The 70396-nt window shown below is 33.3% G+C and overlaps 10 protein-coding genes across 16 annotated transcripts in view; 3 read left to right on the top strand and 7 right to left on the bottom strand.

Moving 5' to 3' along the window:
- Positions 1-10292: 10292 nt before the first annotated feature.
- Positions 10293-14308, bottom strand: LOC102590648 (putative pentatricopeptide repeat-containing protein At3g25970). The gene is made up of 2 exons (XM_006347874.2): positions 11348-14308; positions 10293-10893 (listed from the first exon to the last, which is right to left on the bottom strand). The coding sequence occupies exon 1, from the start codon at positions 13583-13585 to the stop codon at positions 11492-11494; it is 2094 nt and encodes a 697-aa protein (XP_006347936.1). The 5' UTR covers positions 13586-14308; the 3' UTR covers positions 10293-10893; positions 11348-11491.
- Positions 14309-14421: 113 nt separating this feature from the next.
- On the bottom strand, positions 14422-17995 carry LOC102590999 (uncharacterized). Its single transcript, XM_006347875.2, has 2 exons — positions 17579-17995; positions 14422-14756 (listed from the first exon to the last, which is right to left on the bottom strand). Exons 1-2 carry the CDS (start codon positions 17978-17980, stop codon positions 14682-14684), a joined length of 477 nt encoding a protein of 158 aa, XP_006347937.1. The 5' UTR covers positions 17981-17995; the 3' UTR covers positions 14422-14681.
- Positions 17996-18457: 462 nt separating this feature from the next.
- Positions 18458-22239, bottom strand: LOC102591340 (uncharacterized). Its single transcript, XM_006347876.2, has one exon. It carries the CDS (start codon positions 22053-22055, stop codon positions 20358-20360), a length of 1698 nt encoding a protein of 565 aa, XP_006347938.1. The 5' UTR covers positions 22056-22239; the 3' UTR covers positions 18458-20357.
- A 1045-nt stretch (positions 22240-23284) lies between these two features.
- On the top strand, positions 23285-28516 carry LOC102591667 (flowering locus K homology domain-like). Of its 3 annotated transcripts, none has more exons than XM_006347877.2 (11): positions 23289-23706; positions 24061-24162; positions 24995-25216; positions 25938-25996; positions 26103-26194; positions 26314-26426; positions 26499-26561; positions 26855-27015; positions 27117-27179; positions 27494-27889; positions 28036-28516. In XM_006347877.2, exons 1-10 carry the CDS (start codon positions 23332-23334, stop codon positions 27597-27599), a joined length of 1356 nt encoding a protein of 451 aa, XP_006347939.1. In that variant the 5' UTR covers positions 23289-23331; the 3' UTR covers positions 27600-27889; positions 28036-28516. The 3 variants fall into 3 exon arrangements, with proteins under 3 accessions (XP_015164499.1, XP_006347939.1, XP_015164498.1); XM_015309012.1 differs by having other exon boundaries at positions 28041-28516; XM_015309013.1 differs by lacking the exon at positions 28036-28516 and having other exon boundaries at positions 23285-23706; positions 27117-27230; positions 27494-27564.
- Positions 28517-29879: 1363 nt separating this feature from the next.
- Positions 29880-37352, bottom strand: LOC102592005 (putative uncharacterized protein DDB_G0270496). Its single transcript, XM_006347878.2, has 14 exons — positions 37247-37352; positions 36462-36574; positions 36140-36354; positions 35596-35668; positions 35022-35096; positions 34823-34933; positions 34407-34449; positions 33721-33814; positions 31572-31674; positions 31399-31494; positions 31260-31286; positions 30878-30977; positions 30276-30360; positions 29880-30197 (listed from the first exon to the last, which is right to left on the bottom strand). The coding sequence occupies exons 2-14, from the start codon at positions 36555-36557 to the stop codon at positions 30071-30073; spliced, it is 1245 nt and encodes a 414-aa protein (XP_006347940.1). The 5' UTR covers positions 36558-36574; positions 37247-37352; the 3' UTR covers positions 29880-30070.
- Positions 37353-46592: 9240 nt separating this feature from the next.
- On the top strand, positions 46593-49372 carry LOC102592333 (homeobox-leucine zipper protein HAT3-like). The gene is made up of 4 exons (XM_006347879.2): positions 46593-47082; positions 47301-47614; positions 48192-48271; positions 48800-49372. Exons 1-4 carry the CDS (start codon positions 46944-46946, stop codon positions 49131-49133), a joined length of 867 nt encoding a protein of 288 aa, XP_006347941.1. The 5' UTR covers positions 46593-46943; the 3' UTR covers positions 49134-49372.
- Positions 49373-50506: 1134 nt separating this feature from the next.
- On the bottom strand, positions 50507-56811 carry LOC102592678 (actin-related protein 2/3 complex subunit 5A). Its single transcript, XM_006347880.2, has 4 exons — positions 56488-56811; positions 56299-56371; positions 56078-56178; positions 50507-50859 (listed from the first exon to the last, which is right to left on the bottom strand). The coding sequence occupies exons 1-4, from the start codon at positions 56574-56576 to the stop codon at positions 50724-50726; spliced, it is 399 nt and encodes a 132-aa protein (XP_006347942.1). The 5' UTR covers positions 56577-56811; the 3' UTR covers positions 50507-50723.
- A 966-nt stretch (positions 56812-57777) lies between these two features.
- LOC102594113 (uncharacterized) lies at positions 57778-60752 on the top strand. Its single transcript, XM_006347885.2, has one exon. The coding sequence runs from the start codon at positions 57969-57971 to the stop codon at positions 60420-60422; it is 2454 nt and encodes an 817-aa protein (XP_006347947.1). The 5' UTR covers positions 57778-57968; the 3' UTR covers positions 60423-60752.
- Positions 59852-66916, bottom strand: LOC102593348 (putative late blight resistance protein homolog R1B-14). 4 transcript variants are annotated; one of them, XR_001473500.1, is made up of 4 exons: positions 66419-66916; positions 62495-64721; positions 62152-62259; positions 61798-62084 (listed from the first exon to the last, which is right to left on the bottom strand). XR_001473500.1 is itself a non-coding variant. In XM_006347884.2 (3 exons), exons 1-2 carry the CDS (start codon positions 66854-66856, stop codon positions 62499-62501), a joined length of 2661 nt encoding a protein of 886 aa, XP_006347946.2. In that variant the 5' UTR covers positions 66857-66916; the 3' UTR covers positions 59852-59934; positions 62495-62498. The 4 variants fall into 4 exon arrangements, 3 of the variants coding, with proteins under 3 accessions (XP_006347946.2, XP_006347945.2, XP_006347944.2); XM_006347884.2 differs by lacking the exons at positions 61798-62084; positions 62152-62259 and adding an exon at positions 59852-59934; XM_006347883.2 differs by lacking the exons at positions 61798-62084; positions 62152-62259 and adding an exon at positions 60279-60345 and having other exon boundaries at positions 66419-66914.
- Positions 66917-70084: 3168 nt separating this feature from the next.
- Positions 70085-70396, bottom strand: part of LOC102593010 (putative late blight resistance protein homolog R1B-14) — a 5310-nt gene continuing 4998 nt past the window's right edge. For both annotated transcript variants that reach the window (XR_001473499.1, XM_006347881.2), the window contains one exon: positions 70085-70396. This exon is cut by the window's right edge and continues 53 nt beyond it. The gene's annotated coding sequence lies outside the window, so the exon portion shown is untranslated.

A 70396-nucleotide genomic window follows, 5' to 3' on the forward strand; every position in this document is an offset into this window, starting at 1 on the left:
TCGTGTATCTAGGGCTGTTGTTTCTCTGTTTTCTTTAGTTGAGTTTATTCTTCTTTCCTTTGGGTGCTAATCTTCTCTCGAAGTTTGCGGGTTGTGGGTGTTTATCTAAACATGAGCTTTGCTTCCTACATACTGAAAATGCTTCCTAAGAGTGGTAGAAACTTTATTGTTCTCTTTGCTCTTCAAGTCTTTGGTCTGTTATAAAGTGTTATGTATGATTTCCTTTTGCTCAAGTTGGCGATGTGTTCTCGGCATTTCTTTTCTCGCATCTAGCTAGTTAGTCATTATGTATTTTTATCTATTATTGTTGAATGTTACATGATGCTTTGAGCTTGGGAGTTTAATATTTAATATGGCCAAGACTAGCTTGTTTAGTTTTGACCGGATTAAAAGAAAATATAAAAAATAAAATGAATAAATAAAATATTTTCGATATAGCTTCGGTAGGTCTTAATGTCCAAAATCAGCAATGTCACCTGACAGACTCATGTAGCGAGATCATGTTTGTTTCTAGTTTTCTTGCCGGGTTACTTGGCTATATTGATGCACATCTATTTTGAGTAAAGGCATTAGAAGATATACATATCCTAAAGAGGGTCCTAGCGATTAGCTTAATTGTATTTCTTCCTCATGTGATTATTTATTGTTTAAACATATGATCAGTTAATGTGGGATGGTCTGCCTAGTTTTGGTTTAGTGGAATAAGTTATTATTATTTTTAATCTTCATTTATTTCATCTTTATTTTATTTTTATTTATTTTTCTCTCTTTGGAACTAGAAGGTTTTACATGATTTATTAAGGTTGAGTTGCGTAAAACATGTCGGGTTAAGGTCAAGCGTGCTCATCCTATTAGTCTGGTCCATGTTTTGCTTCTATATCTTCATTTTGAATAATATTCTTAATACATAACTCCACCTGATTGACCAATACGTGTATGCCAAAGTAAATGTTATCGTGGGTGTTAGTGTCTGTCAGTTTATTGTGAGGAAAATTTGATCTTACTACTATTTTATATATTTAATTATTTTTGTGAGTGTCCAATTTTTTATTTAATTACTAATCCTTATTATTCATCTATTTCATGCGGGATCTTCTTCGATTTGGGTCTATCGGACCCTCTCCTCTACTCCTTGTATCTCGAGTTGGGATGAAGCTCACCGCTCCTTTTTTTTTTTCGAGTCAACCGGGTCAATGAAGTCGAAGAACAGGTCCCTAAAAAACCGACGAAGAGGTCCCAGAGCTGAAAAGATGTGCAAGAAATCAAGAGTTGAAAAGATTGGGCCAAGGGCCCACTCTTCATTATTTAAATTTGTATTTTTGTTATTTTTGGGCCCAAGCCCTTGTTTTTTTTTTTAATTATTAATATTCTATTAGAAATTTAGGACAGGTGGGAAGATGGGCCTAAGGCCCAAAGAAATAAATTTCAAAATTTAGTCTAGGACAGGTACAAAAATGGGCAAGATTTGGGTCAAAGGCCCAAAACAAAAATGGGCCCAAATACTGGCCCAGGCGGACAGAAAAACCAGATTTGGGCCCAAATCTCTTTCCCTCCTTTATTTGTTGTGTTTATTCACTCGTCACTATCTGCTATTAATCTTAAGGGTTTTAAAAACTTCAAATCCCCGAAAGACACCCATTTTGAATTAATCACGTGACTAAGTTATTCGTCTTTGCTTCACTTAAAAGCAAACAAACAAATAAATAATTTTATAAAAATACTTCACTTAGAAAATATTTCAATATTTTTCCTTTTCTCCCTTAAAATTGTCCTAACTATAAAATTTGTTCAAATTTAAACTAAGTCAACAATTTTTAGCCAAATAAATTAATTGTCGGATAACCGCATTAGCGGATATTCTAGGTGCTTTAAAAACCTTCCTAGAATATTAATAAGAACCCCGAACCCCTTTTAAATATTTTCAATTGATTTCCTGTTTTAATCTATTGAAAATCAGTTTTCTTGATTTTTCTTAAAAATTAAGTGGCGACTCTTAAACCAGTCAAAATACATTTTTAAATAAAACATATATTATTCGTAAATAAAATATAAATATTTTGTTAAATTTTAATTAACTTAAGTCTTTAACTTTACTATTTTCTCAAGCTCAACACATAAATTTTAGCCCAATTATTACAATCCTAGGTCCAAGTCCATCAAAACCGTTTACTTTAGTCTTTACCTATCCTATCTCACATAAGATAGTCACATTTTCTCTTAATTGAATCACTTTGTTCGTGTAACAATAACTCTAGTATTGCTTAATTGAACCGACAATAGCTTTCATGTGGATTGTTCATATACTAAGTGTTCGTGTCTATCGAGATATGTATGTCCTCAAAATTTTTATTACTTTCAAACCGACAATAGCCAAATTGACGGTTATTTTTTTCGTTTGGTTTGGTTGGGTTTTAGAAATTAAAAAAATCGACTAGATTGATTTGATTTTGGTTTTAACCAATAACCGATCCAAACCAAACCACGTACACCTCTACTCATAATAGCACAAGGGTATAATATGATTTTTTTTTTAGAGTTATAAATCAATAACACAAGATTAAGTGGGAAGCAATGAACCAAACACTTGATAAAAATAATTCCTTTATTACTAATTATTGCATTGCTAATCCATGCATTGTTAATCCATGTGTTACTAATCCATGCATTATCAATATTTGTACCAAACCATCCCTAAGTCATCTAAACATAAGAAAATGGATTATACATTGTACATAATAATAATAATAATAATAATAATAATAATAATAATAATAATAATAATAATAATAATAATAATAATAATAATAATAATAATAATAATAATAATAATAATAATAATAATAATAATAATAATAATAATAATAATAATAATAATAATAATAATAATAAGGGGAAAATTGGATTTAAAGTATTCTTTGGCAACTTTTTAATTTCAAATTTTCATATGATATATATGTTCAAGACCTCAAAATTAAATGAAGTTTTGGTACATTTTACATATCTTTATTTTAAGATCACAAAATTTAAAAGTCTTTGTTACTTTAATTTTATTAAATTCCGTATGAAAGTTAAAATTAGATTAAAAAATTAAAAATGGAGTTCTCTCAAGGGGACTAGAATTTTCATCAAATTGCTTAAAAGAGTTTCTTCATCAATCAAATTTTACATTAAATGTGCAGGGTCTCGGGTCCTTTCTGCTCAATAATTTTTGTCAAAATATTTATTCTTTGATTAATTTATTAGTGAATTTTTGTTTGCACATATATAATCATATGTCATCTTTTGAGTAGAAACATAATTTATTACAAAAATAAATTCAGATCACATTTTTACAAAAAAAAATCCTGTTAATTATTAGTATTGCTATATGATTTGACTTGTTGAATTCATATTAATTATTGATGTTTCTAAACGGTTCATTAAGAATTCTTTAATTCTACTAGGTGCAGAATTCAACATAATTAACCATCTCATTTTAAATCGTGACAATTATTATGAAAAAAATAAAAATAAATATGCGTATAAAAAAGAAGATAATACAAGAAAACTCTTTTAAGCATGAAGAGATAAATATATTAATTCATCCTTCTAACAACATATCATACATCTACGAAAAAAATAAGCACAGCAACATTTGCCTTCTTTGCACACTGTTGTAAAGCAATTTTCTGAAATACAAGAAAAAAATATGTTATACACATTTTAAAAAAAAGATTATAAAATTAGATATATTTCAATCAATAAAAAATATAAAAAGATTAAAAGTATATATGAAATTTGTAATAGTTAACATACTTGTTTTTTTTATGGCAGTGCTACGACTTGGAAAAAACAATTCAAATGTTGTTGGTTGAGGTGCAAATAATGGCTCTTGTGTAGCATGAATTAATGGTGAATAAAAAACAAACATGATAAAAATCATGCATATTATAGCATTCTTTGATTTTTCCATCTCAAATTATTACTTAGAGGTGTTTGTAGGTACTTGATAATGGTTCCTTTTATAGTGAAAATACAAAGAGATTTTCAAAGTTGTTACATATAATAATTAGTATGCATTTAAAGGAGATTACAAAAATTAAATCATAGATATATACACATTAACTTGGTCAAGTTTTTTTTTTTGTAAAATAAAGGGTGAAGGTAAAAAATATCCCCTCAACTTTCATCCGACCATTTATATCTTGCTCTTATCAAGCTTAATAGATATACCCTTTAATTTGATGGTTTCTCCAAATCGATTAAAATTACTCAATTTTAATTAAAATTATCTGATTTCATCTTTTTAATTCGAATTCAGTTCACTAAACTAAACTAAACTCATAACAGAAAAGGCTCATTATCTGTTAAAAGTTTGGCTCATCAAGAAAGACTTCATTCATGCCATTATTTGTCATTTGAAAATAGTTCCCATTTTTTAAAATTATTTTTTACACGTGGTCAATTAGGATTCGGCCACATCATAAGGCATAAAATGGTGCTCCATCGGTTTCAATTTATTCATCTTATTACTTTTCTTTTTAATTTGTTTCAATAAAAAAATTCTTTCCTTTTTTTAGCAACTCTTATTTTTAATTTTCCACCTAATATGTTTAAGACTCCACGAATGTTTTGGTACTTTTTACATATGTTTAATTTAGGACCCCAAAATTTTCAACTCCTTTTTAATTTCCTGAATTATGTGTCAAGTCAAAACAAAACAAATAAATTGAAATCGCTTATATATTATTGTGCTTGTGGTATGCACTCCTCACTTCCAACCTCAAAATTATCACCAAATGAGCAAAAAGGTAGAAGCTCCAAGAAGGGGTAAAAAAAATTTTTACTTAGCAGATCAATTATTCTTTCATATCTTGTATTATGACTAATCACATCGTAATTTATGAATGTGTTTTCAGAAAATGCTTCATACTTTTTTTATTCGATCAATAGAATTCTTTAATCGAAATCTCTATCACATATCAATTTTGGAGTTAACTTAATTTTAAAAAATACTATATTAATTTTGAGGGGTGACTTAACAAATGAAAACTCAATCCAAAGTAGCAAAAATCAATTATTGAAACATAGTTTTCTCACTTTCTGCGCCAAATAGATTTTTTTTTAAAAAGTAGGTCATTATTTTTTAAATGCAGGAAATATATTATTTCTATAAATACTAGTTGGTAACGAATTTTTATCATAACAATTAAAATATACTAGAAGAATTTTTTTTTAATTTCATAACAATTAAATAAACTAGAATATTTTGTTTCATACTAATCATGACAACATGTTATACATCTAGTTCTAAAATAAATACAGCAACATTTGTAATTGCACAACGGTGAAGAGCAATTTCCTGAAATACACGAAATAAATATGTTATATACATTAAAAAAAAGTTATAAAATAAATTATTATAGAGATACTATCATGAACTTGTCAAAACGAAGAAGAATCTACAAATTAATAAATTATGAAGCCAAAATATGCATTTATAATCACGATAAATAAAAATAATCATACAAGTAACAGAGATTTGAATCTATTAATGTTAAAATTGCATTATAAAATGAGGAAAATAAATTATATTGAAATTTCAACATCAGATTTTAATTTTAAACATTCCAAATTTATAAAATTAGATATATCTCAATCAACAAGAGGAATAAAACAATAAAAAGACTAAAAGTATGAAATTTGTAATAGTGAACATACTTGTTTTTTTCATGGCAATGCTACGACTTGGAAAAAATAAATCAAATGTTGTTGTTGGTTGAGGTGAAAATAATGGCTCTTGTGTAGCATGAATTAATGATGAATAAAAAACAAACATGATAAAAATCATGCATATTATAGCATTCTTTGATTTTTCCATCTCAAACAATTATTTGTGATACTTAATTAGATGTGTTTGTACTTTGTAGGTACTTGATAATGGTTCCTTTTATACTGAAAATACATGAGATTTTCAAAGTAAGTTGGTACATGTAATCATTAGTATGCCTTAAAAGGAGATTACAGAAATTAAATATAGATATATACACATTAACTTGGTCAAGTTTCTTGTAAGATAAAGGGAAAAAGGCATAAGTATCCTCCGAATTATATCCAAAATTTCATCGACATACTTAAACTTAACTATGAACATAATTTTCAAGTTAGTTTTAGAGGGTGTTTGGATTGATTTAAAAGTTGGTCAAACCTACTTTTAAGTCAGTTTTTAACTTCTAAAAGTGTTTGACAAATATAAAAAAATAACTTAAAATAAGTCAAAAATGACTTAAAATAGGAAGTGTTTGGCAATGTCAAAAATGACTTAAAATAAGTTTAAAATGACTAATAAATCAAAAATCAAAAATCAAAAGTAGGTCTTCCCCTACTTTTTATTTTTTGACTTAAAAGTCATTGCAGTTTGACTTTTTGTTTTTGACTTAAAAGTCACTTTTTTTTAAATCAATTCAAACGGACTCTTAGTGTTGACTTTTAAGTAAGTAGTTTATGAGGAAATCTAGTCAAAAGTATCAATTATTAGTACTTCCTCTTATTTGGCCTTTATATTAAAAGTAATTATTTCAAGTTACTTGTCCAAATTACAAAATCAGGAGAATTTTATTATAAATCAATAATTGATTGGATGACCATTAATATTCGGTGACTAAATAATTTCTCCCAACATTCATGTTTTACTTACCCACCCTTAAAAATTAATAAATAAATAAATAAGATAATATTTTTACTATATCACTCCTAATTATTATAAATCATATAAATATTAGAAAATGAAAAGTACTAATCTCTCTCTCTCTCTCTCTCTCTCTATATATATATATATATAAATAAATAAAGGAGGACCATAGACACGCTAAGGTGATGTGGCACCTTTCTATGGCCTCCATTTGCATTTAGCTTTTTTCTTCTTTTTTTTGGCTTTTTTTTTAATTCAAATTAGTTATTATATTGTAAAAATATATTACTTAATTTATACAAATAAATATTTTATTAATTAGAAACATTTACAACAAAAAACTTTCCACATTCTTTTTTCTATTTTTTTATCTCACTTCAAATCATGAAATGATAATAAAAAAATTTACATTTTAAGTATTTTTATCTTTATTTTTTAATTTTTAATTTATTCACAAGGAGTTATTACCCATGACTTGCCCCTCTTTAATTTTTACTTTTAATAATATTCATAACTCTCATAATTTTTATGTCCATAACCTCCAAACTTAAATTTGTAAGTTTATGATGTCTTATGGTATTCCTTTATTTTATAGCTAAAAACTAATTATTATATTACAAAATAAATTACTTAAATATATTACAAATAAATATTTTATTGATGGAGGAACATTTATAGCAAAAACTCTTCATATTCTTTTTTATTTATTTGTCTCACTTATACTAAAAGGAGAAACATAATTTATCTTTTTTTTGACTTTTTTTTTAATTCAAATTAATTATTGTATTGTATTGTAAAAATATATTACTTAATTTATACAAATAAATATTTTATTAATTAGAAACATTTACAACAAAAAACTTTCCACATTCTTTTTTCTATTTTTTTATCTCACTTCAAATCATGAAATGATAATAATTTTTTTTACATTTTAAGTATTTTTATCTTTATTTTTTAATTTATTCACAAGGAGTTATTACCCATGACTTGCCCCTCTTTAATTTTTACTTTTAATAATATTCATAACTCTCATAATTTTTATGTCCATAACCTCCAAACTTAAATTTGTAAGTTTATGATGTCTTATGGTATTCCTTTATTTTGCCTATAAAAACTAATTATTATATTACAAAATAAATTACTTAAATATATTACAAATAAATATTTTATTGATGGAGGAACATTTATAACAAAAACTCTTCATAAAAAAGTACATGAAGTTAATAAATATATCATTCTCAAGTCCTTATTTTTTCATTTCCTCTATTTTGTCTATATATTCATATTTATTTTCATGAAGATTCACATACAAAGTCATTCTCAAGTTTTTCTTTTTTATTTTTATGTACTTAGACATGCTTTCTTAATATTTTTTAATGTTTGTATTATCATTCATCAAGCAAGTATGATTAAAAAATCTCTGTAATTCTTAACAATGTTTTGTCTGTATGCAATTGCTCTTTCTAATAGTTAGTTTTCCGAATATAATATAGTTTGATTATAATATTTGTTAGATTTCAAGAAATAATTATTATTTAGTATTGTTAGTACTATTGAAAAGATAATATACAATATATTACATATAGTTTAAATGTCGTTCTTTCTTTTGACATAATTATTTTTAATTGGTATATATTTTTTTTTATTCAGTTGGTTGCATATGATGAAGAGTTTGACATATGGATCAAAACATGATGGTGGATCTACTTGCAAAGGAAGATATTAGAGATTATTTTTTCACTTTGAATTGTATTAGCAACTTAGTTACTTTTGTTAGAATTTTCTAAATTTTGATTTGTATAAATAATTTATCTAAATGTATTATATTGTCAATGCTAATCATTTGATCCTTTATTATTCTACTTTTTCTTTGTCGTGAAGTAAAATTAATATAATTATCTCATTTTAACAACAACAACAAAAATTATAATGATTAGGAGTTTCATTTTTATTATAATTATAAAAAAGTAATTGAAAAATAAATATTATTTTCATGATGCCATTTTTTGCGTGTGTAACAATCTGTATTCGTCACCGTTCTTTTTGCTTTGAAATGTATTTATAATTTTTATGTAGTCACCAATTTTTATATTTTCTCTGTTCATTTTTTGTATTTTCACCTCTTATTTTTATTTATTTATTTTACAAATAAAATCAATGCATAATTAGTAATACATTTAATGTCTTGTAAAATTATACATTTGAATTATTTATAACTCATGTCTCTTCATCTTACTTGTAACTTTTAATATTAAATATTATTCATAAGTTTTGTATGTTTCATGTTTCATAAATCTTATAAATATTTAATTAATGTTTAAAAAATTATAATAAGCAAATATAATAATAAGGATATAATAAAAAATCAATTTTGTTTTGACGAAATCAGAGTTTGAATAGAAAATTAGTACTCCTACAAAAGATAGAGAAAATTAAAACATATAAAATATTTTCAACGTAATACAATATATTGTTATTTCAACATATTATCTCTTATTCCATTTACTCACCACGGTGAATATTTTGTTCTACTATATACATATACAAAAAAATTAATATTTTATATGTTTAAAAAAAAATGAAAAAACCTTTGATATCGCAGATGAAGAGAAATATTAATATTATCTATATATTCGATACTAACCTAAATATTACATATTTCATATTATTATCTTATAAATATTTCATATAGCCGCTCGAAGCGCGGATAATTTCACTAGTTTCTTATATTACACATCATAACAAGTCAATTTACATCAACCAAAATGAAAATAAATAAATATGACCCTTGAGTTCATGAATGGCCATCTTTGTCCACTAATTATGCAGATAGTTTCACTAGTTAATAATAAAGGTAACAGGGCATAAAATGGTGCTCCATCCGTTTCAATTTGTTTATCTTACTTTTCTTTTTAATATGTTTCAAAAAGAATTTCTTTCCCTTTTTAGCAATTCCTTAATTTCAACTTTCCACATGATATGTTTAAAACTCCATGATTAAAACACATTTTGGTACATTCTACATATGTTTAGTTTAAGTCCACAAGATTGAGAAGTCCTCTTTACTTTCCTAAACTATGTGTCAAGTCAAAACCAGAGAAGTTATCTCTTGATTTTTCAAATTGAACAAATCTCTGTAAGTACAGTGGACAGGGGCGGAGCAATGAATTTGAGGTGTGCAAATTTTCTTCTCAGTTGTGCTAAGAGAGAGTAAAATAAGATATACACTCATAATTACTACTAACATTTTACACTACATAATTTTCCAGCGAAGGGCCTGCACCGAACCGCCCATCGCCTAAGATGACTCCGTCCTGATAGTGGACAAGTAAAAATGGACGGAAAGAGTAATGTTTTTAACTCTTTCTTCTTCCATTTTTGGCTTTATCTTATTATTTGCTCAACTCAAAATTAGATTGTACAGCTAACTAATTCTTTCTAGCATACATATTTGCTTTATGTGCTAAAGTAACTTTGTTTCCTGGTGCTACAAATTCACCATGTCAATCATATTAACATGGAAAAGCTTTAACAAAGTGTACAATACCAGCTGAAAATGGAAGCAATTAGTTTCATTTCATTGAAAAAAGATAAACAAGAGAGAAGATTAAGAGAATGTATATAACAAATGTCTTATGTCTGAACACTTTTATACATGCACTTGAAAATATAGTTCTATGTACACAATGCAGCATGGGGCACTAATACTCTATGTCACATCAGGTATATTTTTGTATGCTAAACGACACATTTTAAACTGTCTTACATAGCAAGTCGATCAGTAAAAACATTTAACTTCTTGAATCGTTCACACAGGATCCACGATGCTGCAGAATAGCATGTCAATACTTCTTCTTGCATAGCATCTTGTGCTTTACTGATTCAGTTTGAGCTGCAAAACTTTTGTGATCATTTGTTGTTGATGCATGTCAATGTGCTTGGTAGTTTCTGTGACCTATCCAAAATGACTTTAATAGCATCTAGATTCTTCATGATGCACTCTTGGCTCTATTGAACTTCGCTTGAATCTTCATAGTTCAATGTACTTCCTCCACCTGCTCATGCAAACTATAGTTCCTTGCTATCTGAATTTAAAGATGCAAATCATCAGCTTCACTGATATTCTCTCTTTTCTGTTCTTGCATCAAGGACAGCAAAGTATCATCAAATGAGAAAGTGTTAATGCTAGTGGAGTATTTGACACAATCTGCACGTTGGTATTCCTGCATCAAGGATCATTCCTCTGCTTAAATTCATAAAACTAAGTGCATGTAACTAAAATAAGCAGACACTCCTATATTAAAAATGCAGTATCCACGAAACATGGAGCTAGAAGAAGGAACCCACTTCAGTTGATCAAAATAAAACCTCAAAGTTCAGCCAACTTCACCAGAAGTAAAGCCTATTGTTATTGATGTAAGGCTGGGAAGGGGACCAGAAAGAGGCGGATAGAGCATAAGCTGTGAACCAGGAAAGCCAAACTATTCACCCAATTTACATATTTGGCAGTTTTATCTGTTAGATTTCAAGAGTCCGATAAAAAAAATCAGGACAAAAGTCAAAACACTTATGAAGTATGACCGAAAACTTTCAAGGTCAGAAAAATTCCAAGTGACGCTCCGCAGACAGTGGAATTGCAAATGCAGCTATTACTACTAGTGGAGACTGGAGAACAACCTTGCGCTCCATTTATTCAGATAGCAGATGCAGCTACAGCTACTTCCCTGAGGGCTGGGTCAACTTTTCAGTAGATCATGCTTATCCATTTTGACAAGATAAAGGCACCAGACTGACAAGAACCTCATTGGCTTGAATCCATTGTTAAACCACTGATTCCTGATCACCCGTAGAAATCGTTAATCTGCTAGCATTTTCAGATTCAGAGAACATGATCTCATCTGTCAACTCTCTCAATTTTGCATAAATCTCATGGCAATGAGGATGTGATAGGTCCTCCGCATTGAAAGCATGCACCTCGTTTTGGACTTCTATCCAACTCCAACCAGGTACCTTAGTGACACTCCTTTCCCTCATCAGCCTCTTAATATTAGCTATATTATCCCACTTCTTGAATTGTCGGTACATGTCTGAGAGCAAAACATAGGTGCTATGCTCTCCCGGCTCCAATTCGAGCAAATGGCTAGCCACCTCACTTGCATATTCAATATCACCGCATGATCGACAAGTACCGAGTAGAGTTCTCAAAACCATAGCATCAGGATCAAATGGCATCCCTTTAACTAGATCTTTTGCCTCCTCAAGACGCCCAGCCCGCCCAAGTAAATCAATTGCACAAGCATAATGTTCCATTCTAGGAACAATTCCAAAATCAGCTTCCATAGACTCAAAAAAACGGCAACCTTCTTCAACCAAACCAGTGTGACTGCACGCAGTCAAGACTGCCACAAAAGTGATATGATCAAGTTTCACTTCGCTTTGTTTCATTAGGAAGAAGAGGTCAAGCACGAGCTTACCCTGCCCATGTTGTGCATAAGCAAACATGATCGAGTTCCAAGATATCGAACTCTCTTTGGGAGAAACTTCAAAGGACTTCCAAGCATCTTCAATGATTCCACAGTTGGAGTACATAAGTATCAAAGCACTGCTCACATACTTATATGACTCAGAGCGCAGTTTTAGTGCAAAGGCATGAACTTGTTGACCAAATCGAAGAGTAGCCAAATCTGAACACGATCTCAGGGTGGCAGAAAAGGAATACTCATCCATCTCCAGGTTTTCCACCCTCATCTTTGTAAACTTTTTGAAAACAATTTCACTCCAACCCTTCTGTGACAATCCGGTCAAAATGGAGTTCCAAGAAACAGAATCCTTTGCATCCAGGTTTTCGAATACTGTCAGTGCATCATCCATAGAGTTTGTGCATGATTTGACATACATGGAAATCAACACAGTCGAGATTATAGTTACATTTTCCAATCCCCTCTTGATAACCAAAGCATGCAAACACTTCCCTTGACTGTTATGTCTTACCTCAAAACAACCACTTATTATACTAGTATATGTATAAGAATCCATTTCCAACCCAAGCCTTTCCATGTACAAGAATAGTTCAAATGCTTGCTTCTCCTTGTCATGTTCTAAATAAGCTGCTAGCATTGAATTCCACGTTACTGAATCTCTGCAACTAATAGTACCATCAAAAACACTTTCCGCACTTTCAATACTGCCACATTGGGAATATGCAGTAATTAGAGCATTAAACACTTTGACTTCACAACCTAAACCAAGTTTTTCAACTTTTCCATGAACCTGCATAGTCAACTTGTAAAACTTATCGTCATTAAGCAATGTTAAAAGCGGAGAGAAGGTTCCATCATCCAGCTGCACTCCCTCTTGCTCCATACCTCTGAACAACCAAAAACCATACTCTATATCACCTTTCCCTGCATACCCTGCTATTATAGCATTCCATGAGACATAATTACGTTCAGGCATGGTTTGAAACACTTCATTTGCATCGTCAACTTTTCCACACTTAGCATACATGTCCAATAGCGCACTGGCGGCATAAACATTCCCGACATAGCCTATTTTAACCACATCACAGTGCACCTGTTGACCTAAGGACAATAAGCCATTAGAAGCAATACCCTTTAGTATGCTTCCAAAAGTATATTCATTTAAACAAAACCCATCTTCTTTCATCAAATTAAGGAACACCCAAGCACTCAGAAATCTCCCAGAATTGACATATCCAGAAATCATGATGTTCCAAGAAGCAGTATCTCTGTGGGGAATTTCGTCGAACATCTTGAGAGCAGTACCAATTTCTCTGCATTTTGTGTATCCGTTTAAGATAGGAGTGGCAATGTATGTATCAGTGATGTGTGCTAACTTGATAGCTCGACAATGGGCTGCCCTTACTTTAGACAAGGATGAGTGCAGTAGCTTCATTCACGACTAAACTACTAGTAAAGATATTTGGGAACTCAACTCAACACTAATTCTTGAAAATGTTAGTTTGCTCAATTCTTTAAAAATGATCCTACCTTGAAAAAATTTATTGAGCCTGACAAGTTAAGGTTTGAGAAAATATTTAGGGATTGGGACAGTGTGCGGGGTGTTAAGAAGAAGAAGAAGAAGCAGGGAAATGGTAGGTAATCCAAAGAAAGAAGTGGAATGGGTTTAAGAAATTTGGTTGGGGCAGCAGCGACAGGCTGCTTGAAGAAGATGACTGCCTTTTTGTTTTTTCTTTGGTATTTTTCATTTATTTATTTTTAAAAAAAATTAATTGTTCTTTTTCATATAAATTTTATACACACTTGCTTTAAAACGCGTAGAATCACGCATCTTTCCGAGTCAATAATATTAATGGCACATGTGTTCAGTCAATGGTTAGAAGTATTTAATATATTATAAGAGTCCAATTTACAAATTTGTCTCCTGAAAAGTCACCTTTTTATAATAGTATTAATTTAGCAACACACATTTAACTGATTTGTTAATACATTACATTACAACTTGTGAGAATTAATATTACCAATCTTACTCGTACGTACATCATAATATGTAAACCATTGAGAAACACGTAGAATTATTGCCTATAAGTTAGAGCTTATGATCATTTGAGCAGTTTCATTCTCCGATTTATTGAAATATTCTAAACTTTTGTCCAGGCAAACCTAATTTATGCCCACAACTTACACCAGGCTATAAAAGTATTGTCTTAATGATTTTTGTTTTTTGGAAGCGAATGCTATTTTTAAAATAATTTATTGAGGCAGAAAATCTAAAACTCAAAACAACCGATGCTCTTGTCGTAGATGCAGTTGATAATGATACAACAAGGCAGTGTATAGTTGGAAATACTTATCGATCAAGTATACACAAAAACATGTCATCCACTTTATTACTTGGGTACATGCCTGGGTAGATATACCCTTTCGGATATGGTGCTCCCCTTGGAATGAGTTTAGCAAGAAACTACACAAAGATGGGGAGATCTTCCTCGGTCAATCGTCTACTGATTCGCGATAGTGCTCTGAAGTATTCAGTCTTCTCGTGCCCTTCGTGTCAACCCAAGTCCAGTTCTTATACTTTCCCCGACAACCTTCATGTCTTCCACCTGTGCATTTTGCAACAAATTACTGCACATAATCTTAAAAACTGAAGAAAAGGAGATTAATTGACTTATGGAGACACAGTCAATGGGTATCCCCCAATAAAAAGTTTTATGTAACTCTTCAGGTCTCACAAAATGAAGAAGCAGGGTTCCATTCTTTCATTAACCCAATGGTTGCGTGGCATGAAACGGTATTCTCACCTTATATTTGCGAGTGTCTCAATCTTTTACCCATTCAACACCATCCAGATGTCTAAACCGAGCTTCTCACTGCGATAATGCTCAAATCCATCTTATTGGAGAGAAACTCACATCTCTCTTACAAAACAAGTCATAACTTGATGGGGTGTCTGGTTCACCTGCGTGCACTTATGAATCCACTAGGGGACCTGTTTAGCCTAAAATCATTGATTGCCAGCGGTCCTATCCAGCAACGCAAGCACAAATGAGATCATACCAAGTGTCGTAGCTAGAAAACAGACATAGGATCTCCAGGTAGTTACTCATATGTACAAACCACAAAGTTTACAACTAAACTACACCTATCCCTTCTGATCTTCTTTGTGTATGACACTGCTCATTTATATGCACTTCTCTCTCCCTCCTCCCTCCGTCTTCTGACATCATGCCCTTAGTACAGAAACTACAACATGAAATTGATATTTGCATTATTGCATGAATACCCTGCCAGCAGTTGAAAAATTACATTGACCAGCCTTGTACTGGATGAAATTAAAAGGTGTTAATTTTACACCTGAACTATACCTATCTTTATCTATATCTTCTTCCAGTAGGACTTCATCCGTATATAAACATTTTTCCTACCCTTTAAGATCAAGTGATTAAGTCTGCCAATGTGCTTCATGTAGACAAACACAGTAACACTACAAGGTTCTAACACATCATACTAGTTAAAAAAGAATTTCATTTTATGATTTTTTCGATCTAATGGAAACAGGAGAGGAAGAAAGGATCCTTTCCGTCTTCTGATGATAAGATGAATAAATAGATAAAAGAAGAAGAAAAAAGTATGTGATCCAACTTCCACAATTTTTGTGTGCATGCAACAGCACACTTAAGAAATATGAGTAAAACACGGTTTCTTTCCAATATCATATGATCCCACAAAAATGAAACGAGATAACCGTATGTAAAACACAAGGTCAAACCAAATAATCTAACATGTAACTTGTCAAATGTCAATAGCTGAGTACTTTCCACGAACAATGAACACATCCAATTTGTAACACATGTAAAATCATTAAACTTCAATTTGTTTCTATTTTCTAAGACCACCACCAACATCAACAACAACGCCTCAATCCCAAGCAAATAATTCTATCCAAAAATGTTACTCAACCATCGTTCAAACTGTTGCTTAGATTCATAGGCAGGCAATAAGACATTCCAAAATACTTATGAAAAAGATACCTAAAAATTAGTTCTTCATGTCACCGAGTAAATATGCCTTGGCTTGAAGGTGTGAGCTGTTTCCATAAGCTTTCAATACTTCTTTTGATGAAGCATAAGCTTTAAGTACTTCACCGAATCCACTACAGTACTTTACCCAAAATGCTTCAGTGCATCCTAAATACTTCCAGAAATTTGTATCAATGGGTTGAATCTAATTTCCATTAAAGCAAGAAAATAGTTCCACTATCACCAACTTGAGACATCACAAAGGCACTAACGATTCATCTCTCCTTGAAAAAACTTTCTTATCCAACTCTCTCCCAATACCCTCCATGATATATTCATGAAATTGAATGTTGTACATATTCCCCCCACCCAGGATCAAGTACATGTTGCTTCGCTGGTAAGCCTACTTAGATTAGGGTTCCAAACCTCAGTTCTTATCAGCCTCCGGTGTGTAATCTACATCTTTCTAGCTAGAACTCGGCCAAATAACAATCATTGATTCCCTCTGCTTTCTATTTCTTATTCATTGTGTTCGGCCAAATACTTGTATAAGCAGAAAGATTTTCAGCACTGAAACCAAGTCTTCACCAAGCACAGAGAAATGGTGCTATCAGAATTTATTCTCAGTAATGCAAATAAACTTCATCCAACCTATAATTGGAAAAGTTCTTAATGCTTACTAATGAACTGTTGGACCTATGGCCATGAAACCTTATCAATCGTTCCAAATAATTGAAAGTCAGAACCTAATTGCCCAAACAAGCCTGAATTCTTACTATGGGATGTTCCATACTCTAATTATTAAAGTTTTCAGCTTCAACACTAAATCTCAGAAGTGTGAATTCACCTAGACATGCAAAATAGAAAATCATGTAATATAAAGCAAAAAAGGAACCCAGATAGCAGGTTGTAGCTTAGAAGATAACTAGCATGCAACACAATGCACAATAACACCATCGTAAACCTCAGTTTTCTTTCCAATCTTCCTTTTTCTGCCACAAAAGAAAAACACCTTCCTGAAGAATGGCTGGGAGGCATTCCAAAGGCCTTCTGATTTATTCCAACTGAGTGATGAATAGGATCTCCATTCAAGCTATAACTTAGCAATTGTTCATTCTAATGCCCAAGGACTCCAGAAAGGTGTGGTAAACAGAGGAAAGCACAAAAGAACAATAAACACCACAGCATAGAATCTTAACTCCATGCCGTCACAGGGAGTATTTATTTCAAATGTCAGTTGAATTCCAAATTTCTCCGCACAAATACATAAACCTTAAAAACTCTAACCCCTACCGATTGCAAGTATATAGTCAGCTTAGGTTTAGTCAACTGAACTCCAACAATACTATAAAAAATGACAAATTTCTTTAGTGTATAAAAGAAGTAAGAGCAAAGAGAGAATTTACCGAGTGGATGCCGCAGGCGCGAAGAGAAGCCATGGAGGCGGAGGCGGTGGCGCCGACGAAAAGCGAGGCGACGGCGAAGGCTTTAAGTGGCATCATTCGACATTCGCCGGCAAAACCTCTCCTATAAGCGTAAATTCCCCATAGTAACTGACCTGTACTCGCGACGGCCCACCATCGGTATCGGGATGTGCCGTCAACGGCGGCGTTTTCTTCGTTTTGGTTCATTTCCGCTTCATCGTGTCCGATCACCGGCGTCGTTGTAAGGAGCTTAGTAGTCGATTTCGGCCTTATTCTATGGGCTTTTCGTTTGGGCTCACCGTTGGTCCCAAGTAAAACTAGTTTTGGGCTCATTGTCATTAGAACCCGTAAATTTATAAGTTTTTGCCAGTTAGCTTTTGACATGTTTCATTGTGAAATTTGAAAAAAAAAAAAAGTTCTTGTTCTTGCATTTAAGTCATACCAGCAATGCCTAACAATTTTGCATGTTTGACACAACTTTAAAGACATGTGGTGTTTGAGTTTCATATGAGTGAAGCTTCAATCATTTTTGTATGAACTTTACCCATTTGTGGCTGAATTCAGTCGGTTTTGTTTGAATTTTTGCGCATATGTAACATGTCTGAAGTTGTTCCCAAAGTGAGTAGATGTGAAAAAAACGTGGATATGAGTTAAAATAGAGGTGTCCAAATAGGATGCTCCTGAGAATTTTTACTCTTGACCCAAGTAACTTTGAGTTATTATGACTTTAACTATCTATAGATTCAACCCATTTGAACTTACTCAAAATATAGTACAATCCGCTCATTTAACACCTCTGTCTAAGACGAATGGACATCCAGAGAAGTAATGCCACAAGAAAATCAGTAATTACAAATATGATAAACTCAAGGTTTGTCCTTCAATGTAGCATAGAACCAGAGAACACACTTCAAAATAGTACACATAAAATTCAATGGTTTCAACGAAAACATTACTTCCGTGTCTCCAGTAGAAACAGAAGAAACAAAGACTCAGGAGACACAGCGGTTTGCACATAAGTTTTCTAAAATTATACAAGCTGTGTTACCAAACTAAAGTAGGTACAGTATTTCCCTTTGGATGTAGTTGTCAACAACAACAAATGAAAGTAAGGAACACAATCAGAGAGGTAAAACCTCAAAGTTAATCTCTAGTGATCTTTACAAGTTTCAAGTTAGCACATCAACTGGAAAAGAATCATTATCATATTCGTGTTTCATCCATAACAGGTGTACTGCAACCCTCGAGTAAATCACCAGAGCAAGGGTCTCAATTATGAGTAATAGTTCTTTAGTCTCATCAAATCATTGAAGACTTTCCCATTTTCAACCAGTAAATTACACTACCAGCAGCAATAGATTGAGAAGTGATGCAGAAAACAAAAATGCATAAGGATTCGACTTACAACTGAAACAAACTTAGTAAACATGTCAAAACAGCGGAAATAAAAAAAAGTAGATGGCTGGTGCATACCATGTCCATTGGGCCTCTTTAAGTAATCAATATCTCTAAATATACAAGAGGGTGTGAAGTGTGAACCCCTTACTCTGGCTTAGGAGGTAGTAACTTTCACCATTTAAGCAGATCCCCCTAAGGGCTAAGGGACTGTAACTTACACCATATTCAAACACAAGCTAGAGAAAGAATAATCACAATATAGGATGCTAATATTAGACAAGTCATTATAAAGGCAAATGAATTGACGAGGAAAAACTGAACTTGTTACCTTTCCTACTCCTTTTCTGCAACTTGAAATCGTGAAATTAATCCTTCAGGAAGATTTTGGCATTAAAGAGATACTATTAAACATGTGATTTAATAGTTAGTTATACTTTACATAGATAAAAATATATAGAGACAACTTGCCAAGATGTTGTGACTGTTATCATCATACTCACATACAGAATATTATTAATGCATGAACAGAAGAGTTAGATTTAGATACCAAAAAGACTCGCCCATCTCTTCCGAGCTTCTTTGTTAGAAATTAAACTTAATTGCCCCAGCTGGTTTGATTCATTGCAAGCAAGAAACCACCTGGCTAACACAGAAAAAAGCACCTGCTGAGCTTCTAGATAAGTTTAACACAATGCTCGCGCTTTAGGGAGACGTTTTTCTTTTTACTACTTATCTATAGCAAAGTTGTAGTAAAAGGCACACTTTTAGCAGCATTGTAGTCCTGAAGTCAATTGATATTCCATAATATTAATACTATTCAACTGATATTCAACTGATCAACTTAACTGCAGGTAGTTCTCAATGTATCCCCTTAGTCCCACTTGCAAGAAATAACTGGAAACACAAAAAAGGCATTTCTTTCCAGTTAGACAAAAACCTGATTTGGAACATATTTCATCACAATCACTCACGAAGATATTGATATTCGGCCCTTTGGCACCGAAACCATTTTCCGTTCATTGTTGAACTACTACCATTTTTTGAAAAATGAAAACCAAGGAAACAACTTGTTAGTCAATGGACAATTCCTGCTTCTGATTGTACAAAACTTATGAACACAAATTTACTCCTCCAGACAGCATAGATCAAACTTGTGCTGATAAATTCTGGATAATTTTGCACTTCTCATTATAATGCCAATGATGGCAGTTACATCTTGCATTTCAGTCACAAGCCACACAATTGTTATAAAATCTCACAATGAGCTATCAAGAACAATAAAACAAGAAGGATGTACAAGTCAAAATATTTTCATTTGATAACCATCTAAAAGATTGACCAACAATTAGCACTCTGATGTGCCTTAGCAACTTATTGAGTCACTTTCCTTTGAGAAACTATCAGACCACTTTTTAAGGGCATCTGGATGAATGTCAGAGATGCGAGCCATAAACATTTTATCACTAGTGGCAACAATACTTGCAAGAGAATATTTATACGGACACCAATCCTGTTCTCTAAGCCACTTATGGAATTGGCAACGGGGCATTATCCTCTTCTCCAAGTCATAACATAAACAGGATGGGAAAGCACAAAGCTCCTCCTGTGATAATCCCATATCCAGGAAAAGAAATTTTATTTTTTGCTCAAGAAATTCAGCTTTCTGGTTCAGAATCTTTGGAGACGCTGTAAGCATTTTGCAGAGTGTCGATAACTTAATTCCACCACGAAGTAGGCAATCAAACCGTTCCTGTAACTCATCACCTGGACCATGCAACAGAGACAACACTTTCATTGTCAGCTTGTTTTCTCCAAAGCCAATCCCATGCAAGAAATTTAATTTATGAAGGGTATGAAAGGGTGTTCTCGTCGCCTGAATTTTCTGCAAATGCTCTGCATAATCTTCGTCAAAGTCTTCAACACTGCCAATAACATAGTTACCTAACAGACCATGACCACCATTTTTTAGTCTGTCAAAGAACCATTCATTTAGATCCAATGATCTCAAAACATGAGGTACATTAGCTATTCTATTTCTACCCATAATGTATTGGTATGTTTGGGCAATCAATTTTCGTTTATTTACACCCAACCCGAAATGTTTCAAAAATCCTACCGTCGAAATCATACGAACTTCCAAATCAAAACTCAAAATCTCAGGCTTCGATAGAACTAAAAGTCCAATCTCTTCTTTTCTCACATCTAGTCTACAAAAAAAATCAATCTTTTCAGCCAAAACCTCTTCAGAGTAATCAACAAAAATGCTTTTACTTCTTCCCATCAATTCACAGATCTTCCCTTTCTCACAACCCAATTCATAAAACATTGCAATTTTCCTACAAATCTCAAACCAAGCATTTACATTCCCCTCTACAGAACTTGCAAGATCAAAATCCAGAAACACCCTTTTCAAATCATCAAACAGCATATCAATTTCATCCTCACTCTTTTCACCCAGGACATTTGGGAAAGCTAGGCAAATACCAATAACAGCAACATTACAAAACCCGTATCGTTCAATATACGAAAGCCTCTCTTCCAATTCATAAGGCTCTTTACTAAAAATTGAAACATCCCCATTGTACAAAATACACAATTTGTTCCAGGGGAAACCATAACAAGCAAGAGAACAAGCAGCATCAAAAACTTTAGAGTCTTCACACAAGAAGCATTTGTTCATATGTAACATAGAACTAATTTCTACATGATTTATACCAATGCTCTCAAAGAAAAACTCAAATTCATTAATGGGGTGGTACCTTAAGAACCTCTGAATGGAATTGGGAAAGCGATTACGAGAAAATGGGACTTTAGAAACAAGAGCCAAAAGGGAAAATCGCGAGTTTTTACCCATGTACTCAGCAAAACAGAAGGGTAAGGATCTAGTGCTATGGAAGTATTCAGTGAGTACTTCTTGAGCTTGTAAAATCGCTTGGGGCCTATATTTTGCTGGAATCTTGGACAGTGTTGGAAGCTTTTGGTGTGTATTTGTGGAGAAAAATTGGAGCTTGAGAGTTACATAGAGGGATTGAAGTGTTGGGGTTTTACAACGAGAGAGCATTTCTGGTGATTGGGTTGGGAAGTAGTGTTTCAGTAGTCTTATTGAGAATTTAGTAGAAAAGTGTTTACCTCCGGCGAGTGTTGACGGAGGACATTCCGGTGTGTTTGTCGGCTTTTCTTGAACTGAACTGCAAAAGGGATCGCCTGTGGGTTTTGACTGTTTTGGAACAATTGAAGAAGTTGCAGTATCGTCCCTGTAATATTAGTATTTGTATGTTTGGATCAATCATTTTTTTCTTAAGTCATTTTGAGTCATTTCTATTAAGTTATAGTTTTTTTTTAATTCAATTTGTGCAATCAATGGCGGATCTAGGATTTAGAGTTCGTGGGTGCCAAATAGACTTATCAATTAACAATTTTATAAAAATAAAAATGTGCCAGCTGTTTTTCCTTAAAAAACGTGCTTTGAGCCTTTTTTTTTTTTCTTAAAAAATGTTTGCAGCAAATTTCTCAAAAAAATAGGTACAAATGGGATTCAAACCTGCAACATCAGCCTTCTAAAGTTGCCCTCCTACTGTGGCACCACAAGTCAGTTTTGTTCTCTGGGTGGCACGCTTTATATTTATGTAAATATTATATATATATATATATATACTTATGTATATATAGAGTTTCCGTCGAAGTTCGAGGGTGGCGTGGCACCCCCACACCCCTTCATAGAGCCGCCCCTGTATGCAATGAATGACAAATTTGATCTGATAAATAGGAGGAAATATTGTTTAGTCATTTTTAATAGGTTAAAGACACTATTTATCTTTTTTCTGAAAGCAATGTTCACAAAGTAAAGTAAGTTAATATTTGTACATTTTACGTGACCTAATAAATTATAGTTTAAAGGCGTCTTCTTATATTGTTTAATTCAATTCAAAACTTACATAAAAGAATTAATCTTAAATTTAAAAAGTCATTAAAAAAACTTTCAATACAATTTTTTTTTTTTTAAGAAAATAGTAATTTTATGAAAAATATATTTGAGTAAAGACAAAAAATCTAAAATATTTTAAGTTTAAATTAAATAGATTGTGTGTGGAGGAAGATGTTGAAGGCCTCTCATATTTTGACATCAAAACTTACCATTGGTTTATATAATTTAGTACCATTATATATTTATATCTGGTAAAATATATTAAGAACTATTTTCATTATATAAAGGACCAAATGAGACCAAAGCTCATACATGAAGGACCATTTTGATAATTTTCTCAAACCGAACACTTTTTAACAAAATATGTGAACTTTGTTATACGTTCCTCCATCTTTCTTCACTCTTCCCTTTCATGTCTAATTATCCTCCAATGGCTAATTCGCAGCAAATCGAAACATCCACAAACCCTAACCCTAATCCTCCTCCTCCGGGATCCCCACCGTCGGCTGCAGCCGTTATTTCTCGACCGTCAGATGAAGAAACGAATCGTTCCGCCACAGCTAAACGTCCACGTGAGGAATACGCCGCCGGCACTACGGACGAGGCTGGTTTGTTGGGGGACGATGTGCCGCCGTTGAAGAAGCGGGTTAAGGTTTCTCAAGATGTAGTGTACCGTATTGTTGTTCCGTCAAGACAGATCGGGAAAGTTATTGGTAAAGCAGGGCATCGTATACAGAAGATTCGTGAAGAAACTAAAGCTACTATCAAAGTTGCTGATGCTATTGCTGTGAGTTATGCAATTTCTTATTTTATTAATTGTTAAATTCTTGGAAGCTCGAAATTGATTATATGGGTAAATTAGGACAATTGTTGCAATTGCTTTTGTTAAAATTTAGGGTTTTTTTGGAATCTAATTGAGAAATTATTTTTGTTTAACTGTTGGCTGAATTGCCGAGTGATCAATGAATAGTGTTGGCCTGAGATGAGCTTGAGTGAAAAACATGATCAGCGAGGATTTATATAACTTACTGCAAATTTGAGTTTAGGATTGATGCACAGTTGTTTTGTTGGCGTTGGTTATCTTTTACTCAATACTAAGCATAGACAATTTATTTCGCTGTTATGCATTTGATATTTGCAGCGTCATGAAGAGCGAGTAATTATCATTAGCTCCAAAGACAATGATGATATGTTTAGTGACGCGGAAAATGCCCTTCATCAAATTGTGTCACTTATTTTAAAGGTAACGTGTTTTATGAATGATAACCTATAAAGTTTTTTGCTTTGAGCATTTCCTGTTTATATACTAGCAAGAGATGTCTTTTACAGTATGTTTTTAGTCGTCTTTCCTACATTTCATGATATGACCTTTTGATCTGCCAATTACACAAAAAAAACTGTTTTGACGTCTAATCCTTGTTATAGCTGGTGTGTCTTTACAATAAATCTAAGAATCTTTTTCCTGCTTCTGGTGCCAAAAACTTGAGTCTTTTTGGCTGTTTTTGGAGGCTTAAGGATAGATTTGTTATTCTCATTCCCCAATTATTTCCAGTTTTGCCATAAGTGCGGCAACAATCTCTGGGCGTACAACTTCTAAAAAATAAAAAAGTAATCCCTTTAGCAGCAATTACTCTGCCAACTGTTTCTGGATCATCAGTTTTAGGTGATTCCTCTTGTCCTGATATCTTTATATGTGTGTATCTATGTATTGTATACATACATATATAGTGTGATCTTGGGCAACCAATTTTGAGAGATCATGATTATATCCTCCTTGATACGCTCTTGGATCTTACAATTATACTCCAGAGAAGAGGAGATTGAATTGGTTAGGAGGCCATTAAGATTTTCTCTCTTTTTGATATCTTTGCCTTGAGAGTGGCTTATGTATATTAGGTCGTCTGAGTTCCCTTTCCCTTTCCCTTTCCCTTTCATAAAGATAAAAGTTGAACCATCTTCTTCTTGAACAAGGTTGTCACTGCTGCTATGTGTGATTCTGCTTGTTGTTTCAAGGTTAACCCATGAGAGCTTTCCCAGGGGAACTGATCCTTGCCTTATTTTTTTTACCATGATAGGATGATGGTGGCAACCTTGACGCACAGAAAGTTGGTGCTGGACATGTGGCAGCAAACACAGTAAGGTTCTTGATTGCTGGTTCTCAAGCAGGTGGTTTGATAGGAATGTCAGGTCAAAATATTGAAACTTTGAGGAATTCTTCTGGAGCTACGATCACAGTTCTTGCTCAACATCAGTTGCCTCTATGTGCATCTGCTCATGAGTCTGATCGTGTAGTACAGGTGAGAAGTTGGTACAATTGGCCAGTTATTGCTTAAATTGTTTGCATGTCTATGTTTCGCACATTTGGTATACTGATGGTTTCTTCAATAAACTACTGTCCGATAGATGTCATATCAAACCATTTATTTCTTAGGTGGATAGTGTAGTATAAAGCAGTCAAATGTTTAACAATATGTATGAAACATTGGATGTCTGTCGTAGAAAACCTTATATTTTTGTAGTTTCTCTACTTTCTGATGTCTCGCTTGTGCAACAGTGTTTCCCCATCATTAATATAGTTATTTTACCTTAAAAGAAAACAGGCAAATCTTAAAAGAAAAGCTATTGTTCAACTAACTTCGATTAAGTTTCTAGCATTATTTGCACATGTAGTTATTTGACTTATCACATGCTTTCAAGGGTTCTCTGTGCTTATGTTTTGTTGTGACCAGGCTCAACTATAGCTTTAATCATTGTTCATTTGTCTGTTGTTAGCTTGAAGTTGTTAGGCAGTTTTGGGATATCAGCTGTCCTGTATAGCCTATAGCTTTAGTCACTGTTCATTTGTCTGTTGTTAGTTTGAATTTGTTAGGCAGTTTTGGGATTTTGTTTGTCCTGTATAGGGAGATATTTGTTTTGTCTAGGACTTATCTATTTTTAAATTATTTCTATCTATTATTTCTACCTTTAAGAGCTTTAGCCTTTTAAACTTGTTTACTTTCGTTTTGCTTCCTAATTCAGCTTGCAGGAGACATCCCTGCGGTCTTGAGAGCTGTGGTAGAAATTGGCTGTCAATTGAGGTTTAGTAATTTTCTGAATCAAGGGGGTTTAATAAATTTTAATTGGCGTAATTAGGCTTGTTTGATTATTCTAAAACTATTCAATCCTAATATGTGTATTTGACAGGGATAACCCCCCTAAACAAGTAATTTCGATCAGCCCGACATACAATCTTGGTTATTCTCGCGCACCTCAACCACAGGTGGATCCATCTTCAGGTTAATCAATCTTCTCTTATAGTATTTTTGAGTTTCTGGACTGATACACTTGGTGCTATATGAAATTTTAGTTGTATATTGATAATAATAACATCATCCTTGGGGCTACACTCTTGCAGCTGAATATGTTAATCTGACTATGTTAGTTCCCGAATCATTAGCTGGTGGGTTGATTGGAAGGTGCGGCTCCAATATTTCACGGATCCGTGCAGAGTCTGGAGCAACTATTAAGGTGCATAAATAGCCTTGTAGGATCTTTTAGATTTGTCTCTTGTTGTTTAATGTTTGTGGTCTTGCTTTGTAGGTACATGGCGGGAAAGGTGAGCAGAAACAAAGACAAGTCCATCTTGGTGGTAGTGCACAACAGGTGAAACTTAATTTCTATGTCTCACTTCTTTTTGGTTTGTTCATTTCTTGTAATTTATGTTTATTACGAGTTATTTTTTGGTGACCTGCAGTTGTATGTCACCCTTAGTTTCGTTTGATAATATCGCTTCTAAAATGGAACTGTCTTGGAGGATTTAATCTTAGAATAAGCATAAAGATCTTCAACTAGTCTCTTGTAATTTTAACTTGTTTACCTTTGGAAAAGGTCAATCAATGAGATATCAAGGATTTCAGATCATGTTGCGTCCTTTAATAAATTTTTATGTTTAACAGGTCGCCCTTGCAAAGCAAAGAGTTGATGAATATGTCTATTCCCAGTTGATGTTACAAGCTGGTGGTGAGCAGCTACAGGATACAATGCAGCTCCAGCAGCAGTCTATGCAGCTGCAACAGTCTATGCAGTTGCAACATTCAATGCAGATGCAACAACAAATGTAATTTTTTGTGTACCCTATTAACTCATAATTGGTTAAGTCTAAAATAAATAATTTAGACTCCTGTCTGGCATCTAACTTTTCAATGTCGCTTGATGCAGATCCAACACATCTGCTACGCTGATGCCAGGATATAATCATGGTCATGGAGTTTATATGAACAGGTAGCTGCATACAAATTGTCCTTATAAAAGCTGATTGTTATCCCATTATAGGTATAAAAAAGTTTCTGGTACTTTTCTCTGTCATAGTAAAATGAGCGAAATTTTTGCTACAGTTAAGTTGACAGTCTGACACTGACCCTAAGGTGATTATGACATTTCTTTCTCATGCTCCAGTGGACTTGATCATTAGCTCTTTCAGGGTTGGTTTTTGGGTCAATAACTTAGATGCTTTGCTAGGATTTCTTATACACTGGTTGTAGACTATTTACTTTGCTAGTTGATGGAATGACAATAGTCTATTCTTATATTTGCAGTAACCAAGAAGCTCATATGATGACATCATACCCACAAGTCTACACATCAACCAACCCTCAAGCTCCTGCTTACTATGGTCAGTCTTATCCAGCTCCACAAATGTAGAAGCAAAAGGGGGTCTTTCTCGTACAGCTTTTCAATCAGATGATTGATATACACAATGTAGACAATTTCTTGTTGTGTCATTATTTGGGTTTCTGATATAAGCATTGGAGATGGTCGTTTCGGCCAGGATGTCTCTTGTTGATGTTGCAACATAGTTTGCATGAGATCACTTAATTCGTGGAATATTGATGGAAAAGTTTATGCTTAAAGTTTTACGATCAGTGAATCTAGTACGTCTCTGGGAGCGGCAAATCTACTGAAGGGAGCTTATAATAGCAGTTGCATTGAAGGTATAAGCATAGCCCTCTGGATCTTCTGCCCCTTTGATCTCCTCTGCTTCCACCCTGCTCGACCCTACCCCTTGAAAAAGCTCCCAAACCCCGCCCTGGTTTACCTTTGCTGCTTGATTTTCATTTAGCTCTGTTGTTTCCATCAGAACAGAAACAGGGATGCATTGCACGTCAGACGCGGTCACCTCCCATTGAACTGATTTCTGAAGAACTTTTAAAAAGCACGTGAATGATTTAGAAATGAGATGATCAGGAGTGATGGACGAGGGAGAAGCAGAGCTCAGGACAATGGGCTGCAGCAAAAAGATTGACCCTAATTCATCGGTTCAATTATTTCTTTTTGGCTCCCAAACCATTCAAATCCCATCACCCCTCTTCCTTCTCCCTACCCCTTGCCATAGAGTGTTCCCTACCCCCTCCCCACACCCCGCCCAGCACCATCATGCATATCATTCCCCTAATCCTGCGCAGCATTATCACCGTGTATACGCTCCCATAAGATGCACTGCCATGTCTTTGTATTTGTTAGGTAGAAGCTCATTGACACATTGCGAGTCAATCTCTTACAAAACAGGAGTGGTGTTTATGTTAAGCATGGTATACAGGTCTTTGAAAATTTAAAATCGATGTTGCCTAATATCTTTGAATAATTGTGATGTTACTAGATTTCTCATGCAAATCACAAGGCTGGTAAAAAAATGACCACAAACAAATTTGGGATTTTGCTTTGAAAGTGTACTTTTTCAAATCTTCTTGATGAATCGAAAGCGTAATGGATGTTTGGTTGGACTAATTAGAAAAATAATTTATGTATTAACACAACGGTAGGTTGAATAGATTTCTTACAATGTTATGCTGTTTGGTCGGTAAAGTTGTATATTTTATAATATGAAATAGGATACATGTATTAACACTGTTTAGTTATCATTTTGTTCAATACTTCTTGATTCATTTCAGGTAAAATTGTATTAATTTGTAAAAATATTTATTCCAACCAAGGCTAATAACATTATCATGTAGACTAGAGTCATCAATATGGGCTAGGCCTGTTGGGCTGGGCTGGCCTTGCCTAATCCATGATTTGATGGAGAAATGCTACGATTTTTGGAGCCCATTTAAGAAAAGGACATTTTAGCCCGGCTTGAATAAGTTTGTTGTTTGTGGGGCTTGAGAAATATGGATAGGGCCGGCTCGTGGGCCAAATAAAAATTAATAAAAAATAAAAATAAAATAGATTATTAAAAATAACAACAGTCTAAAACTCAAAAATTTGTTTAAAGTTTGAAATATTACAATTTAAATACAAATTACGTTTATAAAATATGTACTACATAAAATAAAAATTCCCTAAAATTTCTATGGAATCACTACATAGGCCATAGCCTATGGAATATTGTCATAGTTTTTGTGTTTTATTATGAATTTATGATCATTGGGAAACAATTAGGTTAATATTTCTATTTAGCTATTTATGCTTTTACTTGAAATCAAACTTAATAAATATTATAAAGATAATTTTATTTGTGTATTTGATTAACAAGTAGCAACTCTAACACCATGTAATATTGTCTTGTCGATATTTATGATAATATTTTTAGATTATAATTTAATTTAAAAATTATACTTTTAAGAAAAGAGGACTAGCCCGTAGCCCACATACTTGTGGGCTGGGCCGACCATTTTCTGGTCCACACAAAAAATGGACTAGCCCAACCTAGCTCGTCAAATTTCGAAGCTTGTATGGGTTAGCCCGAATGAAGTGGGTCAACCCATATTAACAGATCTACTGTAGACATTTAGAAAATAACGACACCCCTTTATCTAATTGAGTGTAGTAATAGAGCAGGTTAATTTTCCAACTTGCACAGTTTCTTCCAGTTTTAATTAGCATGAAAAAACTTGCAAAACCAGAAAGTTGAAAAAAAAAATTGAATAATAACATGAAAGAAAAACGATGTGACGGCAGCTTTAACTATCAACCACTTTCATCTATAAAAAAAAAATTAATCCAAAGGTCATATCACTTTCATCTATAATTAACTCAACCCAAATAACAAACTGACAAGAAAAAAGTTAAAAAGATCAGTGCTTATCATTAATATTAGTACAAAGTAATAACTATTTGAATTACATATTTTATATCTAATGGAATAACTCTAGGAACCTTCAGTTCTGGGGACCTTAAGCAAGTGGCCTATGGGTAGAGCCACCTGAGAACAAATTCTCAAACAATTTGGGGGCCATTTCTGGAAGATTTACAGGCTGATTAGGAGCCATGAAATTGACAATCTTTTCATGAATATTGTACCTGCAAGAACAAAAACCAAACTTTATAATCCAGGAAATCAAAATGCAACCTTGCATGATATAATCGATAATGAATTACCGGATTTTACGACTCTTTGAAGCACGACGATCAACAATCTTTCGTTTCTTTGTTTGTAGTCTCTTCAACGCATAGAATGCTGTCTCTGTAGTTGATACACAATTGGTTAGTTTTAGGTGTTCTTTTTCCAGGAAGCAAAAAAGCCTAGAAATGCATTCTCAGCCAAACACAAGAACTATAATCATATAAATACATTTTCTGAGAAATTCTCATCTATAGCTGTAATCTTTAGAAACTTATTCATGCTGCATACATGCGATGAAAAAAGTAGATTTGGTATTCGTGTAAAAGCGGGGATCTTTCTGAAATGACAGATACGCAATTCATGTGAAGAAAGCAGGCAACATACTTGAAGCAACATAGTAACCTAAAAAAACCATTTCATATTAAACAGTACCAATAGCTTGCATGTGATGGTCAAAATCATAGGAGAAAGACGGAAAAACATTGAACAGTACCAACATTCTTGATGTTGCAGGTATCACATCAAAGGTGAGGATAACCACATTTTCCTAATAACATAAATCACCATAGAGGAAGGTGGTACTTCTGAAACATAACCAGCTTATTTTGAAGAGGGTGGAGGGGGTTGTTCAACTTACCAGATGATGCGGGATCTACAGCCTCAAAGAACTCCTTCAGCAATTGCTGATAGAATTCAGAGTCATCCAGAAGTTCCGGATCACCATCCATGTTTGTTCCCTGATCCAAGTTAAGGATAATGAGACGTGCTTTTTTTATAAAGAAAAACTATCCATGCAAGAGCATTCTCAAGCAAAAACTAATGCATTTGTATATGAAGAATGACATTTTCCACTGTTGTACCAATGGCATAAACCTGACAAAGCTAGTAGCATGCCTATATTTGTCTAAGCAACACAATCAACAAGGAGATTTACTGGTCTACTCTTATCAATTGGACTTTAACAGCAAACACTATTCAGGGCCAAATATTCACAAAATGCATAAATAATACATTGATACCTCTCCATTGCCAGTAGCATCTGGAACCTGCATAAAAGCAGGCACATAAATCAAAACTAAGATAAACAGAAAGAAAAAAAATGTCATAAACATTAAGAAACATAGCCTTCCTCAAATCAACTCACAAAGTTAAACTTACAGTTCCAAATAGGGCAACTGCCGATCTACTTTGCTGCATTCCTTTTATCATTTTGGTAGGATCTCTCATATAACCAGCTACTTGTTGACTAATATCCTGTACAATATCACAACATTAGTTCTAGCATTGTGATCGTTGCTGTACATAGCATCTTTCAAGTCCCAGAAATAAACCTGATTAAATGCTTGCAATTTGCCTTTGATCGCGGCAGCACCAGAGGTCACCTGGGTCTTTCTCTGCCATTTATCTATCGATTTATCCCTAAAAGCAGCCATCCTATGACACAAGAATTGCCAATAACAGGCCAATCTATTTAGCAAAGGGAGAAATGGAAAAACAAACTTATCGCATGAGAATACAATGCTGAGAAAAGGCAGGGTATTAGCTAGTCTCGAACCTAACTTTTGGAGTTAAGAAAATACTCGTAGTTATGCAGATTTTGTTCCTAACTAAGATGTATATAAAATCTGACTCCAGATCAACACTAATAACGGGATGCGGGACCTAATACTTCACAGGGGAAGCAAGATCTAACCTATTGCTTAGAAGAATGCAATAGATTATGAGAAATAATCCCTAGAACAAAAGCAATAGAAAAGGTAATCTCAACATTGGAGGACTTATGGCCCCTAGTTTCCACACCCCCCGGTTTAGACAATTAAATTAACAATTCTAACATGGATTAAAAATCTGATGATGTTGCGATCAAGGTTCTTCCCCTCCTTTTTCATTTGATTTCCAGTTGTGTTTTAGCTCAACAATCAAATGGTAAAAGTAAATTGCTATCTTAATTAGCCCTCATTAATTCAAATGAAAACTTATACTTGCTCTATCCCAATTTGTACGAATCTTTCAATTTTGGGAGGTCCAAAAATATTTGACACCAATTTCATTTCTACATGACTTTCAGAACCTTCAAGAAGTCCAAATTCCAAGTTTTAAAGTGTGGTATGATATTTTTTTTCTGCCAGCTAACTTCTCGACCATTGCTTGATATGCTCTGCACTATGACTAATATATTGCCAAGTCAAATTAATATCCTATACTCTTCATAGATTGTCATATAAAATGTGACTTGAGGTGAGTATAAGGTTAAACGGGAACTTACATACACATTGTTCTTATTTTGCTCTCAGCTCTCTAGAACAAGACATGTCAGACAGACAGGCACATACATGGAGTAAAGGCATACATACTTGGGAACAGTAGAAAATAAATAAGAACAAGATAACTTGTGTTTCTCTTAGGGGTCGTTTGGTGTGAGGGATAAGAATAAATAGTTATGGGATAAAAAAATAGTCTTGGGATAATATTTTAGTTTCTTGTTTGGTTGTCATGTTTGGGATAACTTATCCCACCATTTATATCAGGATAAGTTATCCCATATACATGGTGGGATAAGTTATACCAGCATAACTAATCTCAGGATAATTACTCCTGGGATAACCTGTTCCCAACCAAACGACCCCTTAGAGGTTTAAGATAACTGTGACACAAGTCTTATCTTGCCCTTGGGGAACTGCACATTCAGACATGTCATACAGATGGACAAAGGCATGCATGGAATAGACACATAGGTCCTGGGAAGAGATAAATAAGATAAATGAAAAGAAACTGGTTTTCCCTTGCTCATAGGCAATGGAAACTTGAAAGTGTGCAAGGAAGACGAGGTAGAACAAAGTGAAGATTGCATCCACCAAATTCTGTTACCTCTCCCACTTAGGCCTTAGCCTCTTCCAGCACCAGTCTCTTGCTCATTTAGATTGAGTAAAACACAAAGAGAACTGCACTTTGCATGCGAACATTTCGCTCAGATAAACTATTATACCAAAATTTGGTTCACGTTCAAAATCGTACCCGTGTTTTAAATTTGACAAAAGACAAAAAGTTACAAAGAATCAGGTATTGTCGATTCACATTCTGCCAATGATGTGCCAGCTTAGGCTATACTGGCCAGCCCAGATAACTGGCGTTCTGCTTAAAAAGAGTTCAGGCTTTTTAGCTTCCAGGAATAATACATGCCAATCCCCCTTAAATTCCTAGGCCACCATAGTTGCGGCACCTGTAATTTTCTTTTTCTTTTGTTGATAAGTGGAGCACTGATAAACATCTACTGGCTATGTTGGCTGAATTTCCACCTAAATCACACTCTTCTTCCTAGTGTTAACAGTTATAAGGTTGGAAGTTCCTCCTGATTTGTCATATAAAACATGTATATCTTGTAGCAAACAAATTGAGATCGTGATCTAAAGCAATAAAAAAAATTGACAGACAGCTATAAAACAAGGAATGTGACAATAAGTCTTAGCTAAACATTCTTACCTTGAATGCATTTGAGAAATCTTCTGCCAATCATCATCAACTTCACCTGACTTTACAGAATCTTCCAAAAGCTTCGACCTTTTACCAGAATTGACTTCAGGAAAGAAAATTACAGAAACATCAACCAGTGAATATGTTAATCCCGAAAGATGTATATGTTGTCTTTGAGCTATGAGGAAAATTGATGGTCATTAGGCCCTTAAATATGAAAAATGTGCAAAAGGTCAGGGACTTGATTTTCCAGTTTGGAAACATTACCAAATATGGTGGCACATGAAAGGATTTCCAGGAAATCTTTTTCAGTTAATTACAGACAACAGGGGCTTATAGAACTTTACTTAGAAACCACTATTTAGAGCTGCAACATAGAAGCAGATCGGTTTCTTTTGCAGGTCTTGAAAATCTAGCAAATTTCTGAACCTGTATAACCTAATCTATTTGGTGTTTTAAAGCAAGTCCCCAAGTCCTTTCCAGTAGTCAATACCTTGAGTTGAGGATCAGATTTTGATAAAGAACATCTTGCTACATCCTAATTTTACCAATATTTTACTACTACTATTATTAGATTATTTCAACAAAGAAATTCAGATTTTCAAAAAACTCAGAGTAAAGAACATTTAACACTCAAATTTTATGTCTGGGTGCAGCTCTTCGAGTATCTGCAAAATCAAAGCTATATGTCATACCATCCATTGATTTAGTAATTGACGGATTCTTCTCCAGTAGTACCTGTCAAATGGCAAAATGTGTTTTAATAATTGGTTAAATAAGCAAAGCGGGATTGTATTAACCTGAACACAAGATAACAGTCCCTTCATCCTACTTCACGAGACATATATACAAGACAACAATTTTGAAGTTTGTAGATCATTTGGCAAGAGAATATTGCTAAGGGATCATGGTTTAACTATTTATCGAGGTGCTTACAATATGACTATCAGTGAAGTGTTTAGGATATATTGGGATATCAAAGTGGAAACTCTATCACATAATGGGACCGCGTAGGGAGGAGCAATGGTCAGGTTTCCAGCAAAAGAAAAGCATACTAATCTTTTGTTATTCCAAAAGAAAATTGACTATGAAGTAACTGTTCTCACTGTACCTCTTGCAATTCCAGTATAGAATCCAAGGTTTTTCTGGAAGAGGCAAGGAGATCCGAATATGCATCTTCAACTGTGTCCTCTGAATCACAAAAGGAAGACCTATTTGGTTCCTGCAGGCAGTCAACGTGCATTCAAGTTCAATTAGTCAATATCATGAATCTAGTGCTGGTGTTGAAACAAAATGGTAACCCAATGAACCTGTGGAAGTCTATTGGCATTCGAGAAAGGCTTTTGCAGCAAGAATCTTAGCTCAAGTGTCTTGTCCCAGAGAGCCTTTGGGAAATTTAAAGAGAGAAAAAAGGAAAAAGTTAATAACATAATTTATTTATTTTGATAGTTAATAACATAATTTTGACAATTAAGTAAGAGACAAGCTTGGACAATGCAAGTAGGAGATAGCAAGTCATTAATCATGTATTACACTAGATTGAATTACTAGTCAATCATTAATCATAGTACTTGAAAAGAATAATCAAGTAAATGATATTAGCACTATAGCTAAAATTTCAGCCATTGGCAAGCCCAGAAGCAATAGAAGTATAGTTTACATGCAACTCAATCGTATAGTATCTATTGGAGATACAACATAGATATCAATGGAAAACATACAGGGGAATAAATCACTTCCAATCACATGATAGCCATTTATGCTCCCTGTAACCAGAATTTCTTTTAATTGAAGCAACAGGATGTGCGCATATACAACAAAAAAAAAAACAATCGTAAGAAGATAAAACTAAAGTTATCGTCCGTGCCATCTGGTACACTATACCTTCTGGTTTTTAACTGCTTGACCTTTGAGAAGATCCTCATCCTTATGTTGCGTCAGATTCTTCAAAAGATCTCTGTGCACATAATAACCGCCAAAATCAAATGTCTACCAATAGTAGGCAAGAGTACCACATCTTTAATAGCAAGAACTTCCTGCTTGTTTTACTGCTGACATTATTTATATTTTAGACTTACTATATGATCATCAAGACTTGAACCAAACTGAATAAGGAAACTGGAAAATCGGGCTGAAGCTTGATAAAAATATGATATGAGTTATTTAATAGTGGAAAGACACATTAAATTGTGGAGAAACTTTGATACAATTATGATGAAAGTTCTTTTAATACTAGCTAGATGTATCTTTGATGGATTGAATCCACTATTAAACAAGTGATCTTATAAATTGTGATATGAATCATTCTTTAGCTCCGAAGCCTTTGTGTCTCTAATGAGATTGCAGAGCAAATATGTACCTATTAGATGACAAGTTCAAATAGAAACATTCCATAAAACTAAGCTATGTTGTAGAGAAAGAAACTTACTGTTCCTTGTGCCTAAGCTCCATATATTCTTTCTCAAGTTCTTCCATTTCAGCAATTTTGTGTTCCTCAGTCAGTTTTTCTCTCTCTTCTTCTTCTTGATCTCCTTCCTCTTGTTCTCCACTTTCATCTTCATTGCTGTAATGATCGACGTCATCGTCATCGTCGTTGTCTGTATAGTCATTGTTTTCATCACCATCGTCATCAAAGTTCTCGGCCTAAGCATATCACAGAACATATATCATAAGTAAACTATTTGAAACAAAAAACTCAAGGAAAGAACCAGATAAGTACACACGAGTGACTTAAAGAGAGAAAAACTAACATCATCCGACATCTCATTTAATATTTCATCATTCTCAAATTCAGAGTTGCTTTCACTCTCCTCTACTTTCCTCGATTTCTTTGAAGACGTGCCCATTTTCCTGCCTCCTAAATCTGAAGAAACAAAAAAAGAATTCATCAGTCTTCAATCGGGTTATTAGACTCGCGACAAGACAAAAACACAGCCTATTTTTTTCGAAAACTAATATTTAAAAGGTAGAGCTGGAAATCACGAGACACACTCTAAAGTCTTTGAGATGGCTATAGGTGTTTAAGTTTCACAGGGATAGCACTTCAATAAGTGAAGTGCTCCCCTTGTGCAGTATGTCATGACATGGCTCAATGCACACTTTTTTACCCTTATGGTGTCCACCTTTACGCCCCAAAAAAATCTTATTCCTTGGGTGTTCGCCTTATGAAGTATGATACTATCTCTATCAATTCACTATCGTGATAAAGCAAAGGTTACTCCTTTAGACATATTATCGAACACATTGTATACAATACAATAGTTGGAGTCCTTAGGACCAAAAAAAACATTAAAAACATGATATCTGAAGCTAATTACTAGTTTTTTGAATTTCTGAGCCATAATCACAAGAAAACAAATAGTCAGAATCAGAATTAAACTAGAAAAGCAAAAATATATAGATACATGTGTTGCAGTTCAAGGTTCTTTTTTTTTCAGCTTTGAATCAACAAGTTCTTAGTTTAGGCTTCAAATTGAATGGAGAAGACTCTACTAGGGTTTTATTTAACCAGTTAAAGAGAAGTAGAAATCATTACCAGATGAATATGAAACTCAGCCACCAAATTCTTGAGGGAGAAAAACAAGGGTTTAAGAATCCTAATAATAAGCGGGTCACCCCTTTTTAACCCGATCCATCCTTTAACCCGACCCTGCTCCAACCCGTTGTTTGCTGAGCCGTATTAGTAGGGACGCATTTGTAAATTTGAGTCTCGTATGACTTAAAAAAGTCATAATGTATTATTTTGATACGTAATAAATTGTGACATTAATTATATGGTACTATTATATTATTGGGGAACTTTCGCATATAGTCACTCAAAAATAGCTTAATTACGCTTCATATCTATAGTTTGTTAATTACGATTCGTAGCTACATGTTATAAGGAGGAGAGTAGCGAGCGAGATTGAGAGAGGGAGGAGAGAGGCGAGCAAGAGAGGGCAGAGAGTGGGAGAGAGGTGAATTGAATATGTATATCGGTTAGATAATTGTATATATGTAACTACTATGTATATGTATCAATGATTGTGTTTGTATATCTGCCTAAAATTTGAATTTGTATACAATTGAATCGAAATAAAATATTTGTATATCAACTATCTCTCTCTCGCTTTATACAACACAAATTATACATTGTAATTTGTATAATATGTGCTTGTATAAAGCGAGAAAGAGAGAAAGGCAAAAGAGAATTGGGCAGGGAAAGATCTGTATTTGTATAATTATAAGTGTATAGGACGAAAATATGTGTAATTGTATTTGTATATACAGTTTTATCTCGCTTTATACAAACACAAGTGCAATATATACATTTGTGTTTGTATAAAGTGAGAGAGGCGAAGAAGAGTGGTGAGCGAGATACGCTGGGGAGAGAGGCGAACGAAAAGATATGTATATATACAGTTTTCTCTCGCTTTATACAAACACAAACATAATTTATACATTTGTGTTTGTACAAAGTGAGAGAGGCGAGAGAGAGAGACTTGCGAGCGAGAAATCTGGGGAGAGAGCGAATGGCAAAGTGTTTGCAACGGATTAAAATTAAATAAAACTGTGGTTATAGTATTTAATTTTAATTAATAGTTTGTTATTTTATACGATTTTTCCAATTAATTAACTACTTAAAATGTATCACATATGTTTATAGTAGAAATTAATCATTTAACTACACAATTTTCTCTTTAAATAGGTTGAGCTTAAAAAAATTTCCTTGCAAATCAAATTTATGTCTATCGAAACATGATATTTTTTAAAGACACGAGATATAACTTATAGTAAATAAAAAAAAACAAATTTATCTACTAATTTATGAGTAATTACTTAGATATACTCTAGTTTGCAATATTACGAATCTTATCAGATTTTGGTGTGTATGTTCATATTACATGTATCTCGAGTTACATGGAGTCAAAATTAAGTGTAATTGTTCTAGATACGCTATATCCAAGTGAATTTGAATGTATCTGAGATACATAACAAATCTCGCTCGTCACTCTCGTATGTATCCGGTATTCAAGTTACATGTGAATCACACAAGATACATATAGAAATATGAATATAGTATGTATCCAGTGTAATTCACATTTATCCAGTGATACATGACTATATCACTCGCCTCCCTTCCTATCTCGTTCGTTTCTCTCCCTATTTTAATGTATTTGATAGCAAAAATACATATATCTAGGTGTATTTTTTTCAATATATCATAGAAAATTATTTATTAGTGATAAGATGTATAATTATTTAAAAATATAAATAAAATCAATATATATGGTATGGATGTATATCTAATAAAGTTAAAAAGTAGTTTCTCCTAAACTTATCCTGCATTGAACGGCCCAAGTTTGAGTCATGGACCGTAAAAGCTGTGCAACAACAAATATCCCTCTTTTTTAGTTTAAACTTTCTAACAAACAATATTTTACTACAAAGTATTAACAAAAGCACAATTCTAAGTAAAATACATTCAAAATTTCAAATTATGTTTTGACATGAATTGAATTTGAAAAGAAACAGAAAGTTTACAGACTTGGTACTCAATGAGAGTAATAATTAGAGGTTGTACCTATTTATCTAAATCCAGTATTTTTATACGGAATATAAATTCATATGTAAGAACTTGTTGACTATCTGAACTTTCAATCTTATTGGTAAGACTCGATTCCCCACTTTGTAAAAATCTTCTTCCCATTTTCCCTTCCCTGACAATATTAAACGTCAAACTTATACAATTAAATTTTGAATTCGAATCTCAAATAATTGCAACATTTCACAAACAGCAAAACGTTCAATTGTAGAATTTTGGTTTATATCACTTAATTAAGTTATTACTAATTTTTTAATCTTTACACAAAGTGATGATAATGATTGCACGTGTACATACTTAAATATCTCCTAATTTGACGCCATTGAATGTCTATAACTCGTTAATTATGGTTCTTAATTTATTTTTTAGTAATTTTTTAATATTAAAAACAAACAAAAAAAGTTGAAAATGTTATTCTCTGGCCCTGCACACGTGCGATCAGTTACCGACCACACGTGTGCTGTCGGACGACCTACTTAGCTAGATTTGAATTAGATCTGAATGTATGCCAATAATTTAATCAGACTATAATATGAATATTAGACGTGAGAATTAAAAAAATGTATGCCAAGACCATTAGAAAAAACACTTACGTTCTCCCATGTATATATAATAATGAAATCTTCCACAAATATATTGGTTATTGCTGCATTTATGTCACAACTTAACCCCGAAACATAAACAAAATATTGTGGTGTATCACAAATTAAGTATAATAAAAATGAGAAAATTTTGTATCTTGACAAAAATGAAAATAGATAATATTATACTTTACAAAGTGCGCAATATTTACTACTATTCGCTATCACCTAATTCAATTAATTGTCGGTCCAAAAAAGTCATTAGATACACTGAAGAAACTTCAAATCATGCCAAAAGGTTGAAAAGTTAAATCATCTTCTGAATTCCTCAAACCTATTGATGTGAAAAGACAAAGATACTTAAAATGATTATCGACCGACTTCAAAGAAGTGAAGAAACCAAGTCGGTGCGACAAATCTATTTTGCATTTAAGTGAGCTTGAATTAGCTTAATCATCGATTAGCTAAAAAGTGTACATATTTATCAGTGATCCCTATAAGCTCAGTAAATTTAAATTTAATTGAGCATCAATACAAATATCAGATACTGAATAATACTCGGACAAAAAAAATAAGAAGAAGGGAGGGACCTCCTTCACGTGAGCATCACATGGATATATATATAGCCAAATAGAGTTCAAGTTGTATTATGTAAAGTTAATTTCAAAGATATATAAAAAGCAATGATTTGATGCTTGATCGAACAATGACACCCCAATTATTTGATAGGAACCCTCAAGGGTCCGACAAACCACATGATTGCTAGCCAGGGGATAGAGCTACTGTATTACTTTCGGGTTTAGTCGGATTAAATAAAAAAAATCTTAAGTTGAAATTTGAAAGTGATCAATTTATCACTTTTAATTTATAAACACTTTAGATGTTTATTAAACATGTTGACAAATTAAATATGCTTATAAGATAATTTTTGACCGGCTAATAAGAACTTATGTGGAATGACTTAAATTTAGATATATTTTAACCAAAAAAATAATAAAATTTAAGCATATTTATAGTGTTGAGCAAGATAAACAATGTTTTAAGTCAAAATAAGATGAATAAGCCAGAAATAATAAGTTAAAGCATGTTTTGATCAGATGAGCTTATAACTTGTTATTTATAAGTCACACACCATAAATTAAAAAATTTAAATTATAAATTTTGACTTATTTTTATTATTTTAACTAATAAATAAATGTTTGAATTTTTTTTATTTGTTTATCCAAACATCACAAATCGGTTAAAAAATTTACCTTACAAACTGCTTAAAAATTGAGAAATTTAAGCTAGCGTTTGACCATAGATTTCTAAATATTCTTGGCAAATATTATTTGGGTGAAAATTTGGGTGAAATTTCATCATGTGTTTGGCCATAGTATTTGGGACATATATTTCACTTTTTTAGAAAAATATGATTGATACTCATAAATTTTAAAAACTATCAAAACTAACCATAAGTTTGTTATTACAAGTTAATTGAATCTTCGTTGCAACAATAACAAATAGTGTCCATGACACTAGAGCAATGTGGTAGTTTGGAGTGAGTGCAACAAACATCATTCCATACATCGTGAAGTAGACAAATCACATGACTTTGTTATCCTGAGCCGATTGTTCATCATTTTCATCAACAACCATGTCATCATTTAATATTCACTAAATATTTCATCACTACTTTGGTGTTCACGTGAAAAAATATGTAATACGACACAAACAACTACTATAGAAGATATTTTTGTAAAAGATAAAAGTTTGGGGTAAAATTTTAATTTTCAAAAGATTCCAAATAATGAGATTTGGCCCAAATACTAGAAAAAACTAATATTTGGGAATTTGGGATATTTGTCAAATAATGGCAAATTGTATGGACAAACACTATTTGCCGAAAAATTTCCCAAATATTATTTGGGAAATCTATGGCTAAACGGGCCCTAAGTTTTGGAAAAGGGAACATCAAATCAAAATGAAGATATTGATTATCTTGTCAAAGTATGTCGGAACTCTCTTTTGGGAATAAAAAGTTTTGTAGAATTGGGGAAAGTGATTATATATTATCATGCCATGTAATCTAAGTTTATGTTATTAATTATAGGGAAAATGTCTGAAGTATATCTGAATTTTGATCGAAATTATTGTAATAATTTCAAACTTTGGATATGATCTATTACCTTCACATTATTTAATAGTATATTTTAAAGATATATAAATACTCAATTGGACAAGTTACTATTCATAATTATGCAATATTTATGAGCTCATATTGAAGTCATGACTAAATTTAAATCGTACACTACATGGTTCATTCAAGATTGATACTCTCAACTAAATTTTCTCTATACTCAGGGCTCAAATCCAAAACCTCTAATTAATAAGGGTGGAATGGTCAAATAATTGCACCACACCCTGACACTTAAGACTGTACTCCCTCCATTTCATATTAATTGAATTGTTGAGACATTTTTCATTTTTCAAATTCACTTAATTATTCAATTCTGAAGACTACTTTTAGAATGTTTTTTTCAATTTTACCCTTCATTAGTTAGTATTGGAATTAGTTATTAATCAATGTTTAGTTATTTTAATCATAATTTTGATAATAATTAATAATGGTAAAAATGGAAAGTTAAGCCTAAGTTATGTCTTAATCTTCTTTTTTTTTAAATGGTGTGAAACACCTTAATAATTCAATTAAGGAAAAATCTTTTTGGCCAGAAACTTTGACCAAAATTTGGCCAGAATGATATTTTACCTTTTTAAACATTTTTGCCCTCTTAACCTTAATACCTTTTAACTAAAAAATGAAAAAAAGATCAATTTATTTTAAAATAAAAAAAATAGTATAATTTTTCTAATTTTCTGGCCAAATTTTAACCAAATTTTATGGTCATTTAAAACTTTTCTTCAATTAATATGAAATGGAGGGAGTATTTATTTTCCCTTAGTAGATACTGTCGGAAAGTTAATCAAGTTCAACTTTATAAAATATTAAAATCATTAATGTGTTTGACTAGAGTTGATGAACAATGACACCCATAACAAAATGTTGACATCATAAATAAAATTTTCTCCGTTTTAATTTATGTGATACTTTTTAGTTTGATATAAAAGTTCTAAAATGAAGGAATTTTCTTAAAATTTGTGGTCTAAATTTCAAAATTTGACTATTTATGTGGCTCTAAGTTATTTCATTAAAAATAAAAATATAATTTAAATTAAAATTATTTCCTAACTATAAGAATTGATAGATTTTACTAAAAGAAAATGAACTACATAAATTGAAACAAATGAAGCAATATTTCGTTTACTTAAGTATTTTTAGAAAGTCGATATTTTAAGTACTAACTATCTTCTCAATTTTTACATAATCACAGTCTCATTCTCAAACTATCATACTACTATCACTAATCACCAGTGACGGAGCTAGAAATTTTAATAAGCGGATTCAAAATCTGAGAAGTAAGTACATGAACTAGTGGAAGGGAGTTCGATATCTATTATACATACCTAAAAAATAATTTTAATCATATATAAATAATAATATTTTTCGCCGAGAGGGTTCAACCCCCTCATTATATATGCTGCCTCCGCCCCTGCTAATCACCATTATAATAATAAACACAAACTGTCATCACTATAAAAGTTATCATTTCATATCGATAACTACCACCTTCAATCGCCATTATCTATTCATTTCGAAGAGGTCTTTAGATACATGTAAATCACGCTAAACTAACGAGACGATACGAAGAGCGTGTATGTCAGTTGTTTATATAGAGCGAGTGAGGGTTAGTAGTAGTAAACTAAAAAAGGAAATACTCGTGTAGAAGAGAGTATCCAATGATTGTACAGATATGTATTTGTCGGAGGCAATGTGACACGCACGAGTGCTGTGGGTCCCACCCCTACATGTAATGCCACGTCGACAAAACATCTCCATGCTTCATCACGTGAACTAACACGTGATACTTTTCTTGTCTTTTACCATCTTTTCAAATTACTTTTTCAAAAATACTTTTAAAAACTTGGGTCTCTTTCTTGGCTTTGGATTCTTCCAATTTGCTTGGCTCTAACTTTTTTTAGCACAAAGTTTTATAAAACTTTTTTCCTCTTTTTATTGCTTTATTTTTTCGTTTTTATTAATCATCCTATTCTTATTTTGGAAGTCAATTGTCATAAAAAAATATGGTGGGTGTAGCTCAACTCCACTATATTTTCTACTCTAGTATAAAGTGATATTTGCCATATTGGATTAGCTAGATGATGTTTTACATTAAAAAAAAATTGGGGAGGGGCTAAAACAAATTTTTACTTAAAAGTTAATTTACTAGGTCATTGTATTTTAAATATTAAAATTAAATTAGTTACATCATATTTATTTTTTATCATATGATGTTCGGTATTCATATTGAAGTGTGACTAAATCTGAATTTCGTACCGGAAAGTTCATATTGGGGACTGGGGTAAAACACTCTCTAAAAAATACGACACTATACCCAAGAGAACTCGAACTTAAGACTTTTAATTAAAAATAAAAGAGTACTTACTACTCTACCACAATCTTTCAAAATAGGGAGCATATACATATCAAACATATATTCCAATTAATATGTTTTAGCACTACATTTTCAGTAAATAATTCTTTAAAAAGCTGTCATTTATCAAAATATTTTGTTGATGGTTGAATTATGATTAGGGATTCAACTAAAGATAAGTTGATTTTAGAAATAGACATAAAATACACTTTTAAAACTTATTGAAATAGAAACTAAAAATTAAATTAGAAAATATAAGCAAATAATTCTGTCAGATCCACTCTCCTATTATACAAACTATATTGAAATATATAACAATGAGATACAAGATTTGAGATTCATTTTCCCATGGAAGAATGAGATCAAATGAGTAGAATAATTTAACAAATATTTTTTAGAGACAATAAATATACACGTTAATAAAGAGTGTTAAAGTTTTTATCGATACTAGTTAATTGACATTGGATTCGACGTCGCTATATTTTAAGCTTTAGTGATATTTATAAAGAGTGCTACTTTATAACCATCATTAGTAATTAGCCCATCTCCCTCTCTCTCTATTTATAAAATTGATGCTAAGGATAATTTTTTATGTAATATGGAGAGATTAAAAAAAACCAAATTATAAGTGTAATGAAGTCTAAAAATAAATAATACTCCCTTCGTCCAACAATAGTTGTCCACTATACTATATTTTGAGATGTCTAACAATACTTGTCCATTTTATGAAATCAATGGATAGTTTTACATTTAGGGATCGTTTGGTTGTGAACTAGTTATCCCAGGATTATTTATCCTGAGATTAGTTATCCTGGAATAACTTATCCAACCCCTATATGGGATAACTTATCCCATCACTATGATATAAAATAGTGGGATAGGACACCAAAAATTTACCCTTTCCTTATTTACGCTTATCATTAATTATAGTCATTTCTCTATTGCATAATATTTCAAGATATTGTATTTATTATATTCAAAGAAGTGTGTAAAATTAATAGTGGACACATATTATTGAACGGAGAGAGTAGTACTCCCTCCGTCTCATTTTATGTGGCACTTTTCAGATTTCGAGATTCAAATAAGTCTATTTTTTACGTTAATTTTTTCATAGATCTTTTAAACATTTTGAATTATCAATTATTGTGACTTATAGTACTTTTTACGTAGTTTACAAATATATAAATTTCAAAAAAATTGAAGATTTCATGTGCAAATTTCCGATCAAACTTAAACTGTTTGACTCTTGAAAAACGAAAAGTATCACATAAATTGAGACACATGGAGTAATAATTAAGAGTTAGTTTTAGTGGGAGTGTCCAGAAACTTTAAGTTGAAGTTGTAACTTGCAGTTTAAATGCAAACTTAATTAAATATCGTGAAGTAATTAGTCATTACAAAGATTATTTCTGTAACATAAACAAGGGAGCTATTTATGCGTTTAATTCTCCCCACACTATTCAAACATATAATTATGACAACTCTTAATTAAATCATTAAATACTCCCCTCAATATTCAAACATATAATTATGATAACATAACTATCATTAATTGCTTTCTCTCTTCGTATAGTAACATTTGTCAGTTTTGTTTATGAGAGTCAAACCATGTCAATTATACGTTATAAATTTAAACAATACTTTCGATACGACAGAAATTACAAGTTAGTATAACATTTTCCATGTATCTTCAAGATTATAATAAAAGTAAATCAATTTAATTTACAATGGCAGATGCATCACGCGCTTGGTTGAGGAGAAAAAAGAGCGCGTGAGTATGAAAAGATGGGTTGAGAAAAAGTGTGTCACGAGAGAGCACGCACGTTAGTCAACAGTCAACGCTAGAAAAAAGCCACTTTTTAATGAGAAGTTACAATTCAGATGATTCATAAAAGCAAAAGATTATTTTTTTACTTTTGTAATAAAATAAAATAATAAAAATAGTTTCAGTTACGTTTAGTCATTCTCAAATCTGAAAATTTCAACCATGGTTAAAAATAGGGCCCCCATACAAAATATAAATAGACAGAAAAACATCCAGAGAAGAAAAAACAAAGAAAAAGACAAGCGTAATCAAAACCAATCTCTATCATCATCATTGTGCCAATACCCACTGACATAAGTCATCATTCAACATCTATTTTCCATTCTTCTCTATATATATACACACACATCTCTTTCTACTTTGATATTCGATATTCATATTTTTAATTCGATTCACTATAATTATTTTTGTGTATGTGTATATATATTTGATAGGTTCTGAATCTTTCTGACCTATCCTACAAACTGTATTTGCACTAGCCAAAGGAAAAAAGCTGCAACTCTTCTGCTACAAAAGGGAACACCCCATTTCTCTTCGTTCTGTCCCCTCTTCCTCCCCTACCCCTTCACCCTACCTCCACCCCAACATACATTTCAAACCCCAGAACAAGAAACCCCATTTTCTTTCTTCTCTTCCATAAAAGGGGAAGAAAGAAGAAAAAAAGTGAAATTGTTTGGTTTTTCAGAGGGGGAAAAAACAGAGCAAAAAAGATGAGTGGTGAAAAAGAGGATGGTTTAGGTTTGAGTCTGAGCTTAGGAATCATGAGTTGCCCTCAAAATAATCATAAAATTCCTCCTCCTTTCCCTTTGAATCTCTTACCTTTCATGCACCATCATCAAATTTCATCAGGTAAAAGTTGTGAAGATTCAAAATTGTTTTGCTCTGTTTTTTCTTCATTTGTTTTAGTCATGGATTCGATGGGCGGAACCAACTAAGACTGTTATATTTTGTCTATTTATAGTTTTCGTATATTCATGCTTAGTGAAAATCTTGGCTCTGCCATTGATGAATGCATGCTCTGTTTTATGGGTCAAAATAAAAACACCCATTTTTAAAAATTTTTGCAGGGAGAAAAGATGAGGGAGGAGAAAGGGTAAGAGGGGGAATAGATATGAATGAACCAGCGAGGATGATTATAGAGTGTGATGATGAAGAAGATGAAGAAGAAGATCAGGTGTTAATGGTTTCATCACCTAACAGCACTGTTTCGAGTGTGAGTGGAAAGAGGAGTCATGACAGAGAAGAGAATGAAGGGGAGAGGGCCACCAGCTCACTGGAGGATGACGGCGGAGATGCGGCGGCAAGGAAGAAACTCCGGCTGTCAAAGGAGCAAGCTGCCGTTCTTGAAGATACATTCAAGGAGCACAACACTCTTAATCCGGTGAGTGGTAGTTTTCGTAAATAACTTTGTGGGTTAAGGGTAGTTTTGGAAAACAGGGTTATTACTTTTGTGAATTTATTGTGTGGAACCATTTACTTCTCACCCAATTTTTCTGTTTTTTAAAATGTAGTTACTCAATGAATTTTAATTTTATAAATGCAAAGGTGTAATAACTCTTGACCATAGATTTTAATTTTTTTGAGTTTTTGAAGTTGTGATTTTTAAAATTTGAAGGAGTCGTTTGACCATGAAAATTGTGTGTATTTGTAAAAAGTGAAAAATGATGTATTAAAATTGGAGTTGTATTTAATCATGAATATAAATTCGAGTCGTCTCTAAATTTTTGTGAGTAATTTGAAAATGAAAATAACTTTTTTTTTTTTTTTTTGGTGTTTTTCATATTCTCGGAAATAGTTGATTTTTTTTTGTAATTTTATTGCCAAAGTTGATGATTTTCACGACCAAACGCGTTGTCAAGTTATGTTTAATCATGCATTTTACTTTTAAAAAAACCAAGATATTAAAATCTGATAAAATTTCATACGAATAAATATTAATTTGCTTTTTCACATTTCAGAAGCAAAAATTGGCTCTGGCAAAACAGCTGAATCTGAGGCCAAGACAAGTGGAGGTGTGGTTTCAGAACAGGAGGGCAAGGTATGTTATTTGTTTACAGATTCAAGGGTATTTTTGGTATTGGAATAATATTTCACGTTTGTAGCATGAATCTTCCATGTTATTATGGACACACGTTAAGTAAGTGTTCCATTATAAAAAAATGAATTATGATATAATCAAAGTAATGTCCTGTCGGGTGATACACGTGTGCATGTATTATAAGTACTTCTCACCTTAAAATTTAAAAATTATCTAATTTTACTTGTAATTAAAAAATAAAGATGTATCGCATTTTGCTTTGGTCAAACAACATAAATGTATTATAATGTCTTGTAAAAATAGCGAACTATATTGTTGGCACATAACTTTTACTACTAATAATTTATCATGGTACCTGCTTTGAGGCTCGACTAATTCAGATTTACAAAAAATTCACTTTATCTGGCTTTCAGTATTTAAACTTGACGTGTTTTAGTTTTTAAGGTTTTTATATTGTAAAAATGTTGGATTAGTTTTCAATTTTTAACGTTCTTAGCATTGAACTTATTGAGGGTTTGAATGATTCAGGACCAAGTTGAAGCAAACAGAGGTAGATTGTGAATACTTGAAGCGTTGCTGCGAAAATCTGACGGATGAAAACAGACGTTTGCAGAAAGAAGTTAGTGAGCTTAGAGCATTGAAACTCTCTCCACAATTGTACATGAACATGAGCCCTCCAACCACCCTCACAATGTGCCCTCAATGCGAGCGCGTAGCTGTATCATCATCCGCGGCCTCTTCATCAGTCACCGGAGCCAATGCCTCTCGTTCACATCACCACCAAGCGCCAGTGCCTCTCAACAAACCATGGGCTGCAATGTTTGCGTCTAAAACACTCGATGTGCAAAGGTCACAAATGTAATTTCACTCTTGTTTTGGAGCTGCTAAAGATAGGGTAGGGAAGTGTTTATAGAGTAAGAAGATGATTACAAGAGAATCTGAGATCATGTTTTTATTCTCTTTAGTTGGTGAATGATTTGATGTTCCAAAAGTAAGATATGATGTGTTGGGTTTCAGAGGAACAGTTTCTTGAATTTGTTCATTTCATTTGTGTAGGAAAATGGTTTTACTTGAATGGGAAGACATAATTGTGTTCACTAACTATTTTTATTATATAGTATATCCATACTTTTTTGCATGAAGATCCTCTATTCCAAACTTTTTACTACAAGAATCATGGACTCCTCTTGGGCACTAGTGGACATGATTGCTATCTTCTATTATCCACTTTTGCACCTTAAACTAAGGGGTCCACTCAATAGTCGATTAAATTATAGTGCCATTTGATTTGTTGTTTGCTTGGTAAGTTTGGATAACTTATCATAAATAATACCGGGATAAGTTATCTCACCTTTTGGCTGGTATAATACTATCGAGATAATTGATTCTGAGATAAAATAGGTAAATGACGAAGTTATTCTTTTAAATCCTTTTTATACCTCACTTTTCACGTCCATGAATGATATTTTTGTAAGCAAATAAGTTGTTCTTAAAATTTATGAAAAGTATATTACTTATAGTACAACAAACCAAACGCTTGATAAAAAATAATTTCAACATAGCTTATCCTATCATAACTATCCCTATGATAATTTATCCTTTCTTATCTTAACTTGTATTCAAACCGAACGACTCCTAAAAGTATTTGACTAGCTAGGATTCTCCATCTAGGTCACAAAATACATTAACTTAACCTACCCCTTAATATCCTTCTATTTGGTTTGCTCCCTCCATTTCAATTTATTTATCAATTTTGACTTGACATGAAGTTTAAGCATGAAAAGAGAACTTTTCAATCTTATGGTCACATGTTGAATGTATCAAAAAACTCTTTAATCTTGTAGTCTTAAACATGTCATATGCAACGTTAAAATTAAAGAATTGCCAAAAAGAAAAAAAATACTCTCTTTAAAACGGACTTGAAATGAAGTAGATCAAATAAATTCAAACAGAGAAAGTATGTCTGGATAATTATAACATCTTTTTTTAATAACTGTGATGTCCGGATCAACCTGTCCATAACCCGCCAATCAAGTACCGTATAAATTTGTCCATCAAGATTTAGGGAAATGTGATGATTTTACTTGGTTTTTTCCGTATCAATTGAGATTCAAACTTTAATACTATATATTATTTGCATGCTCTCATTGATAGGCAAATATGAAGAAATTACTTAGTTATTTCCCACTGCTCATCGATAGCTAGGCCACTCTCAGATGCAATCAACAACCTTGGTATCAAGAGTCACAAAATGCACTAAAGGACGGCAGAAATCTCAAATTGCCTTGGTACAGTTCATATGTTATATGTCGCGAAGAATACAGACGACTAAAGGAGAGGAAGCAGCCCTTTGAAAATAGGCTAAACTCAATCTCAACATCAATATTCAATCGAAATGCAAAGACAAGACATATACAGATTGCTACAGTATTGTGTTCATCCAGCGTATTAGTCACACAGTATTCACAGTGTCAGCAAGACAACGCAGTATGCATCCCAAACCAGCTTTTTCTGTTAGTTTTTCATGGATCCTTAGACATTGGTCACATGTTGGGCGGTCTCCAGTAGACAAACCTCTGTACAAGTACCTGCACATCAGATAGACGGTTCAACCGTGAATCTTGTATGCTACATTACTTGGTGAAACTGAATCAGGTAGATCTATTGGATAAATCACATGGCAATTTCACATTTACACATTTCTTCTTTGTGTCTCAAATATGCTTCCGTCAAACGAGTTCATTTCAGCTAATAGTGTGTGTGTGAAGCAGAGGCTAGATGGTCTAATATCAGAAAAAGAAATGAGTTATGCTGGGGTAGCTGCTATGGTCCATTAAACAAATGAAAGCTGTCAAAAAGAGTTCATTCAACGAGATAATGTCACCTTGCATCACATAATTCCTTCTTCTTCTTTACACTAATGAGGATAAAAGCAGATTTAAGATTAAAGACTAAACCAGAACCAAAGGAAACCAAATCAGCGGTGAACTGTTTAAAGTTGTCATCTTGTTTCAAAGGTAGAATGTTGGTGTAACCACGTATACTGCAACTAAAGAATCAATGCTAATCAGCATACAACCATATCTGTACAGGTAAGAAATCTCTTTTCTTTGTCCCTCACCTTAATTAACTAAATACTATATTAATCTATGTCAACCACAGATGTTTTTGAGGAGATGCATCTGAGTACCAATTAGCCAAGAGATGAAGCCATTTTTCATTTTTTTTGTTGAACATAGCCAAGAAACAGAGCTTTGTATGTTGCTATTGGTGCGATTTGGATGCTTTACTAAAGACTTGTGGATTCACTTTATGTTTCTTTTTGCATCTTTTTAATTACTTACAATGTTTTTTTATCTCTGTTGCTCAGATCCTCCAAAGATGTCCTTGCACCGGGTCGGATCCTCCAAAAAAATGCGCAACTTTTGAAGGAATCAACACGCATCAGGCAGTAGTTCTAAGGATCAGAGCAACATAGTCTTTTACTAGTTTAGGTCCTATTTCATATAATATACTTCAAAACTATAAGATCCTGTCTAACTTGTGTCATATTCCCTTATTTTCAAAACTTTGTGTCCAACTATAAGACATGACTCTCATGTCAGTTGTTTGTTTCTCTGATACTTATGTCGCACCAATGGGGAGCATAAATTCTTAAGTCTTCGTATTTGGAATGCAACTCCATCATGGCTTTATATTACTATATTAAATTCATAGAAAATAAAATATATACATATGGGAAAAGGATTTAAATATGGTCCAAAGAGTAGTTCCATGAGCAATGAGCAATCCTTTGCGGAATTTGTTTTTTTTTTTAAATTCACTGCATATTGTCAATATATTGCAATAAGTGATTGCAAATTTAGAACAAATGTTAAGTGGGTGGAAGATATCATACTTGTCTAAAGAGAGAAGAGAAAGCCGTTGAAATCAACTATCTAGCTAGAAATCACTGAAGTTTTTATCAGAGGAAAGGACGGAGTAGGTATATCATTTGATGGGGAGAAAATATAGCCCCCAACACTGGAGGAGTAAGGAGATCAGATGTATTGGCCTTGACATGAAAATGAATATGGAGATTTGAATATAAGGTGATGCTGTACAGAAAAAGGTGAAACCGATCAAATGTATTGGCCTTGACATGAAAATGAATATGGAGATTTGCATATAAGGTGATGCTGTACGGAAATAGGTGAAAGTTTTCTTTTTTTTTTTGGTCGATAAAAAAGGGCAAAAAAAAGAGGTGATAGTTGCTAAATACAGAACATCTAGAAATGGACAGTAGTTGAATGAGGTAACTGAATAACACTAAGAAAGGTATTATTGAAGGGAAAAGATGATTTTACAAGATTTATTGGTATTAATGTTGGAAATTGTAACTGGAAACAATTTGGTTCAACATATGATGTGGAAACAGAAATTAAACTTGAAAGCATGCTTATCGAAGGGCCTATGTGATTGCTCATCTGGCAATTGTTGCTGAACAAAAGAACTAAGGGTTCATCTTGGAAAACTAGCTTGAGAAGACGCAATTCAGAAAGGGAATGAAAAGAAGTGGAGGAGTTGACATGAATCTACATTTTAAACAGAAAGTGGTGAGGATATAAGAAACAAGCAATGCAAGTACATTTTCAATGAGCTTCTATTATATGGGTCTTACTAGGTAGGAAAAAGAAGACAAGGTGAAAGGAGATATGAATACACAAAGACCAAATAAAGTGACCTTCAGATGCTGCATAGAGTGGGATAATATTCTTTCCGATGGAAAATCACATGAGGAGGAAACAGATTGTTGTAAGTTGGTGTTTATGTGCAAGGAGTATGAGAAGGTTAGTGATCATTTATTGTAACACTACAAAATGGCTTCACAGATATAGGCAGAGGTTTTCTTTTTACACCACAAAAGAGAGTTAGCTTCAGAAAAGTCGAAAACAACATGGAAAACTAGGCCACTTTGCTTTTCTAAGACTACATCGACTGGAAGAAGTAGGAGCTCTTTCAAAGCAATGAGAAAAACTTAAGGAATCTAAAGAGTTTCTTTCGTCTCATTTATATATATGGAGTAGAGAAAGAATATATTCATGTATAGTAAATTTGATAGCTTGATAGGAAACCAAAAGTAGCCAACATTACCACACAGTACGTGTACTTTTTAGCACCATCTTGACATATTAATGAAAATGATTTCTGACTAAAAAAAATTCAACCTTTTAGCATTTTTACTGTGCTATCTAAATTTTGTAAGTATTGTTTCAAATTATTGTACACATTCAGTAAATTGGTCTAGATAAAAGTTAAAACCTTAAAAAAGTGAAACAGAGCCAAATACAACTGGACAGGAAAATGATGGATAATGTTTGAATATGTACAGAGACATTTGGGCTTATGCATCTCCTACTATAGTATGCTTACTACAGTGCAGAATATACATATCAAGAGAAATTTGTAAGTCAAAGGAAGAAGGCTATGCAATATTTTGATAGAAGAAAAATAAGTCAATTGTTTCACAAAACAAAAAGGAAAGACAAGGTCCTTTTCTTTCTGATAAATGGAAAGAAAAACGAGGACTTATCAGTCACATTTATCCTAAGAGACAATTTGAAACAGCGGGGACTGACTTCTAAGTGCGGAGCAGTATGTAAATGGTCTACTTGCCTACCATTTAAATTGGCAGATGGGGGTGAGAGAGTCTCTCTCAATTCTCAATATCGATAATGGCCACCATTTAGAACAGTGGCATACCGGATTGAATCTCTGAGACTGTGCATTCAATGTTTCTTCCTTGATTTGCAGCAGCGAGCTATCCCATAATATTCTAAGCTACAACAGGGAAGGGTGTCTCCCTGTTACTGAAAAATCTATACTAACCTGAGGATCTCAAGTTCAAGATCATAATACCAAAACCTGACTTCCATACTAACTCAACTCATTTAAACCCGTATAAAACCAATAAAAAGTACCCAAACATGATTGCCACATAGATCAAACCTATCTTGACTGATCATGCAAAATTTCTCCAACTCATCCCAGTAGTAAGTTATAGCTCTATATCTCTCTATTCTCAATCTCCTTGGCCAATATTTTAAGCTAATATATGAGAGTAGTAAATATGCTGGCACATTTAAGAGTAGGGCCAACTTTGTTTTTTTTTACCAAGTTATTATCTTCAGATGTTTACAGAAAATAGGAACTTCACCCCTTCCAACCCCTGAATTAAGCCCTTTATCATAAGTTGAAGGTAAAGCTTTGTAAAGAAACAACATATAGATAAAAGTAAGAGAAAGTCTCTTGGTTCTTAAGTTGAAATATCTTCATCTTAGCGCCGGATAAGCATACCAACCCAAGTTATTCCCAATGAACTTTCAGACCCTTCTTGCCAGATGATTCCTTCAACTTTATTTTAGTGTTTAACTATGTTGTCTCACCTCAGATTTCAGGACTGAGATTTGCACCCGATCAAGCAACTAGCAAGTATTACACCAGTTTCCTGGTTGCTTGTGGTAGAAAATCAATGAAAAGGCAATCTCACCTACCAACATGGTGCATTCATTTAAAAAACATTTCTTTAAAGCAATAATATCTTGTATTCATGGAGATGTAAGACCAATACCAAGTTTAGCTAGTTGTTGCACATTAAAAACCCAAGCTGAGGTCAAAAAATGCTTGCATGTTGTCGACTAAATTTGAAAAAGCATATTGTTGGCATTTACCAAAATGTCCAATTAAAGTTCTTTGAAAATCTTAACAAAGTATCTCATTGTCAACAGATTTCATGACCCATCTCAAATCCATTGTAACCTAGAGTAAATAAGCATAAGATATATATAAGAATGTGCAATCTCAAAATATGTAATTTTCAGGCCATGATACTCAATATAAGAGTTTTAAAAGATTGTTCAATCGATTATTCTACTTAACTGCTTTTCTTTTCTGAGCATGGTTAACCCCATCCCCAAGTTTCCTGAGCCTAGGAGTCCAACAGTGTGGCTTTTTCCATTTTTCTACCATTGGTGACTCAAACCCCGAAATCAAAACTGGAGGTGGAAGGATTTTATTACTAGGCTATTCTGTCCTGGCCTATTTCTACTTGAACATGTTTATCACTCTAAACTGGTTGTTATAAGCAAACTGGCATAGAACAATATTTGTCTATTTAATCATAGAGCAGAAGATTGTGTATTTCACTTTCTTCTTGATCTTAAAATTAATTACATATATACGTAACTGCACGAAGTAATGCATTGCAACACCATCAGCTCAAAGAGTCGTCAGCTATTTCCTGAAAAGACAAGCTCTGGAACTTCAATAATACCATCTCTGATTTCAATCGGATGGTTTAATTTCAAAAGATTATTGTCGGATACTGCTCTGTCAGATTTAGATTTCTTTAAATTCCACTTCCTTGCATCAATTTTTGTAACTCAACTGCAATATTAAATTTCTAAATATCTTCGTGAAGATGGGATTACAAGCCTTGCATCACATTCCCATTTATGTATGCATAACAGCAGCACCAGAGGCTCAACAATAATATTTTGAGGATTGCTAAACAAGTATCGATAATTAAGTGGAGTCCCTTTGTCCAAATCTCAATCAGTCAAAAATGCATCAAAGCCCTCAAGTAAATAAAATCACTGATTTCACATAATTCCCATGATCTTGCCACTTACATTCTATATTTCAGTAAGCAATAATAAAGCATCGGAGATATAGTACTCGTAGCATACCACCATAACAATTTTCTATGGACATGATTCACATCTAGGCATAAATACATAGAACAATTAGGAACAAAAATGAACTTACTTCATGAGAATATCATAGTACTCAGGATCCAATGCAGAGAACAAGCTATCCACATCCTTGTTAGCCATTATAGCCCTATGCACCACTATCCAATTAGCAGACTGCAAACACAAACACAAACACACACACAAAAATACTGTCAACTCACAAGTTGTAAAGTAGACTCATATTCTAATTAAAAAAACATACTTTTACAAAAGCCATGGGCAAAAAGATTGAACCTTGCATCTTTCATCCTTGGTTTTGGGAGGTGATCCTTCTAGAGCTGTTTTCAGAGCTTCCACTGGTTTATACCTAACAAATAACCAAAATCACAAATGGGTATTCATTATTAAACAGTTATAGATTGTTTTTATGCAGACATGAAAAAGGAAAAATTGGAACTTTATAAAGGGTAGAAATTTGTGTACTGTTTGAGTAAACTTTCGATCTTGCGGGACTTGTGCTCGATTCTTGTGATTATGCCTTCGTAATTATCTGCTTCTACAATCTCAGCCATTTGTAGACAGCTCCTAAAACCTTGAGCCCCAATTGCACAAGCAATCAGCTTTAGGGATCTTTATTGAGAGTGTTTTTGGATGCTTCAAATTTTGATCTTTGATGATTTACCAACAGGAGTGAGAATCTTGATTTTTTACAACATTTTGATACTTGGTATATAAATGGCTAAATTGCAGTTACATTCTTCTTAGTTTCTTAAACTTACAAATACAACCCCTCTTCACCCAAATAATTAAATTTTATATTCAAATAAATCAAATAACTTTTGATGTTCTTTTAGCTTAGCTTTACCTACATGACAAAAATAAGTTTAAATGTGAGGTGGAAAATGTCCGGTGAATGAAGTAGGGTTAGGTTACAAGAAGGAGGATTACGAACATCTGTTTCACGAAGTATTAAAAATTATACTCCATTTTACTATGTTGCAAAATTTCTAAATATTATCAAAATGCTTGCATCCTTGTATCAATCTATGTCACTGAAATAATTAGATTTTCAAAAGATACAAATAAAATGATACTTATTAGTAAGTTGTTTTCTTTAGGAAGAAGGTAATAAGATTTTATCTGTGACATTTTCAAACATAAAACAAATTGATAAGAAATGCAGGAGGGACTATGTGTAATGCCAGTACAAATTTTAAGTTTTATAAATGATTTCAAGTGTTAATAATTGAATATTAAACTTGACATAGGGAAAAAGCTTAAATATATTTTCAAACTTTGACAAAAAGTTTATTTACCTCATCGTAAAAATTTGATCTATCTATGTATTTTTGTTGAGAAAAGGTTCATCCATGTCATTAATTGTAAACTTAAAACAATTTCGATTTTGAAAAATCATTTTTTTACACGTAGTCAATTATGATTTGATCACGTTATTAATTAAATCATTTTTTAAATATAAAAAAAGCTCAAATATATCGTCGAACTTTGAGAAACCATTTGACTTATTTTGCGATTTCAGTTAACAAATAATGATATGAATGAGTCTTTTCTTAAACGAAAATAACATAATGAGATTAAACTAAGGACATACTCAAAGTCCAATGATGTATTTGAATCTTTTTCTTATATACTATAAACTTCTTAATATAAATACATAATTTGAGCAAAAGTTACTCAATTCAATCATCCATCTTTTCTTTTTTTTGGTTACATTGTCGATCGCAATCACCGCTAAAAATGGACCTTTGCTTGATAATGGAGAGATAGAAAACCATAAAATAATGACACCTTTTGATTACTGATGTGCTGTCTGTTTCTTCTCTCTCTTTCACACAGTAGAGTGAAATATATACTCTCTCTTCCACACACTCATGCCCTTTTTGTCTTTCCCTTTGTTGTTAAGTCTTCCTTTCTTCTGCTTCACCTAACCTCCAAAATCAACAATGGCAGCAACTGCATCTACAGACTATTCCCAGCAACCCCATTTTGTTGTTCCTCAAAGAGCTTCAACAGTGAAGCAGCAGCAGCATTTGGGTAAGTCTCGCTCTGACATTTTCTTGAAATCTGTACTAGTCATGATTGTTCTTGTTGTTGTTCCACTCTTTCCTTCCCAAGCTCCTGACTTTATAACTCAAAGTATAGTAACTCAGTTCTGGGAGCTGTTTCATCTTTTGTTCATTGGCATTGTTGTGTGTTATGGTTTGTTTTGTAAAAGAAGTAGTAACAAGACTTATGCTGAAACACATTCAAGATTTGATGGTTCAGATGCATATGGTCCTGGGATGTCTAATGTAGTTTCAATCTTTGATGATGGGCTTGAAAATTATTGTGGGTCTGATGAGAAAGGAGTGATCCCAAATTGGGATTCTCAATTCTTGAATCATGAGGGTAGGGAACAGGAAAGGTTTGAGCTTGTTGGGGGTGAAAGAAGTAGATCTTTTTCAGATGAAAATGGGGATGAGATTTTATGTGGGTCTGATGACAAAAGAGTGATCCCAAATTGGGATTCTCAGTTTTTGCATTATGAGTACAGGGGTCAAGAAAGGACTAATCTTGATGAAGTTGAGAAAAGTAGAACCTTTACGGAGATAGGAGGGGTCGAAAATACGGAGGTGTTTAATGAGAGGGAAGTAGCTCAAGTTTGGAATTCACAGTACTTTCTTGGTGAATCCATGGTGGTTGTTGCCAATGGAAACTATGGGGTTGAAAAGGTATCCCACATTGACCATAAACCTTTAGGCTTGCCCGTTAGGAGCCTGAGATACAGAGTTAATGCTGAAAAATCTGAATTTATTGTTGAAGATACTGTTAATTCAGGGGGTTCGTCTGGTTGTAATGGTTATGAAGTTAGTGAGGAGAAGATAAGAGGTATGGCTTCAGTCAATTTGAGGAGCAAGTTTGAGGAAGCTTCTGGACCTCGCCAAGTTTCATGGCGCTCGAGGTCTCAGAGGAGGGAGCTAGAAGAAGTGAATACAGTTAGACTGCCTTCACATTCTAGACCTCACTCAGTTGGACAATTGGAGTTTGGGTATCTCAAGTCTAGGTCATTCAGTAAACCGGTATCCTCTCGGACTAGTCCTACTTCTTGTTCACCAACTATTACCTCACCTTCATCCTCTTATTCTTCAGAAAATGAAAGTGGAAAAATGCCACACTCTGAGCCACATTATGCATTTGAGAGTATGCCCATCTCAACTTCACAACAGACAGGAGCATCCGTTGGAGAATCAGCAGTTTTAACTTCAAATGTCAAACAATCTAGCAATGAGTCATGTTCAGAAATGAATGTGCTGCTGAGAGATTACTATGAAGAAGATGAAAAAAAGATGAAAATGTATCCTTCCAGCAGAGAAACATGTCATGTTCAAGGTCATCCACATTCTAAGTCCCACTCTGCTGGAGAAACAGAGTTTGAGCATCAAGAACCATGGTCATTCTGGACTCGAGTACGCGCTCAAATTATTCCCAATTCTTCTTCACCCAGAAAAATCTCACCAATATCCTCTGCTTCTCCAGGGATGCCAAACTCCAGAAAGCAAGACCTTGAGAGACTCAAGAATGTCAAGCCTCCACCCATCCAAGTTAGTCATCCAACAGCGAGATCAATGGATGATGCAGCTGCATTTGTTGCTTCAAAGGCTCAACGATCTACTGTTGGTTCTTCCTCAGAGTTTGATACACTTCGCACATCTAAAGAAAAACTGAAGGATGTTGCACCTGTGAATGGTGAAGCAACATATCATACCTCAAAGTCTCGAGCATTTAGTATTGGTTCTTCTTCAGAAATAACCATGCAGGAAAGTTCAAAAGATAAATTGAAGCATGTCAGCAAGGATCTTAAACAGGATTCTTCGTACACACGAAAACAAAGTGTCAACTCCTTGGTCTCGGACATGAAACAGCCATCACCTGTGAATAATTCATCAAGGGGAAAATCAGTCAGAACATTTAGATCCCGAAGAAGTTATATTGATAGATCAAAAAGAAAGGTTGACTGTCCAAAAGAAGGTGGAGACGTAAATGAGGTACGTTATAATCAATTTGACACAACATCATCCTTGAAATGCATTAATCGAAAAGGGGATTCAAAACCACCCGTCAATTCCAGAGAAGGCATTCTTGACAACAGTGGGCCAATTCCAAGCTCAGCATTCTTTGAAAGTGAGCCTGAAGCAAAGCAACATTTTACGAATACAGACATTGTGGAGGCCAAGGAGAACTCAGAGACTGTGCTAACCAATTCTCACACGAGTTCAGATGAAGAAGCTGACTTTGACCTTGCTGAAGATATGGATCTAGGAAGTGAGGTTGATAGAAAAGCTGGTGAATTCATTGCCAAGTTCAGAGAACAGATTAGGCTTCAGAAAATTGAATCATTTCGACGGACCAGTGCTTAGTTACTAATACTCTATCCTGAGGTGTGTATAGTGATTCTAGTATGCTAAAGAAGGATGTCTCCCCTTGTTTAGTGGAAACTGTGAAAATTGATCATTTGTTTATATGTTTAGCCTCTGTTTGTGTAAACAAACACTTGGAATGTTATTAGAAAAAAAACCTGCTCAGGTGTCTAGGAGGGACGCGATTTCTTGCATCCTTCCTTTCTTGGAAGAGAAATCCGCATTCTACTGGAAAACTATCTTTAGAGTTTTCCATCATTTTAACTTTCATTTACACAGAATTCATGTAACCTTGCGATTCATTATTCAAGATTATGTTTTGTTTATTTTCATCTAGATATATTCTTCAAGAAGAATACATATCCACAATTGAGTCATCTGTTATTTTCATTATACAAATAACAGAAAGATGAATTTCCCAAACATTATCATCAGATTGCTGTCACAAATATGTTCGTCTCCTATTGTGCTGCAACTGATTTTTTTAATTCATAATTGCATTAGTAGTATTATGGGACTGTCATGTTCCTTCTCTATCACCATCCAATTGTTCCTTCCCCATCTTTTCTTCATCTCCATCATGCTTTCCATACTTGTTGGTCAAATCCTCATAAACCAACAACATTGCATAGAACAACAATACAATAAAAGCTAAGGAGATAAGATGTGTGCATGTTAAGCCGTTTTGTCAAACAATATGGAATCACTAGAGGTTTTTGGCAAAGGTAATCCACTTCATTGATCACTATGCCACACCTTTAAATGCTGGATTTTCTTATCGACTATCATCCTCAAGATATTATGTTATCCAACGTTTTTTATGAATATTATTGAACATAAAATGTAAGAAAAGCTTTATAAGGAAATCCAGAAATGAAGCGTTTATACATAACTCAAAAGTCTAAAGCAATTAGTTTTTTTGGGAAACTTTAGTCCTTCTATTTTTGGAATTTGATTTAGCTTGTTCAGATGAATGAACTTGAATTTTGTAATAATCATAGACTATGCTGTAAGAAGCAATTTGATGAATGGTGAAACTAGATGTTTTGAAGTATTTTCTAGAATTGATTATTTCTTGTAAACAATGTACCAAGTCATTTTTATTTTTTTTGATATTCTACTTAGAGGTAAGCAGTTGAGATGATTACACGATACAACAAGAACATACCTAGTGTAATCCCCAAAAGTGAGATATGAGGAGGGTGGTGTACACGCAAACCTTACCCCCCCACAATCAAATGCCTCTAGTTATAGATGACAGTATAGAGAAAAAAAACAATCTTTGAAGAACCAGAAGTGCTGTTTAAATAATAAAACATGATCAAATTGTGTATGAATCAAAACAAGTGACTATTGTTCTGTTGTTGTATCTGAATGGAGAAAATTCAGAGTGGTATAACTTATAAGTATCAATGTCTGAGATTTCTTGAACGTTACATTTGGTTCTTATTCCTCGGCTACGATGGCACATTGCAGCCACAATCAATAAAACATGAACACACATCAAATACAGTAAGAAACCAAAGAGTTACAAAACTGTGGATCAGTCGTTCCACTTATGAAATGCAATTGGCTTCGCTGTTTGAGCAGTGAGCCAAATGAAGCAAAAACCATGCGCGCCAACCAGGCTGGTTGAACCAGCAGCATGCGATTATTTTAGACCTGTACCAATAGCATGGTGTAAGTTGTTGACGAGTAGGTCACAATGGAAAAAAAATATGAAACTCACCAAGAAAAATGGAGGAACATGTTACTACCAATTGAAGTTTTATCAAAAGCCATAAGGTGAGATAATTACTAAATGCAACCGAAAATCCATAGGTAATTTCACTAGCATCTGTCATAGCAAATGGAGAAAACATGCATAAGCTTATCACCACGATTTGATATTACGATTACTATTCCAAATGATGTGTAAATTGTTACTGGATGCTCCTATCTCATGCTACTGGCTAGTATTTTAACAAGTTATAGGCTCCTTGGGAAAGGGGAGATAGCAGATAATTAAACATTTCTTTTGGAATACGAAGCACAAATCAAAGAGATTGATGTTAAGGGAAGATTTAACTAACCTTTCTAAGAAGCTGTCTGTACATCAGAATCAGGAGGGAATACAGAAAGCTCGAACTTCTGGGATTTAGCAGTTTGCAGCTTGTTTTTTTTGGCTTGTATCTCTCGGGCAGATTTTGCTGCTGATTTGGTGGAATTTTGCAAATCCATCACTTGGAGGCTGCGTATATCGGCCAGGCCAATGGGGATCTTCTCAAGTTTATCACATGATATGTGAAGATGTTTAAGTCTCGGGAAGTGATCACCGGAAGCATTCCAAGAAACTAAGTTTGCCCTTTCAATGCATAACACTTCTAGGAAAGGAAAACCTCCATCATTTAGTTCCCAGTGCTCTCCCTTAAATGCATTGTCTTTCAGCTTCAAGACTAGAAGGTACTCCAACTGTTTCAATACAGACATATCATCCCACTCCAACCAGGTGTCTGATAAAGTCAGCCTCCTCAACTTAGTTGGAAATAGAGATGCTGGAGGAAGGCGTAATTGTGTCTGATCAGTCTGACCAACATTTATCAGCTTCAAGTTCTCAAGACATTGCAGCATCTTAACATTGTTGAACAATACGGGCAGACTTGGTTCCAGTAGCTTAGCTATTTTTCCACGAATGCCCAGTTTTTTCAACTTTGGAGCCCTCGAGAGAACATATTCAGTGCAGCTTTCTGGTGCAATTGTGGAGAGGGTTTGCAGGCTTTGATTTACCAAGGTAGTCTTACTAGTTCTGGGGTTAGCAGGTGTAGGCAATTTAGCAGACGTGTTGGTGTGCAGATGCCTCAGCCGGGGCATGTTCAATATGTCTGCTTGAATATCAAGGTTGATCTGTTGTGTGTTGACAATGAGGGTTTGTACGTTCCAAAGTTTCCCAATATCTTTCGGAAGGACTTTAATCAAGTCAAATGAGAAAGCAATATACCTCAGATGATACAATTGAAAGAACTCCTTGCAAAAGCGATTTATTTTGATGGATTCAGTATCAAACACCCTTAGCAATGGAAAGGCTTTTGATATGTTTGCACTGAAAGTTGGGGGAGTGTCATTTTTTTCTGGAGAAAAACATAGGAATGACCTAACATGCTCACCAGAGGGCTTCATAGAAATGAATTCCACAACAGAGGAATGAATGCACAAGCGACGGTGGGTGGATACATCACAAACAGATTGCTCACCACCGAATTTTACTTCATGGAAAAGATTTTCCTCTGTCGTGGCCTCTTGCCAGCAAAACTCATACAACATGTCATGAACACGACAAGTTTTGATCTGTCGGTCAAGCGTCCTTTGCATTACCATCACTAAATTTCTGTTTACGAGTTCATTCAAGTATTCCTCTGCTTTACACTCAAGGGATAAGTTCCCTTCGTACTGGATGAACCCTTCCGCGATCCATAAGCGGATCAATTTCCTGGCAGGGATTAAATAGCCTCTGGGGAATGTGCCAAAGTATAAAAAGCAAGCTTTCCAGTCATAAGGCAAAACATCATAACTCATCCGCACCAGTTTATTACAATTATTTGGCTGATCTCTATTTATGAAATATTCGCCCACACTCTGATCCACTTGCTCCCATTCCTTTATTGTCTTGCCTTTCCCAATTAGAGCTCCTGCAATCACCACAATAGCTAGGGGTAGTCCTTTACACTTCCTGGCTATGCTTTTTCCGTTTGTTTCCAATTCGGGGGGACATTTAGCTTTGTGAAAAGCTCTTTTCTCCAGTAAAATCCAACTTTCTTCATCAGTCAGAAATTTTAAATCATGTGGACTCCTATTGCAATGTTTTGCGACTTTGTGATCTCGAGTAGTCAACAATACTCTATTGCCCTTGTCATTTTTTGGGAAAGCAATCTTGATACGATCCCAAGCATCTGTCGACCAGACATCATCCAAGACAATCAAGTATTTTCCTCCTTCATCCAAAATCTCTCGTACCTTATGAGCTAAATCCGTTTCAGACATATCACGGCAATTCTTGGTGTTTCCGGTGAATTTACTGATGATGTTAAGATATAATTCTCTTGTCTTGTATGATTGGGAAACATAAAGCCAAAGTCGAGTAAAGAACTCATACTCAATCTTCGGATGCTTGAAGATCTTAGTGGCTAGTGTAGTTTTGCCAAGACCAGGCATTCCAACAACTGGAATGACCTCTAAATCACCTGATCCTTCAAGAAGACGATCAATTACCGTCTGCGCCTCATCGTCAAAGCCCACCACATCATCTTCCTCAACCACAGGAGGCTTTTAAAATAGCAAAGATAAAGATTAAACATATGAAAGTTAAGTAACATTGGCAAGAAAAAGAACATACAACCAAAAAATATAGTAGTATTATATTATGCATTTGTGCCGGCAGCAGAAAAGGATAGGTCAACTATAGCAGCACAGTTGGATTTTCCAAAGACAGATCAGAACACTAACATTACAAACACTTAAGGCATGGCTATTATAATAATGTACAATCGTGTAAAACCATACATCCTCATTTGTTTGCATTAGGTAGGAATCAGAATGGTTCAGAACTTCGGTCTATTAAGTGCATTTGTTCGTATTAAGATTTAAGCACACTAGTATTTGATTTGAATAGCTCTTAATTATTTGGATCTTGAACGAAATCTTAATATCATTGAGATATATTTTTGTGTGATAATTTTCACAATCACTCTATCTATATGATCACTAGCTACCACCAATAACCAATTCTGTCATCGCAATCATCATCAAACACCACCACTGATGTCAACTACAACTTTCATTCGCTAGTACACTTACCATCTCAATTATTATAATTATATCAACTGTCATCACCGCCTCCACCGCCACTATCATCATTGCAGTTAATCTCTACTATCAATCACCCATCATGCATCACAACTAGCACCGCCACAAATTACCACTAACATATTGTGGAGCATCACACATTCTTTAGCCACCACCAAAAAATAATATCAACCAACTTCACCATTACCACTACCACTCCCACCATTACACCAGTTACTACAACACCAACCACCTCCACCATCATAACTATCACCATCACCATAGTCTATTGATACTCACTAATACCAATCATTACCACCATCATCACTACAAATCATCTCCAATATTATCAAACATGAATGGTGCATTTTTTTTAATTAAGTAATAATTTGATTTTATTTAAATTATATATTTCTTTTCTTTACAAATGAATAAATTATGCATGTGTTTAAATCTAGAAACATATCTTAATCATTCAAAGGTTCATTCAAATCCAAACAAAATACTCATTTTGTGGATATGTTGGCTAAAATTCGTTCTCATATAAAATTGATATTTCACTATCGTTCTATGAACTTTTCTTTTACTTTGTTAGGTATCTTCCTGTCTCAAAGTACTTGCAGGGCTGCAGAGCATGTCTGAATTGTCTATCTTTAAGCACTACATTGTCATCTACGCTCGCTCACCTTCATTCGAACTAAGATTTCAACTTTATGTATTCTAGATTTTAAAAAGGTAACTTCAAAAGGCTAACACGTAGTAACTAATTTAATATGCACATATATTTAATGATATATTCAATATGAATACACAGTTTAAACAAAAGCTATTGAGTTCGGTTGAATTCAGCCACTAAGGATACTACTCCACTCATTGCCTCAAGGTTTTGGGTTAAATGCTCAAAATTTTTGATACCGAACAGGTAAGTTCTCTCATACTTACTAAGTTTTAATTTCTTTAAGTATCTAATAAAAAAATCTTTATTAATTTAGCTATATATAACATATCAAACAAAAACTGATAAGGTTTCTCATGGTCAATTTGGTTTCAACTTTTAGATGATCTGAACTAGTCGGATCAAATTAATAAATAAACCCACACACAAATATGGGCGTGCTGACCGGATCCTTATATTTTCATGAGCGAATTTTGTCGAAATCAAGGACTTGAAGCAATACCTGTCTCTCTTCCCCACTGTTGAGTGAATCATCATGAACTTGAAGTGCCTGAAGGTCATGTGCGTTATTTTGCTGAATTTCTCTCATTCTATCTCTTATACCTTTAATCTCCACAGCGGCCTCCCTCACTCTTTTATAATGTGCAGGTTTATGAAAAACCGCTTTAAACCCTTTATCCTTATGATTCTTAGCTTCGATTACAAATTTATCAATAGCATCTTCAGCATGATTCACCACTTTTTTGATACTCTTCACTAATTCTTTCAGAACTAAGTTTTCGCTGCGGACCATTGCAGCTTCCTTAAGAAAGGCCTTGAATTTCTCCAAATCATCATGCAGATTCTCGATTTCATCTTTAACTCCTCCGATTAACTCCACATTGTCCAGCACCAATTGCTTCAAGTTCTCTAACAGAAATTCCACCCCCACATCAACCATATTGTTTTCCTTTCTCTCTTTTTTTTCGATTGATTTTTTGGAGAACGAAAGAAAATATTATGTGCAAAATAGGCAGTTTGTTTGCAAATAAAATTAAGATTTTGCATTTTGGAAAGTTGACTTCCATAAAATTATTATTGCCTTGCTGTTTCCTCTTTGTTTACTTGCGTCCTTTTCTGAATTTGGTATTAACTATTACCTATTAGCATTTTAAAAGTAATAATTTGAAAGATGTCAACTGTCTTCTTTACAATTTCAACTTGATGCAAGTGGATTAAGTTCTCTCTCTCTCTTTTTTTTATTTTCTTTTTTTTGTTGCCTAAGTTCTAAAGCAGAAATTAAATACAGAATGTAAACTGTTCAAAGAAAATAAAAAATAATATATAAATAAATATGATGATAATATATGATATATAATAATATGGTGATTATTTGGGACTTTAGTAAAAAATTTAACACAGATATTAAAATTTCTATCAGTTGATGTGTCACAGTGTGGCCTAGAGGGTCGCATTCGTAAAGAGGGGGACCAGACCTAGCCTCCACAAAGGCGAAAGTCAGTCAATGCTAACTTTCTGCTATTGTGAGAGTCCAAGTCACAAAAAGAGAGGTGACCAGCTAAGGTTTTGCATGTGCTAAGGTTTTTTCATATATGTTAGGTTCCTCAATTGTGACTATACAATTAATATTAAAATATCAAGTTTCATAAGTATATATAAAAAAAACATCCATTTAATAAAGTTTTTGAGGAAAAACTCTCGGTTTTAAATTCAAATTGTTGAAATTTCAATCTAATATTCTAGGTACTAATTCTCTAAACATTTAATGAGATTATACACTTTTTGGTAGGATTTGGATCGTGAAAACTAGTGATTTTAAGGGCTTAGGTTTAGACCTTATAAATATAGAATTGAAAAATTATTAATTTGACCTAGCAAACGATATCAAAATCTAATTTTGATTATCAAATTGGACTACATAGCTTATAAGTAAGGGATAAGTCACAAGTACCCCCTAGACTATGACCGAAATCCCCCTGAGCTTTTTTTTTTTTTTGTTATTTTGTACACCTTTTGTCTTACGCGCGTGGCACACTCCGTGACTCCACGCAATTGAATCGCGTGAAAGATATTTGGATGCCATGTAAGCCAAAAAGGTGCACAAAATTACAAAAAAAGATGGGCTAGGGGAGTAATAGGACCTTAGTTTAGTTATGTGTGTCTCTGAGATTTCGGTCATAGTCTAGGGGAAACTTCAACCTTTTCCTTATAAGTAACACAATTATGCAATCAATTTCAAATTTCAAACTGTTGATCCAAGGGGTGGAAGTTTATCGAGATTGATTTTGACTCAAGAAATTCTAAAATTATGGGATAAATTTTTCTAGACTAATTGAACATGTTATTCATAACTTTGAATATATTTAAATTCGTTTATTTAAATTTTTGATTTAATAATATTGACATTATTTTAAAAAGTAGTATACTACATAATTTGGCATTCATGTGCAACGCACGTGCAATAAAACTAGTTTGTTAAAATGGACGAGTAAAAATAAATAAATGTAAGGACCAATAAACTGAAATGGAGGGAGTACTTTGTAATATTTAAATTTGGCGATATCTTTTTGTATTTTCTAACCAGATTCATTGAATCTTGCTCGGTAAGAAATAATTGTTTTTAAACTTTTTATTGTTGAATCTCACAACAAGTTGACGTAGTGTTGCTCATCCTCATTTCTTACCCCTTTTTCATTATATACGTAAAGAATAATTTTATAGTTTTATTACTAATAAAATAAATAAAAGTAAACCTTTCAATGATTTATGATTTTTATTTGAGATAAGTATTAAAAATCAATAATGAAGATAAAATGTATTATAATTACTATTTGAGAAATATCATTACACCAATAATAAGAATATGATTTAAAGCAAAAAAGGTTAAAAAAATAAATTAAAAATGCCCGAGCGTACGTTTTTACCCCCAAGACTTACGTTTTTATGCTCGGGGAATATGCCTCAAATTTTAGGACTTGCGCCTTATGGATCCACGTCTTTAATTTACGCCTCGCCCCGAGACTCGCCCCAAAAACGTTTTTGAAAACACGGTTACAAATCCTCTTCTACTTTAACAAACTCAAGATGAAAATTCTATTTTTAAGCTAAATAAGAAAAAAAAAATATTTTTAAATACATACAGTACCATGGTAGGAATGCACACACAAAAATATTTAAGCTAAATAAGATGCAAGTTTTATTTTTCTAAAAAAATGAATAATTAAAGCTTGCAAAGAAACTACAAAAAACTAAATAAAGTGAAGGGTAATTTTGTAAACAAACAACTTGTTCTTAAAATTTATGCAATACATATTATTTGTATACAAACCAAACACCCAATAAAAAAGAATCTCAGCATAACTTATCCTATCATAACTAATCTGAGCATAACTAATCTCATCATAACTTGTTTCCAAACCAAACGACCCCTAAAAGCTAAGGAGATAAGATGTGTGCATGCTAAGCCGTCTTGTCAAACAATGTGGAATCAATAGAGGTTTTTGGCAAATGTAATCCACTTCATTGATCACTAGGTGACACCTTTTAAATGTTGGATTCTCTTATCGACTATCATCCTCAAGATATGTTATCCAACATTTTTTTATAAATATTATCGAACATAAAATGTAAGAAAAGCTTTATAAGGAAATCCAGAAATGAAGCGTATATACAATAACTCAGAAGTCTAAAGCAATTATAATTTTTGGGAAACATTAGTCAAGATGGATTTGTTTCCCTAAAAGCTACTGTACTCATAGGAAAATTAAAGAAAACGCGCCTGTTTTTTGCCTTCAGTTTTAAAATACACTTCTATTTATGGAATTTGATATAGCTTGTTCAGATGAATGAACTTGAATTTTGTAATAAACATAGACTATGCTGAAAGAAGCAATTTGATGAATGATGAAACTAAATGTTTTGAAGTATTTTCTAGAATTGATTATTTCTTGTAAACAATGTACCAAGTCATTTTTTTAATTTTGATATTCTACTTAGAGGTAAGCAGTTGAGATGTTTACACGATACAACAAGAACATACCTAGTGTAATCCCCAAAAGTGAGATATGAGGAGGGTGGTGTACACGCAAACCTTACCCCCCCACAATCAAATGCCTCTAGTTATAGATGACAGTATAGAGAAAAAAAACAATCTTTGAAGAACCAGAAGTGCTGTTTAAATAATAAAACATGATCAAATTGTGTATGAATCAGAACAAGTGACTATTGTTCTGTTGTTGTATCTGAATGGAGAAAATTCAGAGTGGTATAACTTATAAGTATCAATGTCTGAGATTTCTTGAACGTTACATTTGGTTCTTATTCCTCGGCTACGATGGCACATTACAGCCACAATCAATAAAACATGAACACACATCAAATACAGTAAGAAACCAAAGAGTTACAAAACTGTGGATCAGTCGTTCCACTTATGAAATGCAATTGGCTTCGCTGTTTGAGCAGTGAGCCAAATGAAGCAAAA

The sequence above is a fragment of the Solanum tuberosum genome, unplaced genomic scaffold, assembly GCF_000226075.1.
Source record: "Solanum tuberosum cultivar DM 1-3 516 R44 unplaced genomic scaffold, SolTub_3.0 scf00095, whole genome shotgun sequence".
Classification (NCBI taxonomy): Eukaryota; Viridiplantae; Streptophyta; class Magnoliopsida; order Solanales; family Solanaceae; genus Solanum; species Solanum tuberosum.

Coding starts and splice junctions, on each gene's coding strand:
- LOC102590648 (XM_006347874.2), bottom strand. CDS start 13,585: ATGAAGCTACTGCACTCATCCTTGTCTAAAGTAAGGGCAGCCCATTGT.
- LOC102590999 (XM_006347875.2), bottom strand. CDS start 17,980: ATGTCAAAAGCTAACTGGCAAAAACTTATAAATTTACGGGTTCTAATG. Junction 14,757..17,578: donor GCGCCTGCGGCATCCACTCG/GTAAATTCTCTC, acceptor CAAAATGCACAG/GTGGAAGACATGAAGGTTGT.
- LOC102591340 (XM_006347876.2), bottom strand. CDS start 22,055: ATGCTCTCTCGTTGTAAAACCCCAACACTTCAATCCCTCTATGTAACT.
- LOC102591667 (XM_006347877.2), top strand. CDS start 23,332: ATGTCTAATTATCCTCCAATGGCTAATTCGCAGCAAATCGAAACATCC. Junction 24,163..24,994: donor TTGTGTCACTTATTTTAAAG/GTAACGTGTTTT, acceptor TTACCATGATAG/GATGATGGTGGCAACCTTGA. Junction 27,180..27,493: donor CATGGAGTTTATATGAACAG/GTAGCTGCATAC, acceptor TTATATTTGCAG/TAACCAAGAAGCTCATATGA.
- LOC102592005 (XM_006347878.2), bottom strand. CDS start 36,557: ATGGGCACGTCTTCAAAGAAATCGAGGAAAGTAGAGGAGAGTGAAAGC. Junction 31,675..33,720: donor ATTTCTCAAATGCATTCAAG/GTAAGAATGTTT, acceptor CTTGTGTCATAG/GATGGCTGCTTTTAGGGATA. Junction 30,198..30,275: donor TCAAAGAGTCGTAAAATCCG/GTAATTCATTAT, acceptor TTGTTCTTGCAG/GTACAATATTCATGAAAAGA.
- LOC102592333 (XM_006347879.2), top strand. CDS start 46,944: ATGAGTGGTGAAAAAGAGGATGGTTTAGGTTTGAGTCTGAGCTTAGGA. Junction 47,083..47,300: donor CCATCATCAAATTTCATCAG/GTAAAAGTTGTG, acceptor AAATTTTTGCAG/GGAGAAAAGATGAGGGAGGA. Junction 47,615..48,191: donor AGCACAACACTCTTAATCCG/GTGAGTGGTAGT, acceptor TTCACATTTCAG/AAGCAAAAATTGGCTCTGGC.
- LOC102592678 (XM_006347880.2), bottom strand. CDS start 56,576: ATGGCTGAGATTGTAGAAGCAGATAATTACGAAGGCATAATCACAAGA. Junction 56,372..56,487: donor ATCGAAAGTTTACTCAAACA/GTACACAAATTT, acceptor GTTATTTGTTAG/GTATAAACCAGTGGAAGCTC. Junction 50,860..56,077: donor TACTATGATATTCTCATGAA/GTAAGTTCATTT, acceptor TCTGATGTGCAG/GTACTTGTACAGAGGTTTGT.
- LOC102594113 (XM_006347885.2), top strand. CDS start 57,969: ATGGCAGCAACTGCATCTACAGACTATTCCCAGCAACCCCATTTTGTT.
- LOC102593348 (XM_006347884.2), bottom strand. CDS start 66,856: ATGGTTGATGTGGGGGTGGAATTTCTGTTAGAGAACTTGAAGCAATTG. Junction 64,722..66,418: donor ACAGTGGGGAAGAGAGACAG/GTATTGCTTCAA, acceptor CTATTTTAAAAG/CCTCCTGTGGTTGAGGAAGA.